The sequence below is a fragment of the Aphelocoma coerulescens genome, chromosome 1A, assembly GCF_041296385.1.
Source record: "Aphelocoma coerulescens isolate FSJ_1873_10779 chromosome 1A, UR_Acoe_1.0, whole genome shotgun sequence".
In the NCBI taxonomy this organism is placed as follows: Eukaryota; Metazoa; Chordata; class Aves; order Passeriformes; family Corvidae; genus Aphelocoma; species Aphelocoma coerulescens.
Window position 1 is genome coordinate 61,984,494 of NC_091014.1, and position 71,603 is coordinate 62,056,096.

General features: G+C 41.7%; 2 protein-coding genes across 3 annotated transcripts; both read right to left on the reverse strand.

Moving 5' to 3' along the window:
• Positions 1-2,653: 2,653 nt before the first annotated feature.
• On the reverse strand, positions 2,654-32,022 carry SLC13A4 (solute carrier family 13 member 4). 2 transcript variants are annotated; one of them, XM_069003128.1, is made up of 16 exons: positions 31,076-32,022; positions 25,296-25,424; positions 21,778-21,914; positions 21,389-21,570; positions 20,648-20,702; positions 18,977-19,016; positions 18,167-18,244; positions 16,687-16,877; positions 15,119-15,238; positions 12,145-12,246; positions 10,923-11,024; positions 9,780-9,877; positions 8,546-8,676; positions 8,007-8,168; positions 6,361-6,498; positions 2,654-5,715 (listed from the first exon to the last, which is right to left on the reverse strand). In XM_069003128.1, the coding sequence occupies exons 1-16, from the start codon at positions 31,172-31,174 to the stop codon at positions 5,578-5,580; spliced, it is 1,902 nt and encodes a 633-aa protein (XP_068859229.1). In that variant the 5' UTR covers positions 31,175-32,022; the 3' UTR covers positions 2,654-5,577. The 2 variants fall into 2 exon arrangements, with proteins under 2 accessions (XP_068859229.1, XP_068859228.1); XM_069003127.1 differs by lacking the exons at positions 15,119-15,238; positions 25,296-25,424.
• Positions 32,023-33,285: 1,263 nt separating this feature from the next.
• FAM180A (family with sequence similarity 180 member A) lies at positions 33,286-59,123 on the reverse strand. Its single transcript, XM_069003959.1, has 3 exons — positions 58,795-59,123; positions 37,097-37,197; positions 33,286-36,187 (listed from the first exon to the last, which is right to left on the reverse strand). The coding sequence occupies exons 1-3, from the start codon at positions 58,868-58,870 to the stop codon at positions 35,846-35,848; spliced, it is 519 nt and encodes a 172-aa protein (XP_068860060.1). The 5' UTR covers positions 58,871-59,123; the 3' UTR covers positions 33,286-35,845.
• Between the last annotated feature and the right edge of the window lie 12,480 nt (positions 59,124-71,603).

A 71,603-nucleotide genomic window follows, 5' to 3' on the forward strand; every position in this document is an offset into this window, starting at 1 on the left:
ATCAGCTGTCAGAAAGCTTGTGGTAGCCACAGGTGTGGAAGATACCCAGAATGTGCTTCGTGAAGGGAGTTCACAACTAAAGTACAATTACATTTACCTTTTATGGAATTACTACTGTATGCTCTGCTTCCTGGGAGAGCTTTCAGAGACTTCAGACCTGACTGAAGGAATTTTCTTCCGTGCATAAAAATGTTCCCATAGAGTGATAGCACTGCACAGCTGTTTTGATGCTTTCATGAACATGATGAACTTAAGTTTCCCCCAACTTCCTCTCCTTCCCCTCCCTTTCCTATTCTTGAGCATTGAAAAATACTCTCTCTAACCCATTCATTTTTCTTTGCTTGCCATATAAAATTATATTAGTGTTTAAAATTGGATTATTTCTTTCCTCAAACATACTTTATGTTCTTCCCTTTCTTTACATGGGGATGAGAAGTGAAATAATGTTCAAAATCTCTCTATTTGTTGCCAAACTCTAGGCCAGTTACTCTAAAAGTGTTTTTGGAGCTGACTCTTTCAGCTAAGCATTCCAAGCAGATGTTAGGATTTTCTTTTTTTCCTATCATATTAGGAAGTGAAAAGCTGCAGCTGTAATGCTGTGGAAGCAATATATAGCCATTTTTGCAACACTTTCCATTTTAGTTCAAGCTGGGTTTTTTCCTCCCAGGTAGTAAACTGTAAATCTGGATAACATTATAACACTTTGCAGCTACTGGATAACACATTTTACCTAGCCTGAGGTTATCCTAGGTGATACTAAAATTTAACCTTACCTTTCAGAGGGCAGAGGGTGAGCACAGACAATGACTTGCTTGATGCAGTCATTGCATCTGGGGGCTCAGAGTGCTTTGGATTTGGTGTCATAGCAGGGCATGAAAGATGGATGCTCCATGAAGATACCTAGGAGCAAGTTTCCCACTTGACATGGGCTCTGTGAATTTCTGCCTGTTTCAAGTGCCTATGTGGGTAGCTGCACTTGCCAGCTAAAATATGCAGGCTTCCTTCCTTTGCTGAAAACTGTTGTGTTCATTTTCGTGTATTGATTCTTTTGAGACATATCTTGGAGCTGAAGGTTCAAGGCAAAATGGGAGAAAAAGAATATAGGAGCTACTAACAGACTTCTGAAATATTTACTGTGGATTGAGAGTATTATCCTGTGTTAGGAAATGCTGCCCTAAGGCTCTTCTGCCATTAAATGCAATTAGGGGTTCATACCCAAAATAAACAAAAAGCCAGATAACAAAGCTAATTATTAGCTTACTGGGCACCAGAACCCAAATCAAGTTGGTGGATGCACCTCACAGAACTTCACTAACATGAATGTTCAGTGGTTTTATATCCCAGCACCATAGCCCACTGCCTCATGATGTGTGCTCCATTCCTGAAACATTGCAAAGGAAGAAATTGGAATTTTTGGAATTAATAATGTGTTGCTTTCATAAGCCTGGATTCTATCTATGTTTGCAGAAACAGGATTGTGCATTGATATTCATATGTAAAAATCAATATCAATATTCTGTATGGGATGCAGAATTATTTTGGACATTAGGAAGTGACGGTGGATATCAGTGTGTAAGCTGCTGCTAAAATCCAGAGGAAAGTCTCCTGTACAGTTCTTTTTATTTTTTGCCTCAGAGGGACAAAAAAGAGATATGTAGTTTTGTTTGTTAGACTTCTTCGTGGTACATGTTAACATTTATTTTACAAATTCCGAAGCCAAGGTCATTTTTATGGAATTTGTACTGAGACAAAATAACTGCAGGTTATTTGCTTTTTCACCTGAAACATACATTAATCACAGATGCTCAGTTTTACTTTCTGAAAAATAAATTTCATAAGTTGCCCTCAGAATAGATACTCCTGTCAAAGTAAATTCTGGCCTTAGTCTTTAATACACGTGGAAAAAAAAATAAATACCCCAATCCTGTAATTCACTGGCTCAAGCTACACAGTAACTTTCCTATGCTGTGAGCCCAAATTCTGGAGTGGAACACACTGTTTGTTTTCTGTGTAGAAACATGGATTCTGCAACAGAATAATTCCACAGGTTAGAGCCTTTCTCTGACCACTAAACATTTTGGACACAAAGATGCAATGTAATGAGCAACATACCAATCAACATATGGAAAAATAAATAATAAAAGGGCCTGTTTTAAATTCTATTATTCAAATTTTCTGCAAACCAGAGAGAATTGAGCAGCCATGTACAAATATTAAATACAGCTATCATGCTCTGCTTTTTTCCCTGAGAAATAAAACGTTACTCTGTCAGCTATGGAATGAGTAATTGCTCAATATAAATCACCTCAATTGCTTCAGTTAAATTGTTAGGGTTTTAAATCAGGTATATTAAAAATACATATATATATATGTAGCCTTAATAGGATTCTAGTAAAAGGTAATATAAAAATGTAAGGTAAAATAATATACTGCTACTAGTTAATGCAGTGCTACTCTTTGGATAAATTCTGGGCTGAAAGCAGAATTTTTGCTTTTAAGGCTTGATGTATGTGCTGAATCTTGAAAGCATCTGGAAATCACTTAATTTGAAATCAGGCTTGTTTTCCTCTGAAGAAAATACTTCTGCCTTGGTTGTTGGTAGAGACAAATCTGAAGTTGAGTGACAGTATGCTGTAACTTACGAGTGAAAATTTCCCACTTCTTTGTCCACTTGTCATTTATTATAAAAAAAAAAAAACCAAACAAAAAGCAACAGTGAGGGGCAGAATTTCGTGGTGGGGCATGCACTGACTGATCTGATGTGGAAGAAAGGCCAGGATAGCACACTGCCTTCCTGCAACTGCCTGGTGGGACATGGCAGTGACAAGTGCCAGTAGTTGTGAACATGGAAGTGTGCCAAGAGCACCAAAACAGGAGAAACAGTCTATTGGGGAAGTTTCTTGCCTGAGTCCAGTCCAAATGTCTCTGCACCAGCCTCATGAGACACAAGCTATACCAGAGCTTCCTGGAAATGTTTCTGAAGAAATATTGTTTGAGATGTGCAATAGCACCAAGCAATTTCATTTACCTACTGCTATTGCTGTTCTTCCTGAAGAGTGTTGCTGGACACCCTGTTTGATTTGTGAGTAATCCCAGGTCTTCCTAAGGCTGGCTGGAATGCCAGCTGCTCGTCTCTCACAAATGAGCATATCCCGTGTTCATATCCCCTGAAAAAGGTCTGGGATAGCAAGGTGTGATGGGAGCTGAGCAGAGCTGAGAAATCAGTATGAGGAGGGCAGAGAGTGCTTTGTTGCTGAGCAGTGAAGCAATTGGAAGATGCTGGTGGATGGAGCATGAAGTGAAAAGGATTAGAAGATGAGTGCACAGGAAAAGGTGCAGAGCAGCTAAAGCCCTGGGAAGAAAGCAAGCCAGAAAGAGTTTCTTGGCAGGGAGAGAATGGTCAAAAGTAAGTTTAGGCACTGTGAACACGGAGATGTTCTGCTTGCTCTGTTTAGGGACAAAACTGTTGGTACTGCAGACACCCCCACCCACTGCAGTGGTTGTTCCTGGAGAAAGTCACCCATGTTGGTGAACAGGCCTTGCAGCCCCTTCCTCTCCTGCTCCTGGGCCTTCAGGGTGGAGCTTGTGCCAGGGGGAGGTCAGAGTGCCTCAGCTTAGAGCACCATTTTGGGGTTTGTGTTCAGCAGAAGCCTCTTGCTGGGGAGCAGGCAAACACCCAGGGAAGGGAGCAGGGGAGGTGTGGAGGATCTGCATGGCAGAGGCTGGCGTGAGCTTTGTGTGCTGGAGTGCATCAGAGCAGCAGGCTTGGGGTGGGGGAGCACAGGAACTGGTGAGATGAGGGAAGAGTTGAAAAAGTGAGGCCAAGGTCTTGTTTTATGCATCAGGGGGTCATGGGGCTGCTTTAAGCCACTGATGCACAGGAACACTTTGCTATTCAAAATGAGATTCACAGGAACTACCAGGAATATCAATTGTTTTGCTAAAGGATGCCACTTCCTGCTCTTGGAACAAGGGCTAAGACATGCTTTTGTGTTTTTCCCATATTTCTTCCCCTCTGCCAGCCTATGACCTTTTATTGTATCTGTTTATTTCCAAGACGAGTCTGTAGGATCCCTCTGTTTTGACAGAAGCAGTAAACCAACACCTCTTGCTGTCTCAACACTGCTTCTCTAAGGGTTTGGTGGGTTATGGGTGAAATATATCCAATTTGTATTCTCATGGAGCACCAGAATGTGCAGCAGTGAATAATTCATTTTATTGCCATTTTATTTTTGCAGAATAGACATTCACACTATCTGTTGCACATTATCTATTCACACTATCTATCACACTAGATTAAAAGTGGAAAGAAGAAAAATTCATTAAAGTGTATGTGTGATTACATGAGATTCAATCATTCTAATCTACAGCTTAAATGTATTGACATTAAGGAAATTATTAAAAACAGGACATAATACATGAGAAGATTTAATGAGTGCCACAGGGATCCAACTGAGGAAAGCAGGGCATTCACTTTGTTGATGAGAGATAAAGAGATTGGCCTTTTGGCTTGGTAGTTGTCTACTTTATGTCAGTTTTCTACGTTTGGAGTTCCTGTTCTCTGGGCTGCTAGAGAGCAGGGGGTGTGATGTTCAAGTGAATGCACAGGATGGGGAGATACACCAGCACCACTCCACTTCAGCCCTCTCCCTTCTTACTCATGGAGCAGCGCTGAGTGCCATCGGGGAGGAGACTTTCTCTGTCAGGAGAATCAAAAGTGCATAACTAAACAGCAGCCAGAGGAGCAATGGGGGTGTTGGCCTGGTAAGACTTTGCTGCTCACAGCTTCCCCTGCTGAAAGAACTCCCACTGCAGTAATGATAAAGAAGGTCTTGAACAAAACTTTCTGTTCCTGAAACTCTTCCTTCCAAAGCAGAGATTGCAAGTACTGCAATACTGGAAATTTATACTAGTGCTGTGTGAAAAAAAATAAAAACAACACATTCTCCTTCTAAGGAGAATTCTCCTTCCTCTCTGTCAGTTTCTATTATCCCTTTGAAGTGCTGTAGCTTAGTTGGTGGCTGGATTTCTGTCCAGGTCATATGAGTTAGGTGGAAAAGTGGTTTTTGCGAAACAGTGATGAGTCATCTCAAAAGAAGAATAATAATTTGCCTTCAGAAGAAGTAGGATTATAAAACTCTTCTGGATTTGGGAATAAGACTCACCCTACGATCACTGTAAGTCAATGGCAGGACTGGATCTGCTACTGCTGAGTACACCAGTGTATGTGTACCTGTCTTCTGCCCCTGGAGTCCTACATACAAGTTACATAATTGCTCTAAGGCATGAAAAAACTATAGGTAGATAATCTGGAGGAGTGGATTTTTTCTGAGTTATGGTATCCCAGAGAAAGCAACAACAGAGCAAAGCTAATCTCTCATTTTAACTCACACTGATTTTCAGAACAGAAAAGCTGTTGCAGAAGACCTCCCTGTGGATTTTCTTCATGGTTTTACAATGGATTCTGGTTCTCTCTATACACAAGTTTCCTTCTTTCTTTCCTATGTGAAATGTAGGCACAATATTTTGTCCCAGCTTGCTTTGGTCTTGCACCTTTGCTTTTTTTTTCATTGAAGATTACGTTTGGCTTGTGATGTTGCTGACTGCTGCCCATTCTGGAAAGGTGTTCAGCTGGAAGAGCCTAATTCCCCATGTGTTGATGGCCACCATGACAACAGCCAGGCCAATCAGATTTACACCCAGGCCAGCTTTCACCTGCAAAAGCAAAATGCATCAGAGCAACTTAATCAAAAACAGTTAAGATAGGAGAAAAAAGAAAAAAAGAAGATCTATACTGACTTACACACGGTGTGATAATTTATGTATAGTGATTTCTAGAGCCAGAAAAAAAAGCATAAATGAGGATTATGTGTCAGGGTATATGTTGGAGTATTCAGGAATGATGGTTAAAGACTGATACAGTTCATTGTGAATTGTTCAGTTTGTCACTTGAACTTCTCAATCTTGATAATCTCAAACTTCTCATCCTTGATAATCAGAATGGGGAGTTAAACCACACAGAACAGGGTGATACATGACTTCCTGTGGAGCTATGTGATAAATCTAATTTCTCATGCTCTCTTGTGCTTGTCTTAATAGGTCAATGCAAAGAATTGCATACTCCTGAAGCTCTTTAGACCATTACATTCATTAAAAAAATAAAGATAAGAAATATGTGTGTCCTACAGCAGATTTGTGGTTGTTCTTAACCTGACAGCTCTATTATGTAACAGCAGTGCAGACATCATTACTTAGTATTAGCACCAATATAATCATTATTATTATTTTTGGCTGGTGGATTGGAACTAGGTGTTGAAGTTGCATGATGCATGGGAGGATACACCCAGACCCAAGACTCACCATATCTTTGATCTGGCAGTGCCCATAACTGAAGACAATGGCATTTGGAGGGTTACCCACTGGCAGCATCACCGCAAATGAGATGCACATGGTGACAGGAATCAGGGTGTATAAAGGGTTGATGAGCAGTGTTTCTGACTGGAAGAAGAGAGGGAGAGAGGTGTTTTACCTAATCAATAAAAGTCACTGCTGACAATCAGTATGAATGGACCCTCTCTGTTTTCTGTGAATCACATCTGCCTAATTTCTAAACTTAAGTGTGAATTATTTTTTTGGTTGGTTGGATTTTTTTAGAGCAATGCCATAATTTTGAGCTGGTCATGCTCCAGGGATCTCTCCTGTGACATTTCACACTGAGGGAGGGTGGAGTTTGCTACTAATAGGCCACCTTTGCTCTTTCTCCTACTTGTTCTCTGTGTCATTCTATATTGTGTCTTCTGGGTCTTAACACTGACTGCCACTTCAGTCTTCATCCAAGAGAAGTCACGACAGGCTAACACAAACAACTCACTTCTAGTTGCTGAATATGCTGAGACATTGTGTGATGTCCTCCTGAACAGTGGTTTAGAGAACCAGCTGTTTGTGATCCAAGCTTGCATGGTGAGAAGGCAGAGATGAAGGAATATTCTTTACAGTGGGCTAAAGAATGGTGCTTCTACTGCGGTTTCCAGTGGTGATAAAATTTTGCATTTTCATTTACATTGGCTTTGGCCTGGTTTTATGTCAGAGGGGAAGGGGGAAAGGGTAAACAAGGCTACCATCATTTTGGGGAGGGGAGTGTCTCCAGGTTCCTTTTGCAATCAAAAAAGAGAGTTTGCCTTGAGATGGCAGTTCACACTACAATTAGATTACTGCTCTAAATATTTTTTTAGGAGAGTCACTTTCTGCATGGAGCAGAAGCAAATCTGAACTCCTAAGCCACAGAAACACACTTAGTTCTTTTTGTCTGACCATACCTTTATATTACCTCAGAGCTGTTCACATAACGTGCTTTGGGACAATCCCATAAAATTGTTATAATAGGGAAAGATGGATAATGACCAACACTCTTGGTAAGAAAAGCTTCACATTACATAAAAAAAACAAAGAAGAAAATTTTCTGTAATTGTTATTCCAATATAAAATGAAATTAGTATCTCTTTCTTGCACCTTTGTCAATAGCATCCTGGGGTTTTTTCTGCCCCTTACAAACATCTCTTCTTTCCTCGTTGGAAGACAGTATGCTTACCAGATCACCCTTCTGAACAATTTTAAATCTGAAATAAAATTCAGCACTCCAGTTTTTTCCTACAAATAGGGAGCTGATGACTACTAATGAGCGACACATTAAAAAAAATTAATAAAAGTATCTCAAGCTTTATGTGAAATTCACCTCTCTTGTTGATTCCATAGTCACCTTTTCTTGTACTTGGCCTATGAATTCCTCAGTGCACTTGGTCTGAGAGGTATTATAAAGTCCTTGGTGCTAAAATATGCTTGTGGTTGCCCAATTCTATTATTTGTCCTAGTTCCAAAGTTACAGAACAGTAGCTTGGGAACTGAGGCTGAGTTTCATATGAACAGAGTGCCAAGACCCTGACATCCTTAAAAATTCTCACAAGCCTGTCAGGAAACAACAGACTAAAAATGTCACTGTTTTCACTCACCATGCTGCATAAAATAGGCAGAAAGATGGTTATGGTTGCTGGATTACTAACAAATTCTGTTACCATGGACACCAAAATGCAAGCCAGCAGAGTTACAGCCCAGTAGGGAAGGCTGCTCAGGGAGAGCATTTGACGTCCAATCCATGTAGAGAGGCCAGAGGTCTGGGGAAAAGACAGAAGCACAAGAATTACTAAATACTTGTATGTTTGTGAAACAGATTCTTCTCTCTGTGGCAGTTTGCATCAGCAAATCCCACCAGCAAATAAACAAAGTTTAGGTCAATGCTTTCTGCATTTCCTTTTGCTCAGTAAACTAGATTTCACTGCAGTGTTTAATAAATAGCAAGAAAAAGACATATTGAGTGCAGGGAGTAGCTACCTACTACATTATGTGTGGGAAACAATTCTTTCCCTCAGTTATGTACAAACTTGTAAGTATCCACATCATCAATCCAAACTGGGGAGCATACAAAGGAATAAAAGAGCAGGTTGATACTATTTTTGGAAAGGAGGATAAAAGAAATTATCTGCATCAGTACCTTGCATCCAGCTGCTAAGGCATAACCACCTCCAACCAACACTACAATCTCCCAGGGCATGGTCTTCTGGAAGTCCTTCCAGGTAATGATGGGCTCCAGGCTGTTAATGTCTGTTGACTTTTCACCATCTCCTATATCAAATAAAGTGAGTGTGTGACCAGTATTATACTGCCCTTTTTGCAAAGATCTTCACATTTTTACAAGAATAGAAATGATGGAATATGCATGGCACTACCTGAGAGAGAGGCAAAGAGGCAGTCCACAGCCTATTTCTCTGGCTAGCCTGGCCTCAGCAAATGCAGTGTATTAATTCCAAACATCCTGGCTTTCCCTTGGCTGCTCTGTTGATGTAAAGAGTTGTAAACCCCTGTGTTTTCATGTTACAGCTTTTTGAGGGACTGTGTGCTGTGTTGTGATACACATGTGCACATATCTGTAGACTATAGAGAAGGTGTTACAATGGGTTGTATTATCAAAGAAGGGCTGTGATATAGGCCATGATGCTTGATAAAGTGCATTCAGGCCCCTAGATTTTATCTGAGGATATTAGGATTTTTAGTGCCTGAGTATTTTCTTGGAGGAGGAGTTAGAGAGTGTCATGTTTTCCTAAAATCTGTACAATATATGACAGTATAAAAATGTATGTTTATATACATCTATAATCTCTATGTAAGGCTGTGCAGACAGTTCTACTTTCATACAGCACTGCTGAAAGCCTGGCACAGCAAACTGATCGAACCACTGAGTGCTACCCAAACACAAATGTGAAATAATCTCATTATCAAGAAGACTGTGAGAGAAGCATTGCACAAAATTGGAACATTGTCTGGGATTTTACGACCTCTTTTATGTTTATCTTAAGACATTACTGTGATTTCCACTGTATAAGTGATGATTTTTTTACTAGGGTTTATCTTCAGCTTTTTTTTTTGCATTATAGTTCTTTAATATGGAACTCCATCTGAACCTTTTCTAAGTTCAGTCCTAAATTTGAAAAACACTGAAGAGGTGGCAGTCTCAGATTCAAGACCTGTTTGTCATCCTCTGAATGAGACAATATGAATTATGGCAAAGGAGAAGGAGGTCTGGTGTAGGAAGGGCTGGTATCAGAAGAGAAACTGAACCCTGACTTACCAACATAAAAGTTTCTTCTTTGAACTTTTTACAGACAAAAAAAAAAATCATTAGACATTGAAAAATGTACCAGCTCTCTTTCTTGCTGCATCCTCCTCACCTTTTTTCCTTTTCCCAAAACATGGCTTTTTTGCTGGAATTAGGAAAAGGAGAAACCCAAGAAATACAGAGACAGTGGCATCGGTCCGGTAACCTTTCCTAGGAAAGAAAAAGCAAGGTTTTCATAAAAACACATTAACAGAAACACTTCCAATCCAGGTACATAACTCCAAGCACATTTCTGCAGGTGCAGTTGTATTTCCACATCTGAAGTAATACTAACAGCCCTCTAGAAAAATATGCCTGCATATCAAGGATACAAATTGGATTTTTTTCCCATTTGTTAAACTGACTTTTGTAACGAACGTCAATCATTGCTCAACAATTTTTAACATTCTGGTTGAAAAAAAATAATCCCTTTTGGCTTACAAATCTATTAACTTGGAGGTACAGAAATATAGTGTGTTTACTAGAAGTAAGAAACAGTAAACACATTCTGGGGAAAAGCCAAACCCAAGTGATCCTTTAGAAATGAACTGTAGATTGATTTTAAATTAAATGTTTAAAACTCTTTCTGTAAAAGTCTTTTGAGGAGTGCCAGACTCCAGTGATCACCAGAAAATCATAATATTAGGAATTGTTTTTCTGTCAAAATTGGAATGCAAAGTTAATTTTATGCAATATAAAGAAAACTTACATTCGAATGATTTCTTCTTTGATGTGCAAAGTGTGTTATAGTAAGTTTTAATGTAATTTGTTTCAATGTTATTTAAAATAAAAGAAAAATTATTTGCTTCAGTCACCATTCTCAGTAATATTTAATTGAATGGACATTTTCTTGATAAAACACTCTTTGTCAAAAATTTTAATTTCAATTATAGTTGCAATATATTCTAGTGACAACTTTTCTATGAATGCACTAAAATTTTTTAAGCTCAAAATATGACCCTCCTATTCTTTTACATTTGAAATGGCTTAATTTACTTTCTCTAATTAGCTCATTTTGAATAATGAGAAAGAATGGAATTTGTCACTATATGAACAAACATAATTTAAGAAAAAAATCCTAATTTTTTAATAAGGACTCCATTTTTCACTGCTTTATTAAATGTGGCTGATGATGTCTTAGGGGAAAAAAATATTGTAGAAAGTCATAAGAAGCAAAGTTGTATTCCTGTGCAGTTTTTTAGGGAATTTTACTCACTTCTCAAAAAAAGATGACCATCCTGGGACAAAGCCAGGCTCACGAGTGAACCAAAGCAAGGTCATCAGGATGAAGAAGAATCCAGTCACCATCTCGGGATAGCTAGAAATAAAAGAACAGAGAAAATTAGGAAGTAATTCCAAGGTCATCTGAAAACTCAAGAGCAAGTTCCAGAAGAAGTAAGAAAGTAGAAATTGACTTAAAAAAAAAAAAAAAAAAAGAATAAAAAACATATGAAAAACAGCAAGGAAGATTAGTTTGAATTAAAGAATTCTAGATTTGGCTCCCAGCTGGGAACCATCTAAACCCAGTAAAAAGTAGGCTAAAAATATCCATCTGTATTTGCAATTCAATCGTTCATGGGCGAGACCTGAAGGAAAGTATTTCTAAATGCTTGTTTTGTATTTGCATTATTATCTGATTAAATGAGTTAACAAGGTGAAGCTCATATTAGCATTACACTGTAAACACATTCTCTTGCATTTTTTAGAAGGGTAGAAAGCCTAAGAGCAAATGACAATGTAAATTAGCACAGATGGTGCACACAAGGTGACTTGAGGATACTTGAGGTGGCTTGAGGATTTTTAATTTAGCATAGATTTAAATTAAGAATGATTTCAAGCTTAGGCTCATCCTGAACAACAGTCTAGTTTCAGAGTTTATTGTATTCAGGCAGTTGATCTGTCAACATTTTGGTTGAACAGCACAAAAATGTTTTGTGGAGAAGGAATTCTGTGGCATATCAGCCCTTTTGAAAATGAAAATCTTGCCAAATAATCTCTTCAAGAGACATTTCTTGCCACTCTGCATAAAGATGATGGGCAACTGGCAGGGCTGGACAACTGGTGGCATAGGAAAAAGCCTTTGTTGAACTTCTATCCACTAAAATAAGTACGTGCCTGAATTAGGAAAAGGGGTTCTTTAGGGTTCAAAGACACAGCTTGACTCAGATGACCTTTGAACCCTGGGATAAATGTGAATCTTTCCTTTTTCTTCCTTCTTCCTCTGAAATAAGTGAGTTACATGTTAACACTCATGCTTGTAACAAAGTCTTTGATTTTAGTTCACTTTTGCATTTAGTTCTATTTCTATCCTGAAAGGGAGGAAAAAGAGCTGACAGTTTTAGAATAAGCTACATGAACCAAAGGCAACATGGAGGGCAATAGGAAAGGATAGTTCTGCCTAGAGAGGCAAAGTCCCAAGGAAGGAAGGTCTGGTTTACCTAACATTTCCCAGTTTCTTATATTCCTCTTGAATTCTTCTCTCTGACATTTCTTCCCGTTTGGTCTTCTTCTTTTTGCTCACAGAACAGGTCTCTTTAAAACTGAGATAGCATGATAAAATTAGGCCAGGGCATAAAAGAGCGGGGGGGGGGGGGGGGGGGGAAGTACTTAAAAAATCCCAGCAATGAGATAGACTGAAAATTCTGGTATCAGGGACTGTTGGGACAAGATGTGACTGGGGCAAGCCCTGATGGTAACAGGAAAGGAAATTACTGCATGTGATATTTGATTAATCTGGTTTCAAGTTCTTTTAAGATTCAATTCTAGTCATAGCTGGAAGGTCCCCAGGGTGCTCTGACTAGTACTGATTGGTATCACTGAGCCATCTTGAGCCATGGCTGGGCTCCCTCTGCGTAGGCTTCGTCAAAGAGCTGCCAGAAACCTCTAAAAGCTACGGCTACTTTCTATCATCACATGGAAATATTGTGACAGAGGTCAGCTATCAATAGAAATTTTTAATGGGCTAACTATGCTTTCCAGTTGGATCAGGGTTATCCAACATATTTGGGGCCTGCTCTGGCTTTGGAGACCATATTTGACTTGAATATTCAGGATTCACAGTAAACAATGAGGGAAAGCTGTGCTTGGGATCCCATTAGCTGCCACGACCTGTCTGCTTCTACTTACGCTGTTATAGAAGCAGCTGTTTCTAAACCAGGCACAGCCAGAAAAGCACCACATTTCTCTACACTAGGGCAGTTGGCCGGGTGTTTTGTCCAGGCAAAAAATGCCTGTACTTCTTCTGGGAACATGAAAACACAAGCCTGTTTCCTAGCTGGGTGTATTGATCCTGCTATACATTTTCATGAATGTTAAGCAAAGTCCTTAGCTTGTTCAGTTTGCCTTTGTTCTGTAAGACAGCATGGACATTCTTAATTGAAATTAAGATGTTTTCAACTTCACTTCAACCCTCTCCTTTTCTTCTTTCCAGAAGTGTTACTTTGCTGTGCTTTGAGCCACAGATCCCTGCTTTTTCACTCCAGCTGCACCCTCTGTCACACGGAGGGGTGAGGGGATCTAAGCCAGTCTAAAAGAGGCAGCAGCAGTGACTGAAGTACCCGGGCAGCACAACTTTTATAGTTCTTTTAGGTGATAATAGGTGCTTTTATGATTCCTGCTATTTTAATATCTCATTTGGTACCTCACTAGACACCCAAGATGTAGCATTGGCCAAACCATGGACTTCAATCTCCCTCAATGTATTTGCTTAAGACCAGACTCTCAAATGAATTTGCATTGCTCAAGAGCCAGACAGGCCCTGTCTGGTCAAAAAAAGGACGTAACCAGGGTTTTCATTTCACTTGGACAAGTATGTAACACATTGTTTTAGCTCACTTAGCACTGCCTTTCATATATATGTATTTTAAATTTCCTTGCAAACCTTGCTGTTAGACTTCAGTAAAATCCACCAGCAGGGAGAGAAGAGGCTGGAAGAGCCTTCCAGGCTGGAAGACAAGAGCTATATGGTTTATAAAGACCAGCTCTGTGGTAACAATTCCACCCTTAGCTCTTCTTTGCTGACAAAGATCCTTTGATAGGTTCATTCTCTTTCACCTTTGACCTGGTCTAGGGCCTTAAAGTCTGAAATTCTATTCCATTTAAGCCAAGTAAGAACAGATTGATGACATAGGGCTTCCTAGGAAAATAACACTATGAGACTTCATTAAACATTTGTGCACAAGCAATAGGCAGCTGTTTCAACATGTTCTAAGTGTTTCCAGGCTCAGGAGGATGTGAAGGCAGGGTATTGAAGCCCAGCTCCTAACATATTATGTTCTTTAATGAACTGCAGTGAATAGAAGTAAGAGATTAAGGAGGCTTGGAATCAACTAGTACTTATCAAAAAGTCAATAATGCTTCAGTCTCTGGTATTATTTAGAACAACATTAATCAGCATGAAGTCTTGGATGCAATGTGGAATTTCAATTTTATTTTTTTGTTAAACCAAATTAATTGAGGGTCATGTTAGGGCCTGTTTCTTCTCAAGATTAAAAAAAAAGTGGTGGAGGGAATTTATATTAGCCTTTTAATTTGGAGCTACAGGAGTCAGAGACTCACTGAGAGAGGCATGGGGCCATTCACCTCTAAATTACTTCAAATCTAGTCAAGGTCAGCAGCACTCATTACAGCACTCAGTGAGCAGAACTTGTTATCAATTTAGTCATTGGCCTGGGTGAAATAGTGATGTCAGTTCAGTTCACTTTTAAGAGTAAACTAAATCAAATGAAGGCCAATTTAATTCTGAGTAAATGTGTCTGCATCACAATTTATTGCAGATTAACTAATCCACTCTAAATGCACACATTTAGGCAGTTTTCATTAACTTTGTAAAGACAATATGTGGTACAATAAACTAGAAGATTGAGAGTTTTTCTTATTTTGGGGCTTAGGGACTTACTGGTATTAAATGTATTTGTCTCAGGCTGTGAGTCCTTTCCACTTTAAAGAGTGGAAATATATATGGAGTCTATTTACCTTTCATTTTAGCTGGTCTTACATTAATTTCATTGAGCTGGAGGCAGATCTGACAAGTAACTTGTTCACTTGCAGTTATTTTTCTATCCATCTTTTAAACTGTGCTTTTCCAAAAGGACTCGTAACAAGATTTTTGGTCCACAAGGGAATGCTCATTGTCATAAGAGTGAAAAAAGCCCAAAACAGTTGAATGCTTAGTAAGGATTTCTATCAGCAATACCTGGGCACTTTAATCTCAAGCAGCAATTCTCTATACTGCTGCCTGTGCAGGGCAGCTAAGCAGTGAGATTTCCTCTGGTAATTGTTCTGGCAAGAAGAAGGAAATTGTGCCTTAAATTCTGTCATTTTCCAGTCAAAATGTCTTTATGAGACACGTTTGAGAGGAGCTACAGATGCCCTGCTTTTGTAATCCATGTATCTTGAACAACCTTCACTCACTTGCAACCCAAGAACAGCCAGTGCAGCCAGAACCAAGTCAGCACCAACATGATGAGAGAGATGGGGAAACTGAACAGAAACCAGGTTCCAAAATTCACCACTTCAGCTTTTGGGTACTGGCTGTAAATTATAAAAGAGGATGCGTGAGAAGTTAGAACAGCAAAGGGACAGGGACCTCCAACAGTCATAGTTGCACACACATCTATAGGCATATATATCTGTCATGGCATGAGAGAAAAACTCCATCAGTTTGCATTTGCAATAGCTGCAGTACCTATGCAGAGTGAAACCAACACACTAACACTATAGCTCTCCAAACCTTTAACACCAGATTGTCTGGCCAGCTTCAAAAACACTTGGAGATGCCAGGAGTGAAACTCCATCCTTACCTGTGGTTTATACTAAGGCTTCTTTCAGGGTTGTCAGACTTTAGAATGATTTCACCCAGAATCTCTTTGTATGTCTTCTCATGGGCCACACAAATAGTGGCTGCATTCTGCTGTGCTCTGACAAAGATGTTTGATGAGTGCTTTTAATGCAACTGTCATAAAAGCAAGATCTTGGAAAATTCTGTAAAATCCAAATCCTTGGACTAAGAACGACTTCTGAACTTACTCTTCTTTGCTATGACAATTTAAGAGAGAGAAATGAGGGGTATCAAGGCAATAGTGGCAGCAGGAGGTGGTCAGAATCAGGTCTGAGCTTGGATGTGTGTCTGTGCATGAGAAGTACCAGCAGCCTTCTGACAGAAAAACATTCACGTTTCTGGCATTGAAACATTCATGTCTTTGAGAGCCCTGGGCCTATGATAAAGGAAATACTTAAGTGATCAGAGAGCTGCTTCCCATCTTCTCTGAAGCAAATGTGTAAGGCCACATATCTAAGCTGGGGGTTTTTTTGAACTACATGTTGAGCAGCTGATTTTATGACATTTCTTCTTTTGTGAGTATTTCTTTCTCTTCTTTGCTATACCTTCATGGCTCTAGTGTTTACTTTTCCAGAGTGCCTGCTGCCTTCATGATAATCAGTATGTCAAATCAAAAGAAGTTGATGGAGAAACTTAAATGTTACCACATGCTGAGGAGTTTTTGCATGGGAGACAGACATGGGTATCTGTTGGGAAATAGAATTATTGGGATCAATAAAAGAACTGTGCAAGCAATAGGCCTGGAAGCTTAAGGCTTGTGTGTGAGAAAACTTTCCATGGGAAAGTCCCTGTGTGAAAAACAACAAGCAGGCCTGAGGAAAGAGAGAGAGTGAAAACTTGCATCTGTTCAGATAAGACCCAGAGCAGGGAGAGACGCCGAATTCTTTTAATCATAATAAGACTATGGAAGCTTACCAATGTAAGTCCAATTATGTAGAAATAGAAATGTGTTTTGATAAGCTTTAAACCACTTAGGAGGTATGTATTAACTTTCAAACATTAACCATTAGTAGTAACATTAGAGTAGAGGAAGAAGCAAATTTTCCTTCAGAGAGACTGTCTTACTAAGGTTCCTTGAGGTAGGAAATGACCCACAAGGATGACAATGACTCACCCACCATTCTCACCAAATCCCACTTACTTGTTGAAGTGCTCTAAGAATATGAGGCTGGTGGAGGTGCCTATGATGGTGGTCAGCCCCCCAATGGTTGCTGCGTAGGAGATGCTCAGTGAGAGGCATTTGCAGACCATGTGGTCATGTCTGGTCTGGTACCGGTACTTGGTGCTCAGGCCAAGATCCGGGGGCTCAGGAGGCAGGACCAGGATCTGAGCCTGTGAGGGGACACATTCACAAGGAAAGCAGGTGATCAGAACACCAGCCCAGCACGCTCATATGCCAGAGTGATAAGGGGCCCGGAGAAGAAACAGGTTTGTGTAAGAGAGGGCAGGATTTTCTTCACAGGGGTTAACTGGGATCAGTCCTGGAAACCTGGCCAGGGGCCTGAAACTGCCTGGTCTGTGACAGAAATGTAGGACAAGCAGTAACCAGACTTCTGGCTAAGGTCTGGGCCAGCTCTGGGTCTGACTGGAATATCAGTGGGACACTGAAAGCCTTTGAGGGCTGCAGGGACAGGATGCCAGCACTGCAGCAGAAGGAATCCATAATCCTTGAGGTTTAGGAGCAGCCACCACACAAAGGCTTGGTGAACCTTTCACACTTAAACTGGCTCAGAGCCTCTAATTAGGAATGGAGTTCCGGAGATCTCAAAACGTCATGGAAAAGGCTGGGCAATGGGAATATGGAAGGACAAGATGCCAGAAAGTTTTGCTCCAAAAGAAGCTTTCTTAAGTGGCAGGTAACTCTATAAATCAAGTCCTTGTACTGGGAAAAAAGGTACAGTACTTCAAGGCACTTCACATGCAACCTGTAATTTAGGATTGAGGAAAAAAGGCAGAAAGTGGTTCAGATAGGCTTGTTATATTTACTAATTTGTATTTTGATTTATTTTTGCAGTGTGAACACAAATTTGTATGTTGGTTTTAGCCTGTTCTTTGGTGGGCATAAACTTATGCCATTAGGATTCTACAAAATTGTCATCCAAACAGCAACCTCTTCTTGGATCCACTCGAGAGAAGTAGAAATACTCGAATGAATTGATTTAATGGAGGATTTTGAGGCTGGATATTTTGGAAGACAAAAAGGAGGTAGATACTAAGACTACCTAACAAAGTGGCTGAACAGATTAATGGTCCATGCCTGCTGCTTTTTTCATTCTGAGTAGGATTTTGTGTGCCAAGGGCTGTTGTTTTTGAGTTGGGCTATTTTCCAAGGAGGATTTGCAGAAACAAAGTGGCTATTACAGTGAAATAATAAAGGAAACTCGTGATCACATTACTAAATATAAAGCTAAATGAATTGTCCCAGCCACTGGGGATGGGTCTTCTGAACATACCTGTGCTGGCTGCATCTAAATGGGAGCAAGAACTAGCAAAGGGCCAAGCCGTGGCTGTGGTGAGATGATGGAGAATGATTCCTTTCAAGGAACAAATATGAAACAGTGGGGAGCAGGTGATATTCACATCTGGTTTTTGCCTCACCCCCAGGTCTAACATTTCCTTACCTGAGGTAGGTGCTGCCCATTGCTCGTAGAATTCATTGTTCCAATTGGGTTGGCTATCATGTGCACACCATTCATACTCTGCAAGGAGGAAAATGCCTTTGGATTAGCCTTATTATGTTCTTAGGGGCACTTAGAATAGAATTTGTGATGCTTTGTAAAGGTACTGGGTAGCAGGTTTTGGGGACAAAGAAGGAAGGAGAAAAAATGGTTCCAAAACTACAAGAAAATCCAGCCCACTAAAAATCAGCTGTTAATTTTATGCTAGGAAAAAACCAAAAAGTTTAAACTCCTTGATTTTTTATTTTAAAGTGATTTTAAAGTCAAAGTATAATGAGATTTGGTCTTCCTCCTCTGTCATGCAGGAGAATTTAAGAGGTCCCTTGAGCCTGTGACTTTGTGATATGTGCTGTAGCAACTGAGAAGTCACAGCTGCAGAAGCTGGCAATACCTAAGCAATAAAAGATCATATCCATATGATATGATCCCTATTCCAAAAGAATTTGCTGGAAACCATATGGAATTCTTAGTTTGCTGACTGGATCTCAGGATCTCCAGCAGGAAGTAAAACAAACATGTTTTGTACTTATGTCGTTGTTGTTATGGAGCTAATGTTCCCCAATTGATTTGTGCAAGCAGGCTGACAGGTTAAATACAAAGCAGGACAGTCTGCAGTACATGCTTTCTGCCAATGACCACCACACATTTGAAATAAAAGAAACAGCAGTGTTTTTCAGAGCTTTGTGCATCTTGCTCATCTGGTTCCTGCATTAGAAGACAGTGTAGCTCAGAAAATATCACCTGTGACAATACCTTTGAGTGCATCAAGGAGCTGAAGTCAGTAGTAGTAGCACTAAAAACAAAGAAAGGAAAATACACTTTAAAAATGCCTGTTCATCCAGCTCCTGCAAAAGGCACACATGGGTAGGAGGGGCAACATCTGCAGGAGAACTAGTGCCTACTGAAATGCTGAATACCATTTATTAGACCCTCTTATGTGGGCTCTTGGCCAACCAATAAGAGTCATTATTATGTTCCATAGTTCTATCTCTAGCTGTGTAGCAGTGCGGTTCCACCTTTGTGCAAAAAAAAAGAAAGGTTGTTTCTTGGTGGTATTTACCCCGTTCTAGCAGAGGATTCCATTCTCTGTGGAGTGCATCTCCAGGCAATCCAGCACCACTGCTGCCTGTTCTAGTCAAGCCCCTTCTCTGCCAACTTTTCCAATGCTGTTTCTGAGTACCTACATGTACCACATTAAAGCCTTCCCTAAAACCTGTCCTGTGTGGCATATGGATCATGCAAACAATCCACTGAATTTCTTTCCAGAAGATATGCTACTTTTCCTGCCAAATCCAAAGCTCTTTTTCAAGTAATCCTATTTTAATAATAGTTCTGTATGAAATATCCCACACATATTCTTCAATAGGGTTTAAAGGGATAATTGGCACAATGCCAGTCTGAAGATTTGATTCTATATTGCATGGAAAATATGGCTGGGATAAAAAGAGGTAACAGAGGCAATAATGGAGAACCCAATTAGCCTCTAGACTAATGAGAAAACTATTTAGATCTTGCAAGTTAACTTAAAGTCATCAACCTGTACTGTTTGAATTATAATATTTGTTTTAAAGTTAATTAACATTTAAAGTAAAAGATACTTGTTTCTCTTTTATTTTGAACAGCTGTGAACAATACAGAAGGAGCTCAAAAAGGGACTGTGCAATTTGTTATCACACTTCATAAGATGGCCCTCAAAATTGGCCTATAATAAATTTTTAGGACATTACCTTTGTATACTGTCTCGTATATCTTGAACTGATGGTTAATTAGATAATTTGACAAAGAAATTAGTCCTTTACTTGATTTACCCTTTCCCCTTACTAGATTCTGCCCCAAATAGAGACCTAGTTGAAACTGTTAGTGTTTCAAACCTCTGAAGAAATTTGTCTCTATATAAAAAATTCTTTTACAAATTTTTTTTGGGGGGAGGGGCGTTCTTCTGCCTCCCACCATGTCCCCCCACCCTCCATTCTCATCTCCCTCTTAAATGCAGGCAGTTCAGACTTTCTTCAGGAATTCTCTGTAAGTCATTTCCCTCTGGATATGTCCTGTGGGCAGTCCATGCTGTACTTGGATCCTCTCCATCACTGTTCCTTCAGGGGAACAGAAATAAAAATCTGTGCACAGCACTTTCTTACACAGCACAAACACAGACTTCAAAAGAGCTTTCAAACCCCTACAAATATTTTCCTTCTCCCTAAAATATCCATAGTGTTCAAAAATAAATGAATACTGCAAAGTTTTAGTGAGATCCAGACCATTGCATTAATCCCATTTATCATGTAAGCCTTCCTTGTCAGTCACATGTGAAACATTCACTTGCAAGATTCTGCTTGCCCTTCCTGGCTCTACTCCTGGGTTCATCTCATTGCAACCTGTGTAGGGTTCAAATGTCCAGTCCTGATGAACAGGGTTCATTCTTACTCCTCATTGATGAAGATAAGCTCCAGTGAAGGTTGGCCATGCTTTTCACCGAGACCTGCAACAAAGGAACAGAGAGCAGCCCTTGGGGTAAGAACTGAGCTGAGCCTCTGGGCCACAGCACTGGACCTGGAGAAGCTGCTGCAAACAAAAGCTTGTCCAAACAGTCTCAGGTGCTCTCTTTACGCAGCATTTTATTATTCTGTATTGTACTGATCATGTGCATCTGGCAATTAAAAGACTATGATACCTACAAATAATAGATAAGGTTGGATGAAAAAATTTGCAGCCTGGGAACTGTAAAGTGAAAGAAAAGAGAGATCCTTTTCTTCCTAAACCTTTTCCTTCTGGGAAGGAATGAACAAAATGAACCTTAGAGCTCTTATCAATTTTTTATTATGGGATTGTCAAGAGAAAGCTTCTGAGCCTCTTCTAAACTTCCTGGACTTTATTCTCAGAGGTTTTCTTCCAACCCTGTAAAATCCTATGACCCAAAAGTTTATGACACACAGCTACAGCAGATGCCCTAATTCAGTATAGTTTCCCAACTCCTGTTCTTCCATCACTTCTCGAAACTTTCATTTTTTGAAAGGAATATTAGAGTACAAAAAGAAAGAGTACATATCAGTGCTTTTGGCAGTATAAATGAGACAGATCTGACCTCGATAGAATTGAATAATATGTACCAACAAGCCTGGTCACTAATAAACAAAAGAGAAAAGAGTGGCCAGTACTAACAAGTACCTATTGGCTTGTTTTCTTCGGCAACGGTGCTGCCTGCAGTCGTGATCACCTCGCACTCCTCCTCAGCATTCACTAGCTCCTGGAGCACTGCCTCCACGATTGGCATCACCATGGCTGTGGTGGAGGTGTTGGAAAGCCACATGGAGAGCACCGTGGTGCAGCACATAAAGCAAAGGAGCAACCTGGAGTGCAGCACAGGAAAATACGAGGAATCGCAGGTGGAAGGAAAAGGAGGGGAAAATTTGTGAGCTTTCAGACTCTGAAAGGAAAGATGGGTATGACAAATGCCCCAAACCAAGGTAGCTTTTGCCCATGGATGGGAAGATCAGAGAGATTTCAAGCTGCTGCTGTCAGGCTCAAGCTACCCCCAAGCCAAAGGTTCAACTCACATGCCTGGCTTGGCTCCAGCCATCATCACCATGCGCAAGGCAATTCTCTTGTGGAGATTCCACTTTTCTACAGAAGCTGCCACACAAATCACACCCATGAGGAGCAAAGTTGTGTTCTTGAAATATTCAGCAGCCACCTGCATTAAGGGCCAGAGGGAATCAGTCAGTTAAAAAAGCAGTAACTACCCTACACAGAAAGCATGCTGAATGAGAAGAAATATAGTGTTGTGCATATTTGCTCCCTGGAGTAAGAATGACAGGGAGCTGGAGAAAATGAAGAATTCATAAATCAAAATATTCTCTTTAATCTCCTTCTTGTTGTGTTTACAAATAAGGTTCTCTACCCTATTGTTTATAGGCTTCTCAGTTTTGAAGAGATCAAGAGAAATGTTATTTTTTTCTAGCAGGATATTCAGTGCCTGCAGTAAATCAGTCATACTCAACTAGGCTCAGAGGGAAACAAGCACAGGCAAAACTGCACTGAAGGCAGCTTATTCATGTGCTTCATCTGCTTTTTCATTCTGGACATATTTTTGTCTATCTTGCTTATATTTATTCTGTTGTGTTCAGCTTTTAGGCAAAATGTGACATCCCTAGAACCTACAGCTTCAGAAAAAAAGTCCTTTGGGACTTGCTCTTTGAATGCGATAAGAAATGGTTGGTATATTGCTGCAGTGATCCACAAACCCTGTGCCAAAACTTTTCACATTGGAAATCCATTTCCACTTTATCAGGAAAATAGGGAAAAGTTTCAAGAAGAAGAACTTTAATTTAAAGACGATGAGCAAAACCCATTAACTGGTTCACGAAAATATTAAGAGACCATCTCCAAAGCAGGAATTGTGAATGTGGGTCTTGCTAAAAAAATGAGAAGATATTCTGTTAAGCAACTGCAAAAATGGCAAATTAAGCAAACCATACAATTCTTACACAAACACACACACATACTTCTGTAAAAACAAACAAAATGGGAGAAAATAAAAGTTGCAAATAGATGCTTGGGGTCTAGCAAAATTTTTCATTTATTTTAATGCAATCCTACCTGTGGATACAAAAATGCTGTTAGCAAGGAATTTTCCTGCTTCTTCTAAACCATAGGATACTTTTCTCTCTCATGGAAGATAATAGCAGAAGTTCTGTAAACCATGAACACCTGTGACCTTGTAGAACTATATTTATGGTACAGTAGAAAAATATTTTGACAATGGATGTTTTAGGATTTTAGCCAATCACCCCAAGGGGTGCCTGATCCTTTGTCCAATTAGACTATGAAGAAAAAAGTCTATAAAAGTTTGTAACATAATTAAATAAATGAATCTTGCTGCACAGTTCCTGCCTGCTGGATCTTCTCTCCCCCTGTCATAGCGACAGTAGAAATACCTTCCTTGGCTGTTTCTGGAATATTTTTCTAAAACCGTAACTTCTTCAGTTTAAAACTACTCCTCTAACCAAATGTAGGTGCCAGCATTTAAAAACAATTAAGAACAGAGGAAGCAATAGTTTTTCCATTGTCCTCAGTTATATTGATGCTCCTCCATAAAGTGCAAGAATGACACTGATGTTATTTTGTGAAATCTGCAACAAGTTATACATTTAATAACACTTATTTAATAAATCCCTGTGGTGACCTAAATAGATTTGGCCATCATAGTTGTGTGCCAGAACTTTTAAATATCACCTTTTTGGCTTTCTTCCACCGTCTCATTAGCTTTCTTTATTTTCCTGCTACCTTTTCAAAAAATAATGAGGTGAATGTAGGAAATCCATCAAGCTGGCAGAGTGAAGAATCTGGGTTGTTTTTTTTCCCCTTTATTCCTTTCACAGCCATTTTGGAGAAATAAGTGAATGCTAATAGCCTTATTAATACCAACATACATATATATGACACACTGAGTCATGTTCTTAAGCCCCTGTGAGTAATTTGTTGCTTAAATAGTAGTAATTTTCTAGGCAAGAGTCACTCCAGAACAGCTTGGAAATACTGCAACATCATCAGAGTTGTTTATTTTTGAATGCAGGGATTTATTTCTGTTCCTAAAGCACATAATACATTCTTTTCAGCAGTCTTACTGTCACTTTATTTGATATTACACTGAATTTCTCTCAGGCTGCCATTAAATTTTCCTTCTCCAATGTGCTGCCAAATTTTTAATGAAAATGTTAGGAAGAAAAGATTGTGAAAATACTGAATTGTGTTTGTAAGAAAATGCATCTAATTTTATTGCAAAACTTGGGGGAATAAGCAGTCATAAAACTCTTGGCTCATGCTTGTCTCTATCCACTTATGGGTATTCCCAATGCTAGATTGTGAGAAAAATCCAACAATTTTATGTTTGCTACATATACTTCTGCGGTCTTATCTGTATTACTTGTCCTTAAATGTGCTGTCCCCTCATCCCCAAATAAAGAGATAGAAAAAAGGAGGGGGGAAAAGAGTTGTAGACAAAATAAAATAAATTATTGGCATATAAAGAAAGAAATTAACACTCAAAAAAAACTCAAGTAAGCAAATTCAGGCCTGATCATAGAGACTTTTTTGTACAGCTACTCCTTTGCCTGAGAACTCATGGCTACAGTGCAGCACTAGGTTACAGCTTTGAAAAAGGTCTAGACATTCACCTGGATAACAAAATTATCTACTCTTTTACAGTAAATGGTAACTGGTTTTAGCATATGTACCCTCTTGCCTTATATGACATCCACAGCAAATACAATTGGAAGGAAACTTTACAGTGGGTCCTATAGCTGCTCTTTACATGGATTTGAGAAGGGGAAAGGTGGGATCCTGTGGAGCAATAGGTTGTGATGCAGCAGTTGAAAGGATGGACATCCCTCCTGCCTAATATAGCCTGTATTATATCCTCTATCCATCTTCTGTCGAAGAAAGAGCTGGTGGGACCCAGTTACCCATGATGAGATGCACACTGTTGCAATTGCTAGGTTTAGTTCAGCAGGCTGCAGCTTTCCCGAGAGCTCAGCAGAGCTGCTTAGGGCAGTGTGACCATTTCACCCTCCTGTAGTCCATTTCTGACGGCTCTGTGGTTTTGCTCTGGTCAGCTATCAGCCTTACAACACAGTGATGGCAAGGGAGGCGAGAAGGGTCTCTCCATGAGGGTTTAAGAGGATCTTTTCATAGTTACATCTTGCCCCAGCTACCCCCAGAGACAGAGAGACCTCGTAATCGGGGCACAGGAGGTTTTGTCAGGGGCTCAGGGGCGGTACCTGAGCGGGGTTAGGGTACAGGAGCAAATAGGGAGAGCCCAAGGGAGTGGCCAGGGCTAGGGCTAGGGCTAGGGCTAGGGCTAGGGCTAGGGCTAGGGCTAGGGCTAGGGCTAGGGCAGGGAACGGGGGGGTGGGGGGAACCATGTGGGATAGGAAAAGCAATGGGTAAACGGATTGCCACAGTACACTGCGTCCTCCCATACCTCTAAGCCTTGCCACTGCACTAACATCAGCATTATTCAAATAATTAGCTGAGAGTAAGAATATTAAATGATAAAAATGAGCCACGGTCTGACCTCGCTGGACTTCATGACTCCAAAGAGAGGGTAGAGGAAAGCAGGAACCAAGGCTGCTGCCCCCAGAGGCACTGCTTCAGAGACCCAGTACACAGCTGTCACCACAAGCACGTAGGCGCATGAGGCTTCCTGCAGGAGCGAAGCACAGAGGATGAGTGACACTGCCCCACCACATGCTGTGGGAGATCTGTGAACTCACCCATGGGATTCTTCAGACTCTGGGTGCGTGGGTCTAGAAAAACCAAAAAGGACTGTATTGGGACCTCCAAAGGTGCAGGTGTTTGGGTGTGAAATCTTGGCTACCATCTGAAAAGACAGTTTCTGAAGATTATGCTAATGAGAACTTTCACATATAAGACAGGACAAAGCATTGGGATAAGCCTATTTATCAGCAAAATAATGGCTTCAAGTGTATTTATAAATTTGTTTGATTTCCATAATCCAATATTTACCAAGCATTCAATCATGACTGCTCAGATTAGACCTGCTGACCTGTTACCTCTGCATGTTTTTCTCTCCAGTACCAGACAAAGACAGGACGTGTTACTTTTCAGGACCAGATGAGAGCATTCATATTTGCCATAAAACTGCCTCATAGTTATTTTGGGAAATGCTCTGAAAACTTGTGCTTTGTTGTTGTTTTTTGTTTTTTTTTTTTTAAACAGCGTGCAAACACTTTTGTTAGCTGATTTTTTTTTGCTCAGGTAATTTCTAAGGACCTTTGGAAGAAGACCACAGACCTGCAGGGTTGGAAGCAATGGGTGAATGGAGTTAATCAAACAAATTTGCTGCTGTCCAAGGTTCTGGTAGAAAAAGGCATGAGGGCATCATGCTGAGCAGTCATGGGGAGCTGGGATATGATGGAGAAAAGTGCTATTTGCTGAATACTCTTACAGGAAAACACAGCTAGTGCATGGAAATCTTCTGGTCCATTTCTATGATATATCCTTATTTATGGCACTCCTTGGAGTTCTCCTTAGGCTCAATTTGCTATCTTACCAATAGTTTCTATACTTAGAAACCTGTGGATATCTGCTGGTAATAATTACAGAAACTACCCTCAAGAAAAGGTTTTTCCTTTCCTTTTCTTTTCTCAAGTTTGAAGCCAAGTCCTGTACTGGCCTAACCTGCATTCTATGGCAGTCAGTAGGTCTGCACTGATTTACTCCAGCTATAAATGTACCCGTTCTTCATTATGTACCAGATGTTGCATATGAATTTATCGAGTCATGTGGAGTCACAGCTCACAAATGGCTATTGTTTAGAAAATTCACTGTTCACAAATGCTATCTGAGTCTCTTAAAATATAAGTTCACTACTTCTGTTTCCTGCCTGGATGACTTCTAAATAAAGCAGCTTTCAAGAGGTCACACAAGCAATTCTCACAGATCCCTGTGCAAATCAATGAGCATGTTTTTACATTTCATTGTTTTTCAATCAGTTTTGTGAACGAGGTGGTAAAGCCTAGTGAAATTATACAGGGATGTGGGTTCAATGGAATGAATCAATAGCTTGTATTTAAATTCATGTTTATAGGTGTCATTTTTACATTACCTCTAGCCAAGAGCCACAATCAGCTGATGATCTTGTTTTTGAAGTACTGCTTATAGTAATAACAGGCAGAACACAGCCCACAGAGAAAGTTAAGATAGATTGATATGTACTGATTGCTTTACTTGAGTAAGAATTGCAGCCAGGGTTACTCAGAAGCTTGGATTTAAATGTTTAAATGCCAGATCTTGCTCTGCTTCAGAGAAGTGTAACATTAAACACTTATATTTCAACAAAGCCAGGGTAGGTTTCTATTGGATATTAGGGAAAATTTCTTCAGTGGTAGGACGGTCAGGCATTGGAATAGATTGCCCAGAGAGGTGGTGGCTCCACCATCCCTGAAAGCTTTCAAAGGACACGTGGATGTGGCCCTTGGGAATATGGTTTAGTGGTGAACACAGCAGTGCTGAGTTAGCAGTTGGACTTGATGATCTTAGAAGTCTTTTTCAGCATTAATGATTCTATGACTGTGATTCTATTAAGCAGGGCCACCAAAATAGCTGAAATAAATTTAGAAGGAAACCTAACTTCCTTTGAGCAGATAGACTCCAATTACTTGAGAGGTTATAAAGAGTATCTGAAAGGCTGTTGGAGAAATTTAGCTCTGGATTAGCCAACTTGCTGCTCAGTCACCTTTAACTACATTATACTTCAAGGTTAATATTCTACAGAGAGCAGACCATAGGGCCGTTTTTGTGACCTAGTGACTCTGACTCATATGTAATTTTTAACTCATTAGCTTCTGCTGACAACTGCTATGTTTGCATGGGCTCTGTATGAGATCCAGCAGTTGTCTGAGGAGAACAATAACTTCTAATGAAAGAAGAATCAGTGATTTTTATTTTAAAGCTGTGCAGATGTAAAATCCAAGGGGTACGTTTTGCCAAAATTAATAAAATTGCTCTCATCCTAACCTGAATCCAAACCATTTTCTCACTCCAAAAATGCACTTCTCTTTAATTTGTTTGAGTAATTGTTTTTTATTTTTTATTACTCCTCTCTGTGTGGCAATAAAGTAGGCTGATAGTGAAAATGGAATAGGACAAAGGGAAGTTGCCTCTCTGCCGAAACCTAACTGGGATGGGCACAGAGTCTTTGTGTTCCCTATACAAAAGGCTGCAATCATTTTACCAAAAAAAGCCCTAAAACAAACTGCATTTTTAAATGGTACAAAACTGTAAGTGAGTACTGGGAAAGCCAAGCTTGCTAATCTCCACTATAAACTTAATCGGCTTGTCTGGCAACTTTATTTATTTTTCTCTGTTTCCAAGAGAAACCATATTAATCTCTTCTATTTAATTGAGCTGAGTTTATGTATTTAATTAATGGTTACCAGAGCTACTAAGTACTAGACTGAAGCAGTGGCAGTATAATTTTAAGTGTTTCACCCTCCTCATTTGTTATACAGCTGAAAATTTCTGTTAAGCCAACCTCAGAGCTTGAAGCAGGGAATAGGAAAATGTGATGGCTGAAGGGACTATCATCAATTTATCTGTCTTCAGTCAGTCCCTTAGGTGGAAATAAAAGAGAAGCTGAAAGGAAGCTGTGGCTAAAAACTCCACCCTAAGGGTCATGCATCAAACTATTGTAACTAAAATACCCAAGGATCTCAGAATGATTAAAAGGAAGAATAAATTCTGTGTTGGAAATTTGCCCACTTAAAGGTGTGCATTGCATATCTTGCATGCAGAGGTGTGGTTAAGCTCTGCAAAGAAGTAGTCCAGCCTCTGGAATAACATCTTTGATTTTATGGGATCATGCTGAAATTCCATCCTTCGGCTGGTGTAAATAGAACCAAAGGTGACTGAAAGGATGTCATCTATGGCTCTTCAGAGCACGTTCTGTGCTTTAGGGTCCATTCTGCTGATTTGGCATATCAGCATGTCAGCATCCCCTGATACTGCAGGTCTCACAGCTCTGCCAGCTGCTGACTTTTGAGGAGTAATCCAAACTGATCCTTAATTGGGCACAGTGTGGCCACAGGAACAGTGGTCACAGAAAGCCTGTTCTCAACTGACTGAATTCATGTGGCATGCCTGATGGTATCTCTGCTGGCTTTATGACAAAAGAAAAAAAATCAGAGGATAAAGACTACAAAAAAGAAGCAAAAATGCTCACATGTCACTGTGAACAATGAAGGAAATAAGGACAGAATGAAAAAGACCCACAGTTTAAGGGACACACTTTTTTTGACCTGAAAGACATTTATGTATGTCCAAACCTGTGGTACAATTTCAGTCAAAACTCTGGAAGGGGAAAAAGAATTCAAGGAAATTTTATCAAATTTATTTTTCACCCAACCATTTCTTGTCACAAAATAATATTAAAGAAGCTGTGGGCTTTATTCCCTTTAGCAGTATCTACAAACAATTCTGAGTCCTTGTGCTCCCTTTGATCACTCTTGCCACTATACATGTAATGCTCCTTTGACGTTTCCAGAGATGTGCTGGTATCATCAAAGAAACTGCAAGCTGATTCCCTGCAGAAATGCAAATATAAATGACCTGGTAATTTCAATCTCTATAAAAAAAGACAAACTAATATAATTGTAAAAATACCACCATGTGAGCAGGCATCGAATTTAATCTTCCCATTTAAAAAGTAATCATAATCAATGGGTTGTAACAAAGTAAAATCTACACAAAAGCACTTGAGTAGTGTGCTGTCAGCTGAGTTTACTTGGTGTTGTTGTTTTCTTAATAGCACTATAAACATTTGTCCAGCTCTTGGTCAGACTCTCAGCTGTACTTTACCCTCTGTGGTCACTCACATATGTACAAAGTGGATATAAATCACCACCAGCTGGATTTTCACATCACTTTGCAGTAAAGCAGCATCACAAGGTGCAGAGTAATAGTGCAGAGGAGCTGGTGCTGTACAACAGCAATTCTTGGAGCAATCCTGTCAGTGAATTCCTGCTTCAGCACCCATATGGTGCTTTACAATTCCCTTGGCTGAGCATGTCAGGGAGCATCTCTTTTCATGTCACCCTTCCAGGGACATGGGGGGAGATTAAACCTTTCTGTAAAACAAGCCTCTGTGAAAGGGTGAGCCTCTCTGTTCCCTGAAGAGCACAATTGTCTGTCATTCATTCCCTCTCTTGAGGTAAAAGAGATAAAAAAGTATTGTATGAGAACAGCCAAGATACACTGACGTTCAGAGCAGGAAAACGTGAAACATACAGTTCAGTGGTGCAGGAACATTTCCTTTCTATGAATCCTGGTTATCTTTCTAAACAAAATATTAGTATTTTGTTTTTGAAAACAGCTGTACAGTTCCTAGTCCTTTGCATTTTTATTTGATAAAGGAGTAGCATTCATAAATCCCCTGATAGTATAAGGAAGAATTAATCTTTAACAGGGCAGAGGACGGAATGGAAATTGCTGCACCTTTTGGACAGATTTATGTCTAGGGCTATGAGGAAGGACAAGCTGCAGATTTTTAATACATTGCAAATATTGATAAGTTAAATATCACCACCTCTATAAGGTAGGAAAACATTGCTATTTTATGGGTAACAGCTGCAGAGATGTGCAAAGAAAGGACTTTACCATGTGGCCAAGGTATTCAGTAGCTCCAAAGCAGAGTCAGGAACACAGCTGCACTCACTCCCTTTGTCTGGTCTGTGTGTTAAGCACAGGATATTCCCTCCTTTGCATTGTTGTGTATGTCTCTGGGCCAGCATTTATGAGCCAGTGTCAGCTGTAAGGTCTCAGCAGAGGTACCTCCACCTGCTCTGGAGCAGTCAGTGCCATGCATTGCTACCAAGTCCCAGTTCCTGCCTCACCTGACTTGCTGTGTTATAAACCCACACTAAATTGAAAGTCCCTCCATGCATACTTATTACTAAAAAACTAAAGACTCTATAAGTATTCCTTTTAAGGAATCTGCTTAAAGAAAATTTCATGGATGTGTTTGTTCTGTTCCCCCTTCCACACAGATATTATTTTAGAAAAAGAAGAGATCCAACACTTCTGCTTTAAAACAGTGCTTTACTAGCTTCACCTGGCTCTTCAGCTCTGCTTGTGACATGACTCAAGGTACCCCTGGCTCTTACCATGATCACTTCTCAGCGACTCTCACAGTCCTTCAAATTTGAGTCTTTGATTTTTCTAAGATCTGTGTTTCTTGAGATCTTTTTCTTTCTTTTTGCACACTGCAAGCTTAATCAGCAGGACTACCTGCTGCACTCAGAGGCTTTGCTAAAAAGAAAATGAAAATGTACTTACACTGCTGGGGTATATGAGTGGCAGAGGAAGAAGCAGAAGTGGAATGAGAACAACGAGCAAGAGATTTCTGGATTGCAGAATCTCCTTCATCACTGCCATACTCTTTCACTTCCTGGTGGCTTTCTCCTCCTTCAGATTCTTCTCTGGTTCCTCAGATGTTCCAATTTTCATGCCACGTTTTCCTTCACCTGTGCCTGGATTTCCCCAAAAGATCTCTCAGCATCTCATCTCCTATCCCCACAGTCACCTAAAATATCTTTCTTAGTTTATTTGTTCTTGAATCTGTTGTTTTGAAAAGGTTTCTCAACTAAAAAGACTTTCAGTTTATGTAGGGCTCACCACCACATCCAAATTATTATCACACCATAACACGCAGAGGTTTGCAAGTTGGAGCATAGTCATCTTTTGACAAATTTTCTTTTTAATTCAGACTCACAGTTGTAGATGTGTTGTATCCTTATTCCCATGTTTTATAAAGTTTTTTTCTTCCATCATCTAGCGATGTGGTTCCTGTTTTCATAAATCAGGTGAGATATGTTTTGGGCTGCTGCTTTTCCTTCTGCTTGATAGTCTGAAAGTCTCATATACAGCTCCTTTTCTGCTGGAAAATTACTAAACCAAACAATTTATTGTTCAGTGCATGGAAGTAAATTTTCAGGTACTTCTTCTTTAAAGAAAAGACTGAACCCCCCCTCCATTTGCAGCTCCTTTGGATTTTATTTCTTTGCTTCTATTTTGTATCTACCTTTACCCTACTTTTGCCTTGAGCTTGGAATTCACAGGGCAGTAATTCCAGCATGGATTATACTTGATCTCAAGACAAAAACCTGTTAAAAAGCTACAGGCAACTCTAATTCACCAATGAGGACTGCAGAAGGTAGAAGTTGCTCCACCCATTGCCCTAAACACAGTCAGAACATTTGAGAAAATCAACAGCTTTCTGACATTCCCACAAATATATAAAAAGAGCTTTTTTAAGTGGCTGAACAGTTTGTTATTGTTTCAAGGTCCCTGTACTGATGATAAATAAATAATCATTGTTTTCTGAACAGTATCTTTTGTCTTTGTGCTTCTTCCATAGCGACCCTTGAATGTCACTAATTCAAAAGGCCTGGGCTGATCTCTGTGCTGGCTCGTGTGCCCTGAGTATCCAGAGGGCCCAAAATCAAACTGAGAATTTTTAGACTTTCTAGTCTAAAGTCTTGTCTTCTAGTGGAGAAACATTTATCCAACTCTTCTGTTATTAATGCCTTTTGTGGGGTAGAAAGCACTGCAGATTTAGGACGGAACCCACTAGCTGGTTACATGCATGATCTGTAGCCAGACATCCATTTGCCCTGTGTCTCATGGGAAGCACACATCCAGGATTTTCTGTGCCCCCAAAACTTGCTTGCCTGTCCTCTCCCCACCCTCTTCTAGTCAGTGACAAACTGAGCTCCCCAGACTGGACTGCGACGCCTCTGTGACCCTGAGTCCTGGAAAACTGGTAAAGGCAGAATTGCAGAGGATTTTGATGCGTGGGGTTAATTCTTCCTGAAATTAGTAATTGTATGTCAGGCTGAAACTTCCATCATGCAACAGAACCTTGAGACCTTTCAGGTAAATTTAACAACTAGTTCTGGAAGAAAAGCTGTACTTAATATAAAGATTTTGGGTTGGCTGATACATCTCGGGGTCTGTTTTTTTAGTTTTTTTCAGAGAAACTAAAAAAATAATTTTAAAAAGTCTAAAACACTCAAAAAAAGAAAAATTGTTTTATTTTAAATGGAAAATAATATAACCTTATTTCATATTTTTTATCATCTATAAGGTCAAAGGGTGGATAAAAGGTGCCATTTAGGGGCAGTGGTTTTCTAACCCATGAGATAAGAACTCCCTATAAAGAAGACTCAGTCTGAAGCAATAAGCCATAAACTGAGATAGGGAGAAGGCAACCTACACCTGCATCTTAAGCAATACTGAGGGATGGAAATGCCCTAAGCCCAAAGAATTTCCCTGAAGGCAGAGTGCTCCTTCCCACCTGAACTCTGGAAGGAGGAGGCAATCTCATTCCTATTTATTAACTCCTTCACGTAATAAGGGACAGTTCCCTCTTCCCTCCCGTACCGTTGCTCTCATGAAGAGTTTCACAGTCTAAGATAAGCAATTACTCAAGCTGAAGTTGCAAAATAGTAAATCTGCTGCTGAAATCAATACAATGCAAAGGCAAGTACTTTTATGTAGAATGTTTTTATTATTACATTGAGAGTCTCTGTTAAATTAACCTGGGCAGTCCAAGCACTTTCCCAAGGAATAAATCTTTTTCTTACATTACACACAGTAAAGGGAGGAGGTAAGAAAACTCATAAAACCTTTATTTTCTGTTGAGGAGATAAATGTTTCAGTTACCAATTTGTAAGGTACAGTAAGGTATGTATGCTATAGGGAGTTATAAGATATTAAAAATTATCTGTAATTCTTTTCTGTGGAATATTTTATGATTAGTAAACTCTGCTGGGCAGTCCTGTTGTGGGGTGAGGAGCATGGCTGGGAGGCATTTCTCTGGATGGTGACTGCTAGCAATTAATATTTGCTCTAGTTATTTTTATTGCTATTTTTGCCGACTTGGAGTAGCTGGCTGTGAGGGATTTATGAATTGCTCTGGTTCCAGGCTCTTTCAGTAAGTGGTGTTTCAGGGAGCCAAGAAGCAGAGCTGCAAAGGCAGTATTGCACTCTGTGGCATTTCCCCTCCATGTGTTTGTAAAGCATGCTGGGGGAAGGAATCCCAAGCGGATCATCAGTGTCAAAGCTGAGGGCTCAAAGGGCGCGCGGGCAGGAGCGCGAGGCTGCTCTGGAGGTGCTGAGCTCTGTGTGTGCAAGCAGAGGAGACAGAGAGATTTGTGGCCCACAGCCTCGTGGCTGAGGTTTGCAGGTTCCTTCACCATCTGCCAGACAGGCTTTGAAGATGGCCAACAAAACTCTTCAGGTATAAAATGTGCCTGCACATACGTGTGTCTAAATGAATGTGCACCCTCATACACACAAATCCAGGAACCCCTGGGAGAAACAAGACTGACTGTGTCTTTTATAAGCCCTTTGTCCAGCTGCTAATGCCGTGGCCAGACTGCCCCTAAGGCTGCTGTGGTTTCACATTCCCACAGGTGTTTGCCAAATCCAGTGTGCTCTGACTGCTTGCACTGTGCTCTTTGCTGTGCTTCTGGGTGGATTTTTTCAGCTTCGGTCCTTGAAGTGTCCCTTTTAATGGACACAGAAGAATTAATTCCTTTTGCTCAAGGGATGCAAAAGCAGTTAAACATGATGCAGAACTTGGGCTGGAATCCTTAGGTCTCTTTTATTCTCAGGGATTTGTAATTTGGGCCTGCATCCTTAAGACATTATGCAATAAAGAGGTAGAGAATGATGGTATGAAAGGATAAAATTAATGTTCAGCTATTTTCCCATGGTCTGGAAGTAGAAGCACCTTTAATATCAATAGAAAACCAGAATTTGTATCTCTTGTGCACAAAAACTAGGGGATTTAACTTAGAATAATCTGGATTTTTGATAGCTAGTCATCTGTCTGACAAAATATTCTGTCTGTTTTCTGTTCATGATTTTTCAGGGAGTTTATTATAATCAGTTGCACTACTTCTACAGTTTTTCCTTTGCTGCTCCCAAATTCATAATTCGCACCACTGAATTGGTAAATAGCCTTTTCTGCTAAGTGGTCAGATGCAATTGTTCATTGACTGAACAATTTGGGATTCTTCTAAGTACTCAGCACTTATGTGCACACACATTCGTGAACAGACACACACACACACACACACGTATACTCAAATGAATATACAATTTACTATAAAAAAAATAGAGCCACAGTGCTAAATTCAGCACCAGGTATGTTTTAATGCACCTTCCTCCCTCACCCCAGGGGGATTCTGAAGCATGGGTTTAGATGACCTACGTTCAAGTGGTAGAACCAGGAAAAATGTGTCATTATTAAATTAAATAGGGCCTTTGTCTTGCCTTGGATTCCAGTGAGGACAAATACATGTTTCTTTCAAAAAAAAAACAAGCAGCAGAAGCAAAGTCATGTGCAAATAATGGAAGAATCATTGCAGACTGTTTGGGAGGACCGCTCCAGGAAGCAGGGAATACGTTCACAGGCATTGTTTGCTGCTGGTCTTCACAATGCCCTTTGTCTTCTGCAAATGTTATTGCAATTAAACACTGGCTCAGCCAAATGAAGTAAATCAGAGAGTACTTATTTATGAGAACATTTGGAATGAATAATATGTGGCATAATTTCTGAAGGCTGACAGATATGAAACCTCTTCCTTTTACAGAGGGCCTTCATCTCTGTGTAATATTCTCTTATTGGCCAGACAAAACATGAACTTCTTTCCCCAGCTAGGAAAGCGGCACTCTCCAGCACTTATACATCAGCATGTGAGCATAAGCACAGTATATTTATGAATTTTTTATAGAAAACCCACAGGATGAATCAAGGGTTTGCCTGAAACAAGGCTCTGCCTGGGTGTACACCAGACTCCCTTCTTTGCCTGTCACAGAACGTGCCTCCAAGCCAGCACAAAAATCAAATTCTGAGGGCTGACGGCGTTTTTCACCCTTAACATGGAACTAGAAAGCGGATTCCACAAGAGGGAGCCAGAAAACAAATAATCTTTCATGAAGCAGGCTATTAAACTCTTTACAGCATAAAGTGGTGGACGTGCTACCTTGTGTCCATTATCAACCAGCGCAGGTGGCTGAGCTGCTGCTCCTCTCCCACTATGATGGCTGTTTGTTGTAAGGGAACATCAGGTCGTTCTTCAGGGCTTTGTAAAGATTGACAAAGGATTCAGCCCAAGTGTCTTTCTGGTGGCCCTGAGACTGAGCAGCTCTGTAGGCCGTGTAGACCATGGTCAGCACTGTCCTTTCAAAGTCTTCTTTCTTGAGGACCCTTGGGTAGGAAGCCAGCCTGCTGCTCAGCCTGCGGATCTCTGTGATGCTCTTGGGGATAATCTCATTGCAGACGGTGTCAAACTCAGCAGCCTTCCTCAGGGAAGCCAGCTCCTCATCTTTGATGGAGATCCTCTGACCTTTGTCAATGTCAAGCTCAGCTAAAAGAAACTGGTACAAAATCAGAATACAGAAAGCTATTTATTTTCTTTCTAGACAGAGTAAATGTGAATTAACAACATGGCCTTGGGTCTTTAATTTTTGTCAAATGGAGACAATTGCACTGTCTGGATGTGAGGAAGACCAGAAAGTTTCTGTGTGAGCATTGGACTCCTGTGTTACCTGTCTGGGAAAACCAGAGACAGGCTAAGGGGAAAGGAAAGAGTAAAAGGAAAAAGCAGGCAGTCTTCTGTTGTCCAAAACTGGCATGGGCTGCTGCTGGTACCACATGGGGATTAGAGAGGTGGAGACAGCAGCACAGCTGGGAAAGGCTGTTTACCCTGCCAGGGATAGCCAAGGTCTGAACGAGCACAGCAGTGACTTCCCAGCCCATGTCCCCTGTTTGGACATCCAATCCTAGCTTCTAAAATGTGGGCTAGATAGATTTGGCCCCTACACCTTGTTCAGTCAGGCCACTTTCCCTTACTAACCGTATGACCAGAATGTGATTTACAGATTGCTGTGCTGTAAAAGAAGGGACATGAATTGCTCTGAAGAGAAACAGTCATGCCCTTGGGATTACTTTGCAATACTTGTGGCTTTAATAATTTGGGACTGAGACATAGCCCAAAGAATCTACATGCATTGTGTTGTTTATATGCAACTGTTCTGTGAGAAAGCTTCTTTCAGTGGAAAGCCTTTCACTCTAGTTTTCACTTTGCTCAAAGATCTGAGTTTGTCATACATATATATATATATATCTACATGTAGCTGTTCCCACCCTTCTGGTGGACTATCACACAGGCATGGGTTTACTGCTGGCATGACTAAAAGTGACATGAAGCCAGATAATGAATAATCCACCCCAGTATGGACAGTACCCCCAGTCTTGGTTAAGGCTTAAGGTGCCATATACTGAACCTCATAAAGCAGGACCACATCTTCCAGCGAGTTCTGTAACACTGGGTTGAGGAAAGCAGCTGAAGACCTCTTGCATCGCTGAGCAGCTGGGAAGAGCATAGCTGGAAAACAATAATGGGAAAAGAGAGGTTCTATAAGGTGCCAAACACTGACAAGAAGAAGCACTTTTCAATAGTAGAGTCAAGTAAAAACCTGAGTTGCAAAGACTTACTGTACAGTACGACAAATCTCGCTGTAAATAAAATGTGTGGCAGGGACTGCTTTGACCCTGATCTACCAGGGATGGAGTTAGCTGTTTGTCCCAGATCCATAGGGTGCCTAACACAGAGTGCTTTGCTATCCCAGCCTGGGGCTCTGAGTTGCAGCCTCAGAGGTGAAAGGAATTGGATAATTGCAGCATCAACATTGTCTGAAATACAATACATTGTCTGAAATTCCTGGATCAAAAGGGGGAAATCAATACTGACATTCAATAAAACCTACTTTTTTCAGTCCGTTCTTCTACTGTCATGCTTCTGAGACTCTACATTTCTCCTGGTTTCAGTTGTCTAAATGTTGATCTCCCCTTATTTATTAGAGACAGATCCACCAGAGAGTAATCAGCTCATCTGTCCCGGGCATTTACACTTGGAAGGAGTGACTCACCCAGATGTCTGTGTCTCTTCACTGAGCCTGTTACCAGCTTAGACAAGACAGCTACATCCAGTGAGGTGAATCCCAGCTTACTGTGCCTTTAATACTTTGCAGTGTGATAACTGGAAAAAACAGAGCCTGCTATGATCAGGTATTGGTTCACCACTGTGAAGTGCACTACAGACTTTGTGTCAGGGAAATGAGACCGAAAACATATGTACAGTCCCTGAACTCAGCACCCCAGTGGAGTAGAGAATTTGTGGAATCAGTGACCTGGACAGTCCGGAGTATAGAAAACATCTGATGCTGCTTTAGAGAAGACCTAAATGCTTTGAGTTATTAACCAGGTTACTAACCATCCATGTACTTTTCAAAGGTCTAAATTACTTTCAGAGCAAGAAGGAAAAATTCTGTTGTGCGTTTTAGTTGTATATTATTATTTATTGTATGTTATTTAGATTTTGATGTTTGGGTAATCATAATTTGAATTTGTTGGATTTTATTTCAAATATTTAGGAATAGGAAGAGTTGTTTTTTTTAATCTGTGCTTATGTGACTATTGGTATGTTTCCTGTAAACTTCGCTTCTCAACTTTAACTCTGTTTACCAATAGATAAACTTGGAAACCAGTCTAAGAAAACAAGGAAACAAATGCCCCACATTTTGAAAGACATTATGATTCCCCTGTCAAAATTAAGATTTTTTAGAATTATGAGTAATATCTAATAGAACATGAAGCTAACTTTGAATTTCTGAAAAGTTTCATCCCACCCTTCCTCTACCAGAATTTTTTTCCCATGAAGCATTTTTACTAAATCCATTTTGTCTAGTTTTGCTAAAGTTCTTGCGATGGATTTTGCATGCTGCCTGTAAAAAACCTGAACATCATTTAAAGCTCTCTCTTCTGGGCATTAAAAAAAAAAAAAAAAAAAAAGCTGGAGCAACTGTAATTATTTTATGGAAAAATTTTCCCTACTCTCTGACTACATGGTTCGTCAGACAATTTGCCTCTTTGGTTACCCAAGCAGATCATAAATATGCAGTTTCTTCCAGGCTCTGTACCCTAAATGCAGCCCTGTTTGCTGCACCATTGGCAACTGTTGACTTTGTTATAGTTTGGCTTGTTAATGATATTTAAATTCTAGTAAACCAAGAAGAGAGAAACCAGACCCTCAGGACCTTTATTATCCAGCATATGGAAATGAATCGGGATAATGCTAGGTATGAAGCAATTCATACTTGACACAACAAAGGGTATTTTGGCCTTAAATTAGCTAAGGAATAGGTAAAATATTTTGTTGAATTGCAGTAAACCTACTGGAGATAGATACAGTAGATAGCATGGGTATGGCATTTTGATAAGATACCTCCAGTGCTGGCTGCTTCTTATTCCACCCATGTGAGTTTAGATCAAAATGTTTAAAATGATGGGATAGTGCTTTCTGGATGTGTGACTAACAGCCTAAAGGAGTGAACACACCGAGGCAAAGAACAGAGATGTTGAAAAGGATTTGGTCTCTGCAGCAGCAGATTTGGTCTCTCCCCAGCCCAGCACCATGCCTTTAGCACCTGAGCAGCTTGCCTGGCCCAGCAGAGGAGGACGGAGTTTGGGAGAGATCCCAAGCTGCCTGCAGGGTCTGCTGTGGGAGAGTGTTTGCCTGGCTGACCACTGGCATTTGGGGCTGTGCCCGTTTGCTGCTGCTGCTCCATCCCTGATGTTTCCCTCTCTTGCTCAGAGCTTTGCTGAGGCACACTGGAGCTACTCCGTTTTTTGCTCTTGACAATTCCAGAATGCAATTGAGTGCATGTGAAGCACTTGAAACTTCAAGCACTAATTGCTGAGTAATTAAAACTTTTATTACGGGGCAATTAAAACTCTAATTACTAAGCAGCTGGCAGAAATCCAGTCCAGAATGATGACTATTCATTTTTATCTCTTTTAGATGCCCTTTTGGTGAAAACAGCCTCAGAGCACGGAGTACCTCTACATATGCAGATGGTTTACATCTCAAATATCCCCTTGAGCCATGGGAAAAGTGTCTGTGGCATCTTGCTTCAGTGATGTCATGCTTCTTGTCATCACACTGAACGCTTTTAACTTTCAATCCAAGCACAGATTCCCACCGTGGAGCTGAGCTGGGAGTCACCAGCTTCAGCCCAACACCACTCACCCAGAAAAGCCTCAGCTAAGGACTCACACAAAAATGAATGCCATGGTATTGATTCAGTACGGGCCCACTTGCTGAGTCACAGGTCATACCTCAGAAAGAAGCAGGGTTTGACTACCCTGCTCTTCCCAGGATAACATGGCTTAGGTTAGGAGATTCAAAGGGACAAGGGCCTGGGCTGCTCTGTCATGAGAAGGGACTTTTTATGCATATCAGAGGCATGCCAGCCCCTGCAGCACTGACTCCCTCGTCTCATTATCTCATTCCCAAAACATATTAAAGTCTGTTACGGCTCTTAGGGATTCTACTCAGAAAGTCTTTCAGAGCTCATTTGTATTTGTCATGGTTATCTGATTTTCTTGATCTGCATTTTATTCAGTCCTTCCCTTTCTCTTTCTTCCTGCTCAGTAGTCAAATCCTTCCATCAGCACTTCTTCCACAGTCCTCTCCATGAATTCATGAGTTCCTCCAAGTCTGTATGAGCATTTAGAGCAAGCACTCTGATTTTCATTGTACTGACTTAAAACACGTGTCAGTTAAGCACAATAGCTGAGATATAGAAAGATTTTCAGTCAGTTTCTACATTTAGTGATTGCAAATTCCACTTGAAACTTTTTTGCTGACTTTTACTTCTTCCTGCATTTACTTCCATCTCTGACATGAGTTGTCTGGGGACATAAAGAACAGTAGAGGAGTTTGGAACTCTTCACTAATTTCTTTCCCAAGGGACTTCTCTGTAAAGCTATCAAGCAATTGAAGATGCAAGGTGATGTGCATCACTTTATGCTGATGTTGCAGCCAATCCATTTCAATGACAGTAGCCATGAACATCTAAGCAGCAGAGATCCCCAATTAGTATTGAGAGAGAAAGCCCAGCCCAGGGATCTCTGAAGTTGGTGGAGAGTCTCCTATCAATTCATTGTTTTTATTTCTCTTACAAGTGTGTTAAGACATCTCCAGTGTAGATGTGGGTGCTTCTGTCATAAGGGCTGATCAGTCATGTAACAAGAAGCTTATGATTCGTGGAGACAAGTTGGGAAACACAAGGCTTTCATTATCCTTACTGAAAACATTTTCTATTATATATCTTTGTACTGCCATACTCAGCCTCTTCCAAATACCCAAATCTCCAAATCTCCTTCTCCAGTGGGGCCTTGGGAGTTCTTTGCTGCCCAGTCAGGGCTCAGGGCTGGCGGTGGATCAGCGAGAGCAGCATGTCTGAGCACAGCCACCCCCTCTGAGCCTCCCTGCCTGACCCTGCACAGCCTCATCCTGTGCCCTGGAGTGCACCACTGCCTCTGCCTGAAGATTTCAGGCAGCCCACACATCTCCTGCTAAAATGCCTGTCAGACTTGGTGCAGAAACCCCTATTCTCTGCACTGCTTGCAGCAGGAGCCCATCCAATCTCCTATGGCTCTGTTGACTCAATTCCACTCTCCTTCAAGACTACCCACCTTCTTAAACAAAAAGAAAGCCATATTTGCCAACCCATTGACCTGCTTCTAACCACAGCTCATGCATCTTTATGGTTTAAACATAACATCACATTTGAGGCTGAAAATAGCCTCATTTTATAGATGTTTTCATCTTTCTTAAGAACTCTGCCAGAATCTTCTGCACTTCATTAGCCATGTGGTAAATATTTGTGATCCTCTCCCAGGTTTTCCCTGCAGTTTCATTGGTGAGGGTACAGATATTTAGTTTTGCTTTCCAGTTCATGCATCTGCTCGTGATTTCCCAGTTGCTTCCTGTGATGTGTTTGCTCAATAAGTACAGAGCATAGCTGCAGGAGTTCCCAGTTATCTGTGCATCATCAATGCCCTTTTCTTCCCCTATGAAAAGGTATGAAGCACGATTTGGCCCCTGTACAGACCATTGCTCCAAAGCAAGTACAGCTCCCCAGGGCTCTAGGACATGAACAGTTTAATTGGGGTTATGACTCAAAGGAATTATTTTGATTGCAGTCAGAGGCATGAAAAAGAATTATCTCATTGCTTCAGTAGGACCCCTTTTATGGAGGAGCAGAGGAACAAGAGGGATTTGATTCTTCAAGATGGATGAAAGTTTTTGCCAAAGAAAACAAATTCAGCACTGTCCACAAAGTGATTGTATAGGCAGAAACAGTAGCCATTAGAATTAACAATATGCAAAAATGATGAGTGGTCCAGGCTGCCTGAATCTATTTTGTTGCAGTTTCTAGAAGCTGTTGTTTTGGATTTTAGGGCAAATGCCTGAAATGCTCACAAGAGGATTCTTTATTGTGTGGGTGACTGCACACTGGAACAGATTGTCCAGAGGAGTTGCAGAGTCTCCCTCACTGGAGATATTTAAGAATCGTCTGAACACAATCCTGTGCCTTGGGGATATCCTGCCTCTGGGATGACCCTGCTTGAACAGGGAGGTGGGACCAGATGATCCACTGTGGTCCCTTCCAACCTGCCCCATTCTGTGTCTATAACTCTCTGTGGGAAGCAGTGGTTTGAGCTCTCCATGACCATGCTGTGCAGAAGAGAAGAGGACATGAGTGTCAAAGGTTGCAAACACTTGAGAAAAGCTTTTGTTTCATGGTTCTCTTTGATAACCTTACTTCTGAGGGCTTGCACACAGACCAGAAGTATCTTTTATACATAAAGAGTTTTATTTCTGTCAAATGATGCTTTGGTGATTCCAAGCTGTTACTTCATTGCTGGAGTAACAATTCACTATTCCCTATTTGCTGCCTCAGGCTAACTTGGAAACACCCTTTGAAAAACATGTCTTTCTGCAGTGGTGCCAAAAGCATCATTTACTCCAGGGTGAGGGGATATTGACCTATGAGAGGTGTGTTGGGCAGTGAAAGTGGTAATGTAAACCAGAAAAAGGGCAGTATTATTAAAGGACTAATGTGTTTTATGTGTTTTACTCCTTGTCCTGCCCTTGGCTCATCCCCAGAAGGATGCATCTTCACCATCTGCAAGGTGTTTGTACTGTCCTGGGCCTGCAGCTGTACACAGGGCAGAACATGAGCTTTGGCTACATTTCCTGACTTTTGGCTCTTTTATATCAAAACTGCAATTTTAGAAATGATTGAACACTTTGTCCTAGTGCAGGAGAAATTGAAAGAGTCGGGAGCCAGAGGAAGAATAAGAGGAATAAAATAAGGAAAACACACAAAATCCTAGAAAGACAAGAGAAAAATGCTGCAGTGCTATAGCCTAGCATCTGAAACTTGTGCCTGGATTTGCAGTTATTCACACAAGTCGCTTCCATGACAACAAGTGCAATGCAAAGACTTGTGCATTCCAACTTTAATACATTTAAATCTCCATTACTGGGAGATTAAATCACAATGTCCCTTAGGAGAACACAGCAGCAAGATGGAGAAAACATTTTAATTACAAAACAACATGAATTAGCACATGTTTAAAAGCAGCTACTGAGAGAATTTGCCTCTTTTTACTCTCAGTTCATATCCTTGTCTTCTCAGCTCCTAAGGCTAAACTTAATTCCTGACTGTTGACTAAAAGCAGGAGTGGACATTATCATCATCTTTAAAAAAAATGGTTAAAGGAAAAGAAAAGCTTTGTCTTGAAAAGTTTTGTCAATAAGGATGTAAGAAGTAGATCACCCCACAAAAGTTTGCAACAGGCAATACTGTTCTTAGGAAAAAAATCAGTTTTAAACACTTAAAATTAATAGCAGATATTCAGTTCCGTAGTGCAACACATAACCAGCTTTTTTCAAAGGAAGTTAGTTTTTATTAATTTATCTCCTTTTTAAGAAACAAACACATTCTGAAAGGGTGTCTCAGCTGCATAAAACAGAACCCATTCCCACATAAACTTCTGCACTTCATAAATGAACTGAGATGTGCGAGGTTAGATTAATGTGCAACAGAGTTTCCATACAAAAAACCTAGAGTGGTAATAGCCTGTCTAGCTACTAGGCACAAGTAAGAAATGTAAAGATGTATTAGAAATACCAAAAAGCCATTATGCTTGCAGGAATGGATATTGCTAGAGAAGAAAATGGTTAAGCTGAGCTTGTGTTTGTGAGAGGTGGAGGATATTTACATTTATGACTTAAGTGAAATGGTTTCAAAGACATCACTAGCACCAACTAACTAAAATGGTCTGAGAATTTATTCTCTCATATGGAATTTCCATTATGCAGCATTTTCACCTGTTCCCAGCCTGAAACAATGTATACTGTGTTATTTATTCTTCCCTGGGTGTGATAAGGAGGGGGTCCCCACCTGGAATTATTTATGCTCATAAAAAAACATTGCAGTCAGCCAGAAGAGGCCTTTATTATGCTGGAGTAAAGTCACTGCAGAAGGTGTGAAGAGAAAAAACACACACAGAGAAACTGAAGGAAAGAAGAAGTAGAATATACTACCTTATCTTTCGTTTTGCTGTCTTATTACCACAAACTGGGGGTAGACTATGGCAAAAAAAAGAACAGTATAAGTGAAGGGCAGCAACAAAGAAAAGAAATATCAACCCTGCTCCACAGGTTTAACACATAGCCAGTAAACAATAGTGGTAGCACAGTTAATTTCAGGCAGACTTGGGAAATGGACCAGTACTTTATATTCTTGTCTTCATTGCAGAGCCACCTCTCCTTCCCTATCTGTGTTGCTCACGTGGCCCTTATCCAAGGAAAAGACATCAAGCAGTCTTAATTAAACATATTTGAAATTGTTTCTTAGAAATCAACAAGTGAAGGGATATAACAAAGATCCAACCTACTTCCATTTGTCCCAGGAGGCAGCAGAGAAGGGAGTGAGTGAGGGAAGGAAGGAATCAAAACAGCTAGGTGTTTGTGTTTTGGTGCTGAGCTGTGGGGAAGCACCCGAGGAGCAGAGTGAAGCAGCTGCCTCTGCTGCTGAGCAATGGAGAGAGAGCAAGGGAAATCAGAGCTCTGCTTCATGGGAAAAGGCAGAACTACAGCAGCTCCCAGAGCTGCCTGCATGGTGCTATTGCTGCTCTGAAAGGAAAGCCCTTCAACACCACATCACTGTCACCACTTCTCTGCCCTTTTTATACTAACATCACAGAGCCCAAAGCGGTGGGCTCAAGCCTTGCACCACGTCCCAGGCATGTATTTCCTCACAGCTGAGTCACTGGGCACAGAGAAAAGGTATTCATTCAGTAGTGAAGAATGGCTGGGTTTCCTTTGTGTCTTGGCAGACGAAGGTGACTGCTTGGCGAGGGTTGTGCTCAGTCTGACCTAATGGAGCTGTAGCTGCAAGGGGCAGCCCGGCTCTCCTGCCCGGCACTCCCTCCTTCCCTTTGTGCTGACACCAACACCCCTTTGTGTGGCCAAACGGGGAGCTAAGCCAGGAATCTGCCTGGTCGTGAATGAAGGGAGAAAGCAAACAAAAAAAACAGTGGTAGATTTTAGCTGCCTCACTTCGCAACACATCTGCTATGCCAGCAGCATTTCTACGTGTGAGAAACTCCTAGTGCAGTTGTTCTCTGACTGTTCCTCGTGTATCTGGTGATGATTCAAGTCCTCAGATGACCTAAGGATGGACATCAGGCCTGGGAGGAAAAGCAGAAGCCCTTCCTCATGCCTTCATACCCTTGATCTAACCACCACATGAATAAGATCACTTTTTGGTTGATGACCACCTCAACAAGGGTAGTCACTGCTCTTGCTAGAGGTGAAGGTTGGCTGCAGGATTGTTAGCTACCAAATAGTTCTTCCCCTTCTATGCTTACACCCCACTGAGCTTTTAACAGAGGAAATTCAGCTGGCAGAAAGAATATGTAAAATTTATTCCCAGACTGGGTGAAGAGGAAGGAATTAAAGGTCCAGTTTGAACTACAGACCTAGCAGGGAGTATGGAATTTTATTTCGTTATCACATGACAGCTCAGAAATGCTGGGGACCCTGGAATTATTCACTTAAGCCATCTATGAATGGTTTCAACTGGCAAATAAATTCAAGTGTCTGACAGTGGGTCTAGGAGCAGTGTCTCATCTGATTAACAACTATTATTATTTTATTCACGTATGAACTACTCACATGAAACAGCAAGGTATTCCTCATACTCACTAAGTATGAATATCACAGCTCAGAACTGAGGAGGAATAAACGTTAGATTGATAATTTCTTCTCCCTCCAACTAGAAACAATCAGAAATGTCTTTCCTTTTCCTTCAGATCCCCATCCAAATTGAAATAAATTGTTAGGAAGTGAATACATAAATACCAGTTTTCTGCTTCCTCTGCTCTGGGATTTCACTTGTTCTTCAAAAGCAGGGAAACCCCAGCTGCCTTTCCAGCTGTTCATTGAGCTCCAAATGTCAGTGCACCTGCTCTGGTTTTCTTAATGACATGAATATGTGCTGGATGAGAAAGAGTATAAATCAGCCTTGCCCAGTAAACAAAAAGAATGGGGATACTGGGTCCTTTTTGTAAAGAAATGTGGTTTTTTTCGGAGGCAGTGCATTTTCAAATCATTGTGTGATTTATAGTAGTGTTGATAAAGATAAGGAGTCTGAGAAAGGGACTCAGACCTGAAGATGGATTTGGGTTTGTCTCTGAACTGGATTGGTACAGCTGCTTTGCCACCTGAGCAAACCATGAAGGATGGAGAGCTGGGCTGTATCCCTGGGTGAGAGTCAAGGGAAGTGTGTTCCTCCTGGAGAGGTGAGTGAGGATCAGCATGGGAAGACATCTGTTCTGTCAAATACACACCTGCACGCATGTCTGGGCCCTGTTATGTTAATGTCTGCATCTGTGTGGAACTAAAATTACAATATTAATGGAGCTCAAATACAATCCTCCACTAAATCTAATCAGTGGATTTCAATGTGTGCAGATGCAATGTTGGGCCAAGACAGTCTTTGTGATATTGCCATAAACATAGCAAAGATATAAAGGATGAATGTAAAATGGATTGTGTTTATAGCTGCATCTCCCTTTCACAAACACACATATGGGATTTCCATTTTACAAAGCTGACACTTTTCCAGTCTTCACTGTTATTTCATACTCTCCTAAAACCTGGCTGTTTCTAGATCTTTCAGGTTTCACAATCTGCTGAAATAAAGCTGAGACTGACGTACAACTGGATTCACCATTAAATACAGAAAGTCTTGGCAAAACTTGGAATGCTGCAAATTGTTAAAGGCTGCTGGACACTGTGGGTGAGATCCTCAGATGACCTGAACTGGCACCACCAGCCCTGTGATGCTGCTCTGCTGGCAGCCAGGGCACAAACTGTGCTGTGAAAGACATGCTTGGGATCACAGAGAAGACAAGAAAGGTAGAGTCAGGGTTACAGAAATTTTACAGCCAACAGAATAACCCAAATATCCTGTTTTCTGAGGAGAGAGACCTGAAAGGCACAAAATGCCGACAGCTGTGCCTGAAGTTGATGGAAATTCAGAACTCAATTTCTTTCACTGCTGCAGTTCCTGCCCCTACATGTGCCATCTCCCAGTGGCTCCCAGCCCAAGAGGACCCTGCCAATTTGTCACATGTATTTGACTCAGTGCTCTTGTTCCTTAACATACACCCTCTTCTGCAGCCATTTGAGCTGAACTTGTAAAATAGATTTTGGCTTGTGGGAAAATAATGTAAGTAAACATTTAAGGAAAAAATGACCTCATGATCTAAATTTAGGATGAACAAATTTAGAGAAAGGGGGGAAGGCCTGATTTCCAGTGAAATCCTCTAGCATGCTGCTGACTGAAACCAGCTGGGAGTTGGTTCTTTGGTTTAACTCTATGTGTGAGGACTGTGAGGGAAGGCATTAGTACTGTGGAGAAGCACTTCAGGTAATATGCTGTGATACTCATGGTAAATCTCATCCTGTTGTTTGGGCTTTCTTCTTACTAGTTCAGAGACTCTGAAGCTTTCATATTGAAATGAGCTTGCTTAGAAAGGTTTTGCTGGCATGTGAGTTACAGCCTGCTAGAGCAAAATCTTCTTGTCAGTTTGCTGTCTGTTGCTTTGGCCTACAGAATCACTCCTTGCCAAAGCTGGACTTCAGCATGTGATATATCTGCATGGCAGATCTTCCTAAGCTTGCTAGTGGTGCCGTTCTCCCAGGTAAGCTTATAGACATCACCTGGTTGTGAGTATGTGATTGATACCCATCTTACATCATCTTCATATGACTTCCTTTTGTCAAGCTGGGGTACTCATTGTCTGAGGTACTGGAACACACTAGTCATTTGTAGGGGTAGATCGACATTTAGTATGGCCATAAAATAAGTCAGGGACTACTTGTCTCCCTATTTATAATTCCAAATGATAGCCCAAATAATCTTTAAGTTCTGCTTTGACCTCTGAGTGCTGAGGATTAAGGATGGATGAAGCAGAATGAAGCTTGTCATGGCTGAGCTCCTTGGATTAGTAGCTGTTAACCATTGCATGGGATTCCAGAGACAGGCTGCCACAAGCACGCCAATTTGTTGTGAAAGGAACGCTCAGAAGGTGATTTATAACTTTGCCTAAATAATACATGCATTAATTTGTCAGCAGAAGCACCCATAGGGAAGTGCATTGGGCTTTGAGAACAGCTCAGTAAACCACAGTATGTTCCAGCAGTTGCTCCCAGCTGGAATTGCAATGAGAAGCACTGGCACTCTTTCCCACCTCAGTGGGCAGACATCCAGTGGGTGCTGAGGTCCAGCCTCAGGTCCAGCAGCATTCATGTGCAGAGGCATCAGGGATCATACATCTGCTTCTCTGACAGCTTGCATCTTGGTAGGAATGCAGGAATGCATCTTGGTAGGAATTCTTGCATGAATTCAACCAGGAGGGAAAAGCTCCTGGGGGAACATCATAGATGGGTGTGAAAACCAGCTGGGCATGACACACATTTCCATCTTTGGTCAAGAAAATAGAAAGGGAGGGTATAAAGTATTTAAGACTCGTGACGAGTTGGTTACACTGCAAAACTTGTGCAAGTAGAAACTGAGCCCTTTGCCTTGATGGTGATATTTTACTTCAGAGGCCCTCTCTGCTCCTTTGGAGGATCTAAGTGCATATGTTGTTCAGCTCTGGCATTCACTTTGGCTGGACCACACTGGCTGTGAGCAGCACTCACAGGGAGTGGGGCTGACATGACGGGGTGCATGACGGATTGATGGGCTATGGCACATGCAGTTAGTCATTCAGGGTTTGAAGGGTATCCAGAAATTCCCAGCAAGTGTCCAGCAGCTTCTGGCTAGAAAAGGAGTGTCTTTCTAGGGAAATACAATTTGTTATGGTATCCCTAACACTTAGGTATTTACCAGGCAGATTCTTCAAAACCAGACTTCATCAGCTGAAGCCCACAGCCCTCCCCTGCTGTGAGCATGCAAAATACAGCACCATGGGAACACTACTCACCAGTCTGTGTGACTGCCCCGTCTTCCTCAGCCCCATTGCTAAACATCTCCATCCTGCTCTCTGCCTTCCTGCAGGATTCCCTCCCTCCTTAACATGCAGCATTGCCCAGGCCCCAGCCAAGTGCCTGCAGTCTTCCCTCAGTGCAGTAGGATAGTTTTAGGGAGAGATCGGACGCTGTGCTGCCCATTCATTTCACCCTGGCTTTTCCCAGATGTGCTGTGTGTCAACAGGGCCACATCACCATTCTCCTTCTGCTGGAGAGCCCAAGAGGGCGGCCACACAGTGCCCCCTGCCACTTGGGCCTATCTGGGGCTGAGAGATCTGATTTTTGCTCATTGTATCCGATTCCTGCTACGGGACAGCCGAGTGCGGAGAAATGTTTGGATGCTTTTTTATCTTGATTTCTTTGTAAGGACCCAACTGAGCTTTACGTTTGCTAAGTACAAGTCAAGTACTTAGTTCTGTTTATTAAAAACCTGGCAGTAGAAAGCAACAGAACAAGTAGTGTATACATTTTTATCATTAGGCTATTACCTTCCAAAACCTTCTGCCAAATTGGCAGGGTAATCCAGGAAAACAGAAGTTGCTGCAACTATGAAAAATGGATGGTTTCATTCAACACATGCTGTACTATATTAGGAGGTCCATGAATAGTGTTTAACTGGAAATGGAGTTTGTTCAGTGCCAAGACATGAATAATTACAGTAAATAAAAAATGAAGCATGTTTTAAATGCCTTTTATTTTAAAAGGGGGCTTAAGACATGAACAGTTCCTTGAGACATAAAATCTGTGCTTAATAAATAAATTCAATAAACACTTTGTGTTTCTTCAGAGCCAAGCATAAACAAAAAAGTAATGTCATGGCTGTGAGCATTATGAAAATCAGGGAGGAAACTGAGGGCTTTCAAAACCTGATCCATTCCTCCAGGGACTGATAGGGAGATACAGGGACTTGGGCAGTTGTGGTGCTGTTTCTTATGACTGATGTTAATGGGAAATGCTGTAGCTCCATAGTCCTTTAAAACTGCAAGTTTCTTGCAACTGCTGTGGAATAAAATGGGCTGTTTCTTGGGCAGTGGCAAGAATCTTTTTGTATACCTACACAGTTTAGAAGGTCAAAGGGAGTGTTAAACAAGTGGAGATATCCTGACACACTGATGATTCAGTAGCAGTAACTTTCATTTTTATACTGTGATTAGAGGTCAATTGCCCAGATTAGAAGCTCTCAACATCCTGGTAGGATGAGAGGCTGTTGGGGACTAGGAGTAAACTTGAGTCCTGCTTACATGAGAAAAAGGCAGTGCCAGCTCCAAAGAAGAGCAACCATTCCAAGAGCCTGAGAGGCAGATGGGTAAGATGAAGACCAGCTGTGACAGATGGACATCTGCTGAAGTGTGGGTTCAAATGGGGATGCCTACCATGCTGACAAGGGAGACAGTGCTACTCTAATCTTGACTGGATGGGCACATTAGTATTTTTCATCCATATTTATACATTTTCTCTCTCTCTGCACCTTTCCTTTATCTTCGTTTTTCCTCTCCTTCATACCACCTTCATTTTTACCTCCAGCTTTTTCCCCTTTTCTTTCTCAGTATATCCGTCCTTTGCTTTTGTCTCTGTCTCCCTCTTTGTGGCTCAAATTACCCCTGCCAGATTGGAAAGTCTCTACTCTTCCCAAGACAGAGAAGAGATTAGAAGCATCAAGTCCTTTTGTGGCATACCACCACCTGCCAAATGGATGGAGATGATTAAATCCTGATATTCTGGCTTGCAGCAGATATCCACATCCAGCCCAGTGCAGTTTACTCTCTTCACAATTAGGCAAAACCTATCTGAAGTGTTCTGCTTCCCTGTGTTGTGCCAGGGGGTGAGGGGGCCAGTCAGGTGTCACAGAAGACCTTGTGAATTTGGGTCTCCAACATGAGACTGAAGCACAGCATTGTCCTTCCACTGTCCCATTTCCTCCCAAATAACCTCTGAGCACTGAACAACTTATTTTTCCCTTTCTCAGCATCTTTTTTCAGCTACCCACCTGGCTCCTCCTGAGCAGAGAGAGAGACTCAGTGGTTTGGAGTCAGGCTCCTGGCTGGTGACCTGTTTCCCTGTGGCTAGGGAGGAATTTCCGGAGGACGAGTGGTATGCATGCTGCTCTCAGGGGAACTGGGGGGTTGCCAAACCTAACCAGCAAAGTGGGCCAGGAAAAGCCTCACATATGCTTTCACCAGGGGAAAGGAATGTTTGTGGAAATTGGGAGTAGTGGAGCTTATCTAACTTTGCTTCTCTCCTCCTCACATTCTCAGCCTCCAGCCCAGCACTGAGCTTCTGCTCTCACAAGCACTGTGGTAGCAGGAGAAGTGGAGACAGCTTATTGCTGCACCCTGGAGCATCTCAGGGAGGGTAAAAGGAGTTACTGGCTGAGGCTTGGTCACTGAGTAAGCATGGAAACACAACAGCTTGTGGTGCAGAGCTGGGCTGGTTTAATGTCTCTGAATGAGCAAGTATGCTGAAGGGGATATATCATAAAGTGCCATAGCAACAGCCAAATTAAACAGGATTTGGGTGTAATGAGAGACACAGGGACAATAGAGACATACAGGATCCCTTTCTTGACTTTCTTTCCTTCCAGTGAGAGAGAATATCTCACAGGTGACAGTCCCTTGGGGTTTTTTGTTTGTGTTAAATAACAAGTGTCATTTGCAGCTTATTTTCAAGTTGCCTTTTTTTTTTCCTTTTAATGATGCTTTGATACATTTCCCCCTCTGCTTCCCAGCACCAGCTCTCTGTACAGCTGACCTGCATCACCTTCACCCATGCCAGTGCCATTTTGCTGTAAAACAACAAATAACTCATTCAGGCTGGAAGATTTTAAAAATCAAGTTACTATAGGAAACCAGATTCAAGAAAATGAATTGTGGCCTCACTCCTGAGAGCAGAAAAACTATTGCTGACTTTTGTTGTGCTGGTTTGCACATTTAAGTGCTTTTAAAGTTAAAGCAAGGGCAGGCTGCTTTGCCCCCTTCAAGCCAAGAGACTGGCACAGCTCCCTGTTTTGCTGCAGCCAGGTCCATGTACCCAGCTGGCTTCTCTGCATCTTGGATGGACTCAGCTCCCCTCGGCAGAACCACCGGGGTGCAGGGAGATTCACAGAGCCCTGGCTGTGCCTACAGGCAATCACCAATTTCTCCTCCAGCACCCAGGGTCCTGCCCTGTGGCTCCAGCACCTCCAGGGTCCAGCACCAGGACCCTGTGGGTCCTGCCCTGCCTTGAGCCCAGGCACAAGCACTGCGTGCGAAGTTAATTGCTGCCCCACTCAGCTCTTCACCTCAGCAATTTGCATCTTGCATGTCACTGTCCGAACAATCAGAGCCTCTGCAGCCTGATGATGTTCATTAAGGCCTGCTGACTTCCCTTTTAATTAGATTGTACTGTTCTGTGCTTCTGACCGGATTTCTTTCTGCGTGAGAAGCCATTACACTCCTGCTGAATTTGGCGTGATCTACCCCGAGAAAACAAGAAAAGCACTTTATGCTTCAGAAACAGAATTAAAAATAAATAAATAAATCAATCACAGCTATTAACAATACACAGGACTACACTCACAGTCATCCTGAAGAGATTTGGGGCACGGGATTTAATGACTCTGTACCTCACGATGAAAAAGGATGCTAATATTTCCTCTCCTTAATTACACTGAAAGTTCTCTGGAGAAGGACAGATTACTTTTTATGCTGTGTGTTTGCATAATGCCAGGTACCATTGAGGTCTCTGGGCCCAGCAGTTGAGTATAAGGCAACCAGGGGGGGGACTCACAGTGTTTTACATGAGTTTATTTCATTCATCACAGAGTTGTTTCACCTATGGAAGAGAACACTGGCTGATCAACAGGCACTAGGAGCAGTGAGATGCTGGTTAGAGGGAGGTGAAGGGAGCTATTTCCAGGTGAAAGTGGAAAGAGACACTTAAAGGGCAGGAGGTGCTTCCCAAATGAACTCTGGCTGGGACAGGAGGACCTTTGTGCAAACTGATCCAGATCCCAGGACAGTTCCACACCTGGAACTGAGGCAAATAGATGTGACACTACAGCCTGCAGGAATTCTCAAAAAGATGACCAAAGTGACAGCAAATATCTTACTGACTTGCCAGTCCTCAGTACTGGGATGGAACTGGCATCACCAGAAAGATTCTACAGGTGCCATTTTCAAGCAAACAGTTCTCATTTAGTCTAGCACATATCAAAGAGAAAACAGCTTTACTTCATGTGTCTTCCTCTTGTTGTTTACTCAGGTTTCCTCAAAATTGTCTAGCTCCTCTGTCTTTTTAACTTTATAGCTGTGTGAGCAGTAAGATTTAGCCATTTTTTGGCTGCTTCCTGTGGTGAATGAAGTCTCAGAATCACTTAGATCCTTCCTTCCTAACAGCATGACTGCTTTCATAGAGTACAAAATCCATCTGAGATTTAAACTAAAATGTGGAAACTTCCATAATCTATCTTCCCTCTGATCTCATCACAGTTTAGCATCATTGCCCTAGAAAAGATTAGAAACCTTGATTTTTTTTTTTTTTTTTTTTTTTTTTAAATAAGAATCCTTTGCATGTCTTTCAGGTTCAGGTAGCCACTGTGAATTCTGCTTCAGGGATCATACTCCATGCAGGTTAAATTAATTAAGTCTGGGCCTAAAGGAGCATTTGGCAAATCAGGACATGCTAGAATGGATTTTGATTACAATCACAGCCCTACCCTATTGGATATTTATCCTACCATGGTTAAAATCCATTCAGAGACTGTGGTATTCCAGTTACCTTTGCAGCTGTACTAATAACAAACCCCTTTCCTAACCTTTCTCTGGAAGTGCCTTCATCTCCTTACAGATAGAGTTGCAATATTTGGTGCAGAAATAATTTGTGTCAGGGGACTCCAGCCCACAAACCTGCATTCCCAGGAACTGGGCAGACTCATGGAACGGACTCAGGCAGGTGGGAAAAACTTTTGCAGCAGATTGATCACACCTTTTGAAGCTCCAGTGAGGTCATTGGAATGGGCCCAACAAGCAGGGAAGTTGGGGCAATTGAGGCAGTTTTCCAAGTGATCACATGAGAGCCAGAGAAAAGGGAAATATTGCATTTTCCTCATAAGAAGTAATGTTCTTTATGCAGGCAGGCTTAGACAGAGCTGGGGCTGTTTCATAGCTTTCATTTCACATCTTTCATTTACACTGCACATTTTAAGAATTGGATAACAATGTCTTTATAGAATTTAAAGGAAGTTGGATAGATGTTACCATTTAAAAATTTCTGGTAGCTGGTCCAGATGATGTAACTTCTTTTTACACTTGGACCAGATCTCTGGAAACCTTGTCACATATCAAATAACCCAGACCATAACCTGGTTTACTGAAGGAGCACTGGGTACATAAATGTGTATGTGTTTGACCATTTGTGTTGCAATTACAGCCTGTGTTCAGGCCACATTCCCTTGGCTCATGCTCTCCAAGCCAAAAATGTCCAGCAAGGGTTACTGTTGGTGGTGGAACCTCAGAAGCTGCTCAAGGAGGGAGTGCCTGGCTGTAAGGATGCAATGTGAGATGCAGCAGGGAGGACAGGGAAATAAGATGAAAAGGAGTGGGGATGAAGGGCATGCTCTACTTTCTGGGGCACTCAATCTTTGCACACACAGCAGAGATCACCTCCAACCAAATGACTGCAGAGATTAGAATGTATTAAACACTGCTTCCTTACAAAAGTACTGGCTGGCTTTCCAGCAACAACCAGTCTCTCGCTCTCTTCTACACAGTCTTTCCTCTCCTGGCATAGGACAGCTGCCAGCCCACTCCTGCTAAGCCCACAAGCAGAAGCAGCAGGCAAAAGTTGCTCAGGTAGCAGCTGCTCCATCAAACTCACAAACTGAGCTACCACAACCCTAGAGCAAATTAAAAAAAAAAAAAAAAAAAAGAGTTTGCAATGTTGTGGGGAAATCAAGGAGGATGGACCTTTTGTTTGTTCAAGCAATTCCTTCTGCAGAAAACCTTTAAGGAGAGCAAACTCTTCCCCTCGTGCTCTCAAACAACCATTTGATTTTCACCAGCCATTAGAGACTGGGTAGAAAATAAGGTATGTGGGCCAGATAGATCTGGATGGGACTGTAAAGCTGCTTTTGAGGTCTGGAAGGAACAGCACAAAAAGTCCCCAAAAGCATGAAACCTCTGTGGTGCTGATATATCCTTTTCTCACTGATGGGTGAAAAGCATTTTACCTTCTTATTCTGTATCTTTCAACATCTCCTTTCCCAGCCTCCACTGAGGGGTGAACTTACCCTTGCAGCTGCTTCTGCACTGTCCAAAAGCCACAGCCATAAGAAATCTGCATCTTTCCTCCCTGAGTAACCACACAGCAAGAATACTACTGTTTGTGTGTCCCATTTATTAGAATCAGGCAGCCTTTACAGCAAATAAACTCCAGCCAGCTGAGATGACATGTGCTAATAAGGATTGCCTTAGGGTTTCTCCCCAGGGAACAGACAATTCTTGTAATACTCATAAGGCTTGCTTCTGCTCTCCAGTGGATTGGTACTTCTCAAAGAAGTTTGATGGAAGCAACTGGCAAGCACTGACACCATCTCTGGTTGCCATAGCTTCATGGAGGAGGTGTTTTGCTTATTTTTGTTGTCAAACCCCAGGATTTTTTCCTTGGTTTCTTCAGAAGAAACATTTCTTAAGAACTGGAATTCTTTGGAACTAGAAGAATTTATATGACCTCACCTCTGCCATTGCACAGGGAATAATACTTAGTCAGCAGAGACTTTTAATTACCTTTTTTCATTATGCTTTTTCCCTAGACAGGAGCTTCACAAAATCTGAGAGGGTAATTCCATGCAGCTAAGCCTACAAGAGGCTCCAGGAAACTTGAGGTGATGACAAGAAAATTATTTCATCATCACTCAGGATCTTTTCTTTATTATTCTAAACACACCCATCCTAAAGACCAAGCTTTGCCTGTGATTTCTGGACCAGTGTTCCCAACTCAATCAAAGCAGGCTGAGGAGTGTGTGTAAGATTTTTAATGCAAAGGGCTGAGGCAGTTTAAAAAGAAAAAGGAAAGAATAAAGCACTCTGTTTTCCTGACAGAAATGCATTTCTTTTTTCCCCACTCATTGATGCTTCTAAGCAAAGGGAAAAGGGAGGTGGCAGTCTGGAGATCCCACTCACCAGTCAGCACAAGTGTGTTCATCTTTTCTCATGCCTGAGGTTTTCTTGACCGAAGCTTGAATGATTGGTTACAAGGGTTGGGGATCCCAGGCTGCCACAGTGCTTCCCAGTGGAAACATGGTAAAAGCCAGACCTTGTTGTATACAATATTGACTGCTCATTTCCATCACAAACAACAACTGCTGGCAATCAAAGCAAGGTCTTTGCCCTACTGTTTTGTAAACAATCTGGATGACAAGACAGCATGGAGATGATACACAGATCTGTCTTTCATTTCCACCAGACCAGATGTTGATCTGTCTTTCCTTTTCACTGCAAAACTCCGATCAGGACTTGGATAAGCCTTAAATGACTGAGGTTTAACCTAAACAAGACTCAGTTGTCATTTGTGGAGGGAGGGAAGAGCTCTGAGTGTGCAGAAGAATGTGTCATTTCTCAGTACTCCAATTTTATCTTAGGTTTCTAAGAAATTCAAAAATTAAGACAGTATTTGGGCCCTCTCTAGATACTGCAGATTTGGCTGGGCTGACACATAGTTCAGGGGAGTGGAGATTCACTGAAGTAGTCATTGCTGAAGAAGTCATGCCTCTAAAACATCTTTAGAGCAGAATAGTCCCAGCAGATGTGGAAAAGAAATCTGGTTTCCCCCTCAGAAAATGCCTGCACACACTATTTGTGACAACTGAACTTATCACAACAGGGAATGAATCTTCTCTTCCCTCTGAAGTCTCCAAAAACAAGTGCTAGAGCTTCCAGCTTGAAAAAAACCTGCTTTCCCAAAGGGCAAAATAGAGTTCTGATGTTTTTCTTTAAATATTCATGTTGATTAAAACTGGATTTTAACAGTTGCATTAATTCCTTTTAGGGTCGAGGTGTTGTTTAATTAAAATAAGTGTGTTAGCAAAAGTGAAGAACATCCTTAAATTGCATAGTGATTATTCCATGAGCTCCCTTTTCTTTTCTAAATTTTTTTTCCATTTCTTAGGCAAGGTGAAGTCATTATTCCAAAGGGTGGGCTTGTGTTTTTTTTTTTTTTTAATATATCATATCTATTTTTTTTTTTTTTAATCAGATCTAGTTCTGATTTTCTCACATTTTTGTGTCATCCCTGGAATGACAAATTCTTACCTGCAGAATTACAGGATCTTATGATGAAAATTGGTGCTGTTTCCTGTCTTATACCAGAAGAAAAAAGTAAGGCACATACAGGTACAATGACTCATGCAATATCAGCCAAGAGTCTGAAGACAAACTTGTGGAAAGAACCTGCCTTGGTGAGTCCCAGGTCAATGCCCTGCCAGTGAGCTCCCACTAACAGGGATTTCTGTGAAGAACAATTAAGCACTGTAAGGAAAAATTAAGCATTCATACAGCCTGAGCAGGATTGTGTAGCTCTCCATTAATTCCCTCAATCATTCCCTCTCCTACAAATCAAAGCCCAAACCCAACTGGCAGACTAGAATGGTACCAGCTGTGATGAGGAAGACATGGGAGACTGGAGTAAGGAGGGAGGCCATTGAATGCTCTATTTTTTTAGCAGACCTTTAACCTTTTAGCAGTTCCTTTAAACATCTGTGAATCTCAATATCAGAACCAAATAAGTCTTTCGGGAGGTGTTTCCTTTCTCCACTTCCAGCAGCCACTGAACCCATGCCAAACACCAGAGGAGAGAATAAAACCAAAAAAGGGAAAAGGCATCATTACTAGCTTTGAAGCAAGCATCTCCTGTGCAATCCAATAGTCCCCAAACATTCCATATGCTGCTGTCACACACCTGAATACAAATATGTCACGACTGTGTATTGCCACATTGGCAGCTGAAGCCTGATAAGACATGAGGTCGCTTTCTCTGTGTTATCTGTGCTCCTCTGCCAGGGCAGGGTAGCAGCATTCCCAGGCACCTTGCACAATCTAGGCATTCTTTTCTTTACTATTACCAGGTGTCATCCTGCTAGAGCAAATTATGCCAGCTGTGTCTGCACAGGCTTTCACTTTAAGGTTTCATACCGTATTTTTTGTAAATTCAGGAGAAAAATCAGAAAGAAGAGAGAAAGGAAAAAGTGCAAGAATGTAATTCTCGTTCTTGGGATATTTTATATATTTTTATTATAATAGAATACAAATTTAATTTTACCTTTTTGCACTTATTCAAGTGTATTTTTCTATTTATCTATGTATTTTTTAGCTGACCTGTTTAACGGAGAAAAAAATTCCAGAGGCAGGGAAAAATTGTATAATTGTGTGTGTATATATATATATATACATACATATATATATATATACATGTATAATGCAACATAATTTCAGACCAAATCTACAACTCAAATTTTTCTCTTAATAGTTTTTCAGGTTTAAATCTTACCTCTGCTCCATCTGTGGGTCACAGTGGCATGAGCACTGTAATAGAACAGCAGCAGCACCAAAGTCTTCCAAAGCATCCTTCTCTTTAAAATACGTACGTCTAGCTGTATGGTAGATTTTTTATTTCCCAGCTCCTTTCTTTTCAGGAATAAATAATGGCTTTTCCTCTCCCCCTCCCCCTTTGCAGAAGAACCAGTCTATTCTTCTGAGTAGAGCTGAAGTCAGCGCTCAGCTCTTCTCCCAAACCAAGTCTCCTCGGGATCAGGAAACTTACTTTCACAGACAGACTTTGTTTTTATCCACATCTGGAATGACTCATAGTGCATGTGAGTTTGCTGGCAGCTGGCTGAATAAATATCATTACATTTTTGTAGTTGAGTTTCGTTTGTTATATGGGCCAGTTGGAATTTATTTTTGTCCAATAAACAGCCACAAGTATCTTCATTAAAAGAGAGTCTGGAACTGTAGCTACTCCTCTGTAACACAGGGGGCTATACACTAACCCCTGTCCAAGGCAAATCCCTCCTCTGGAATGATGGACAGCTGCCCTTGGATGCTTAAGTCAGGGAGTGGGGCCTGTGTTCTGCAAGAACATTTTGCTACTGTGATTCATATAATCACTGCTTTATTAAGAACATATCATGCTGCCTTTAGATTTCAGCTCTAGGCAAGAAAAGTCCTGGCCTTTTCCTCCATTTGGCCAGTATGGAGAACAGGAAGGTCCAAATCCTTAACTGGCTCTCCTCAATGGAACTATGAGGAACACTAAACAATCCTAAGGACAGTCTACATTAGCCAGGCTGACCGTGGAGGGGTGACAGTGAAAAAGATAAAAGGCTCCTGATAGACATCTCCTGGCTGATGGTGGTGCCAAGGAACACAACCCTGGAAGAGTTTATCCCAGACTGACTTGGCATGGAGGAAGTTGCAGGTATGCACTGTCCCTGACACAGCTTCAGCAGCAGCACCAGAATAACAGCAGGCTGCTATGTGTTGGAACAGACTGAAGAAAAATAGGAATAAAAGGAGTATTTACAGAACCAGGGGATAGGGGATACTCCATTTGGTATCTAGAAGTGGTAAGTCTAATTCTCTTCTTTTATGGGTGAGAGTGAGCCAGTAACAAACCCAGAGACATCCATGAATTTATACTGGTGTAAAATTGGCACATAGGAAAGGAGACTCCAGCTCAGAAGGTATAAATAGAAGGATTAAGGGAAAGGATCAAGAGCTGGAATGACAGAGGGCACTGTGGCTCAGGATTAATGTGCGCTGGCAGGAAGGCATGGAGAAAACCTGTTCAACTCCTGTGTGCCTGATGCCAACATCTGGCCTGAGCCTCAGTCCCCTCATTCTTCTCCATCCCAGATGAAGCACCAGCTGTAAAGGAAGGAGGAGGGTCAACTAAGGTTGTCTTGCTGAAGGCAACTCCACTTCTTTCCTACATGTACAGATTTTCCTATGCTCAGCCTGCCTCAGGTTACTCCCACATGAACAGCACATGAATGCAAGACATTACTTTACATGCCAAGGAGATGACAAAAGGTGCAATTCAAGGGGAGGGTGGCTCACCAACTCTTTCTCTATATATTCTTGCTACCATAACATATTAGGGGTGGGTCTGAATGCAGGGCTGAAGTTAGGTGAGGGTTCACTCGTGTGTCTGCCCAGAAATTACAGAGCTGGAGGGAACCGAGTTCTATGTTCTGTAGAGAGGGGGAGGGAGAAGAAGAGAGGATTATTCCTGCTTTGCTCAGGTGACTTAGGATAGGATGAACTGTTCTTGAAGCAGGTAGATGGAATCATCAGCTTGGCCAGCTCTGAGATCATGTGCATCAAGAATGATGATCTTAACATCAGCAGGGTCTGTGAACTAGATGTTCTAAAGTCATGTAAACAAGGGAGAAGCATTACTTGGGATGCACATTGCAGGCTTGAGAAATGGAAGGGAATTAGGAGAGAACTTAAAATCCTGTGGGGTGACAAAGGAACATCTTTACAGTGTTATTTGGAGAGCCTGGATGGAAATTTCTGAGGTGCTATATCATGTAATTTCTTACATTTAAGGTAATAATAGCTGATAAGAGAGGATTAAGGAGGCCAGACAGGCTCTATCCCCACCTAAGCCAGAATCAGAACCATGTTCTAGAGAGAGCTCTGCTAAATGGCTCTGTCTTCTGGCTGGCAACAATGGGACACTTCCTCTGTTTTTTAATTGTCACTGCTTTCTATATGCAGCCTAGAAAGGCTGAGGAGAAAAGTCCTAGGAATTTCCTTGCCTAATTTCCCCTTTACTTCCAGCCTCTGGAGCAAGTATCCTAGGAACAACAGAGGAGTTGCATCTGAGACAGAAGAGATGTGTGGTAAGACAGGCGTGCACATCAAAAGGATAGGAGAGTATGAAATGATTACTAAGCTCTCCTTTTTCAGACCCTGGAGATGTTGCATTGTTACATAATATATTCTATTTCTTAATTGTTATTTATTCTTACTCTGAGTCTGGCTATGGAATCCTCTCCAGCAGCCTCTTCCTCATCTGAGCCCAAATACAATCTCTACCCATCTGTGGTTCAACATCCCACTCCACAGCGCAGTCTTCAGGCACTACAGCTTTGAGTGGCTCTCTGCATGTACCACAAGTGTATGGCAAATTTGCCTTTAACACTGTGAATGATGCACTCACATCTGTTTTCTTACAGGAAATGCAGCAGCTGTAAATATAACAGGTCCATGGAAAATAAAGAATGCTTTCTCTGTAGCATCTCCTCAAGAAGTGTAGCTGTCACTTTCCCCCCTTGAAACTGTAAAATCTTTTTCTCTCTTATATGGATATATATATATACACAGAGTCAAATCCTCCCTATTAAAAAGCCCTCCAGAGGAAGCCAGGAAATAAATCTTTCAAGCATGCTCAAGGCACTTCAACTGTATAACTCCTATTCGTCTCATGACTATATTTTATTAGATTGTTGCTCAATTTCAGCTCAAGGCAGTTCCTGTCTATGCTGGAGGTTTGAATCACTGCAACCATAATGAGTGCTGAAGCAGGGTAGAAATCCTCGCTGTTTATAAATATTAACCATGCCCATCCTGCTTTGGAAGTACATAGCAGGGGAGATTTAGAATGCAGGATTCATCCTGAAGGTGCATCGAGAAGGAAAGGGTGCCATGCTGCTGAGGCCAGGAGGCTGAGGGCTGCTGGCTGGTCAATATTCAGGTCTTCAATCAGTGTAGTGCTAGACTTAAGTGTCACAGCTATGTTAAGGTGAATATTTATGTTTTACCAAGTCTCACAAATTTAGGTGTTGGAGCTGCAAGTCCTCCAGTGTTGCCAGTACCTGTGAGAGTTTTCAGGCCCAGGAAAGGTGTGACCGCTGCCTCTGGCAGGCTGTTTGAGGTGAAAATGGACATTTATGCAACTCCAATGACTAAATACTAGCTAGAAACTTTTCCATTTGAGTCCTCCATCCTGATGCTGTCAGTGACTGTCTGTCACTGCTATTCCCACAAGTCATTTTGAGGAACCTGGAAATAGGGCAGGGTGGAAAGAAGTGCATGAGGACCCAACAGGGAAGTTGCCAGCTGATCTTTTGCAACACAGGCTGGGTGAGAGCAGGGCTTGTAGTGGTGCGCCAAAGCTGTCTTTCTTCCCATCACAGATGCAGTCATGGTGGAAGGACAACTTCAGCCTGGATACATGGAAATCCTGAGTTTCCCAGGAGATACTCTGGAGTGACCAGTGCGTCAAGCAGGGTGTCCCTTGTGTTCTTTTTAGTAGCTTATTGTGTGAAATAACATAATCTAAAACGTGAATGGAAGGGGAAACAGGCAATGGGTGATCAGGAGCCTGTGGTTCTTCCAAGGAAAATAATTTCTGTTTCACTGGGGAATACCAGCTCGTGATGTCAGTTCAGCTCTGGCTCTGATGAGCTCCTCTCAAGCCCAAGGCAGGATTGCAGTCTGCCCTGATACCTCAGTCACTGTGAGTGTCCCTTGCAAATCTTCTGTCAAACAGACAGTTGTTGTTTTTTGGTTTTTTTTTAGATTTACCCTGTTTCAATAGGAAAACAGAGTGTGTATGGAAAGTTCCTCTGAGCAAGAAACTCTGCTCTGTAGCCAGAGCCCTGCCCTGTGCCATAGGCATTTCAGGATCTGCCTGCCAGTCTGCCAGCTTGCCAGCACAGTGGAACAATGTGCGTGACACAGACACTGATGTTCTGCCCACCACAGGGATGGAGAAATGGAGACATCGACACGAAGTGACTCACTCACTGAATGAACTGATGGTAGAGCTGGGGGCAGACACTGAGAGCAGATCCACTCCTCTGCCCAAAATATAAGGGACTGATCTGACTCTGTAGGAGCTCACACAGCACCAAAAAATGAAACTGGCCTTTGCAAGAGGCAAGGAAATACCCTCTTAACAAGGAGAACAAAGAAAGGGAAAAAAAACAGCTCTGCACAAGCTCCTAGTAGAAGAAAAGGTCTTTTGAAACTAGTCTACTGGCATTTGAACCCCATAGTCCATAATGACTACTGCTGGCTCCGCAGCTGAGCTTGCATTTTCTCACAGCAACAATTTGCATGTCAGAAGTTCACCAAGCCTCAGAGCAGCCACAGCCAGGATGAACCTTACATGGCCACACAGTGCCGTGAGTTGGAAGCTGGAAGGGATTTTAAGGCATCTCTTAGCTGTCCTTGTGCCTCAGAGCTCCCTTGCTGCCATCATCTAGCTGCCTGAGCTTGCATTCACAGGAGCACTTAGATGCTGAGCTGATACTTTACAGATTTACATTTAAATAACTGAAATTTAAATTCTGCACATGCAGCTTTGCAGACATCTGAATTCCTTGTGTGCCTGAGCTGCCCCTGTGAGGCTTCTTAAACGCCTGTATCACTGTATCTACCTTAAAAAACAGAGCTTCTCACATCCTAGTTCATATTTCAAACAAAATATTGAGACTTGTCTTAATACTTACAGAAACATATGACTGCAAAGGCTCCTTCTCAAGTCCCATGCTGCACATTTCAGTTTTTTCCACATACTCAGGAAGCAGATGGGGAACATATTTTACTCTGTGACCTGTGTGTTTGAGAAGCTGGCTGCTTTATAGGGTGTCCTGGCTCAGCCCATTCTCTGCCCAAGGAGATGTGATATACGCCATAAGAAATATTCTAAGACCTGAATTAACAGGATCTTCTGGGATGAAGCTTTTCAACTCTGCTGCAGAATCTCTTGCTATCTGTGGGAGGTAATTAAATATTTACTGTGGCAGAGAGAAGGAAAAGAAGGATGGTGCTTTTTGCCATGATCACAGCACTCACACATAAGATGCAGGTCTTACTGCCTAGCTGTCTTTTTTATTTGGAAGCAGGACACATTCCATCGATATTGCACTACTCACCAAGCTCATATAAAAGATGAAAGTTCAAGTTGCCTCAAGTAGAGGAGGTATTTGAATCCAGGTTCTCTGTTCCTAGTTGACCATGTTAAGTATCTAAGAAGAGATCTCTCTCCTTTTTCAGATACAAAAAATAGGGAGAGGACTCATGTTTGCAATGAAAACCTGAGCAGAGACAAATAACTCCCACTAACTTTAAGCTCCAAAGAGACACAAAACTTAATACGTCCCTTTCTTCTTGGTATTTCCTTTTGACTAGCTTAGATAGTCTCTGTGTTTCAGCCTGGATTATGTGAAACATTCTCAGAAATCAGGCTTTCTCCCCAGGCACTGTACAGATAGCCTGAGTGGATACAGCTCAGAGTGATGCTCACAGTTCTAGCCCAGCAACAGTGAGCCAGGGTCTTCCCTAAACCAAGACTTCATAAAAACGATGTGTCAGTAAGGCAGCTTTGGTCAAATGTGTGTTAGACTTTGTAGGAATGAATGATGCCACCTAACAATGCATATGCCAGGGCCTTTTTTGTTCAGTCCCTCAGGCATCAGTCAGGGTGCTGCTGCCCACAGCAATCCGCAGTGGAAGGAGCATGGAGACAGGAGGAAGAGTCAGTAGTGAGCAGGAGTTAGCACAGAAAGTCACTGATGGCAGGCTAATTTCTCTTGCTGCACTTTATAAAATGCAGACTGTTAACATTCCTTGTGGCTGCTTGGGCAGTTGCTGATGTAAATCACTACAGCTACAGCTCCCTGAGAGACCCTCTGAGGATTTATACCAGCCTATAAGCACGTAGACCTTGCTGGGTAATGCAGCATAACCCTTTTGGATAATTTAACTTTCCAAAGATCCCATTGGTCGTTCTTTGTTGCAACCTGTTGGCCGCCAGTGTAAGCTCCAGTGGCACAAAGCCAGTGTAAACACCAGGGCCGTGACTTACAGTAAAGCAACAGAAAATGCTGTTAGCAGTGCTACTGTAAAACGGGGTCTGAAATGCAGCAGACAAGAAGTATCTGTCACAAATCACTGCTAATATCATAAGGGAAGGTCAGCTATGCAGAGCATTTCCTGCTTTTCAGCCTGCAAAGCCAGTAATGACAGCAGTGAATATTCACAGGGGGAGTTTCATGATTAAATCCTCAGAACTGCAGAAAAAAAAGTCTCCTCAGTAAATGCTATGAAATGTTGAATCTAAAGCAAAAAAAGCCCAGAGCTTGACAATACAAACCCAGGAATAACTGGTGCTATCTCAGGAGCAGAGTGAAACACCAAATGCTGAACATAAGTGCATTTCCACTCATTATCAGGAACATCCAGACCAGAGCTTTCTAGAGATTTTACATTTCAGTTCAGAGTATAAGATTCATCAGTTTATTGAATTGTGGATGAAATTGCTCTGGGGTAAAGAGAGAGGCAAAGACTCTGGCTAATAATTATAAAATTAAGAGATTAGAGACACAAAAAAAGATGGATTATGTGGTGATAGAGGTGAGGTGTAATGCAGTGGCATTGCATGAAGGCTCAGAATGGAGTGGGATGAGATTGGATCATGCAAAGAGGATGATGGAAGAGGAGCAGGGTTAGGAATGGGTGCCAGATACAGGCGAGGTTATGGCATCAGCAAACAGACACAGGAGCTGAACAGAGCTGGGCTCTTGTGCAGAAGACCTGAGATAAGAGCAGAGTCAAGGGGAAACGCAATGTGGGAGTTTGATTCCTGATCTGAAAACTTCCAGCTACAGCTTCTGCCTTTTAACATGCTGATATTCCCACTTGTTTACTCCAGTGGAGCACTGGTAGGGCTCTTCAGAGAAGGGTGGGGTACTTAATGCTGGAGTGAGGTGAGAGGACAGCTCAAACTATTCCCTTCAGGCAGAAGCAGAGGGGTGGTCCAGCTCTTCATTTCTTCTTGGGCAGCCATGTGAACAAAGCAATGAGAAATGCAACAGGTGGCCTGCAAAGCAAAGCCAGAACCTTCAGATACCAAACACTGCCCTCTGGAAAGTGAGCATTCCGGCCCCACTGAGCTTTGTTACACTGAGGAATCACAAACCAACGGCATTTCTCCTTCAAAACGAAAACCAGTAGTTTCTAGTCTCCTAAATAAGCCCCTTAAACCAGTTTGCAGGTAGGTAGGATGCAGGAAGTCAAAACCTCCTCAAAAAATGGGAGGTCTGATGTGTGTCTGACACCTCAGATCCACTGAGAATGTGCAGATCTTTAGAGAGGCAAGAGTTACTTTTCCTTGCTACCAGTATATGCGGCTGTCACACCTCCAGGGAACCAATTCATTGTTTCCTAAAGCAGCAAAGTTTTCAAATATGAGAACAACTTTGTGGCCAAGGCCTTCAAGAGTAATTCGGGGACACTTCCATACGTTTCTTTGTGTGATGCAGGAAAACACTTGCTTCAGGTAAAAGACAAACTTTGAGTAAAACATTGACTTTTTTCTGCCTTGTTTACCTGTGAGCAGAAAAGGAAGGAAAATGCTGCCCTTGTTCCTCATCTGTTTATCTCTTTAGACTCTAAAATCCTTCAGCCAGAGCCTGTCTGTGCCACACTAAGCACACAAAGCCCTCACCTCTGCTGAGGCCCTGGGGTGCTTTAGGTGTCTGATCAATCCCCCATACCATGCCTACGATTGCAATGAGCCACCAAGATGAAGGAAAGGAGAAAGGAATTTTCACTTTATTTTATTCAAACAGGTCACATCCTGAAGGGATTCCCAGCTGACCTAACCAACAGTGATATTTAGCACAGAGATTCGTTTAGAAGGCTTAGGAGATGAAAAAAGTGACCAGATTCTTCAGATTAAAAATCAAGACCCCTATTTCAGGTCTAGGGAAGTGTGAGGACACACAGGACTGACAGCAGGTATTAGCTATGCACTTGGTGCAGGACTTTCTTTGGCTCCCTTTAGTGAAACAGCAACTATATCATAGTGATAAGAGTTGAGACACAGTTCTACTGACAGCACAGAAAATAACACACAGGTTGGAGAGGAAAAGGAGGTCAGAACCACTTAAATCTCCTAGGCTGTGCAGACTAAAGTAACAGTCAGTAACCTGAACACATTAAGTGTTGGATTTTTGTTCAAAGCACATTTTTCAGACTTGTGAACCAGGATTTTTCTTGATAAACACCTGTAAAGTGAATAGCATCCTAAAGTCCTAGTCTGTATCTTGGGCTTCAGGAGAGGGGAGAGCTCATTGATTTAATAACTCAGGTGTATAGCTAAAATCTGTCCAGGATGTGAGATTTGATCAAGGATAAATAAGCAAAGGTGAGTGGAAAGCACAGGTAATGCCCTGGCTTTAAAAAAGCTCTCACAACTGCTTTAAATCACTGCAGCTTTCAGGAACTCTTCCCAGCTGTGATCCCTGGCTCCCTGCTTGGGCTCACAGGGCATCTTCTCACCCTGTGTGCACATAGGTGGTGGGGCAGAGGTAGATGCAAACCTCCAGCCATCCCACCAGGCTCCAGAAGCTGTCTGTGGCTGGGGCATATCCGCATCCCCAGCAGCTGCAGGCCAGTGCCACGTTGCATGACAGCATAAAATGCTACACTGTGGTGACAAAACTGCCTCAGGGCCTTTATAAAACTATTTTTAACAGTGCCAACTTCCTAAAAATCCCAGAATAAACTAAAACAAACAGATTATGTGAGTGAATAACAGACACGAAACAGAGTTCTTTCTCTTCCAGAAAAATAATGGATGCATACAGCAGGCAATTCCCTTGCTGGAGAGGTCTGAAACCTCTGAAATTAATGTATATTCCAGCTAATGGGAATTGTAATCATTGGAACCAGGCCCACATTTAGCTCAGTACCAGCCCTAGTACAAGGGAGGCATTCAGAGGCAGCTCACATCCGAGGGCAGGAGAAATGAGCTGCCAATTGTGTCAGACATGTTGCCTCAGGAGGGGGAAAAATCGAGCTTTTGCTGCTGCTGCCTGCTCCATTTCTCTCATCCCTTCCAGAATAGGCTGCCCATGCTGTGCTAGCACCCACAAACCACCCAAATTTATAGCAGAGCATTCTTATTTTCTGCCAAGATTTCTTGATTGTGTACATCACGATGCAGGGCTGACAACACAACCAAATACCTTTCTTGTTGCTGCAAAGGGTGTGGGCTGGTTCCTCTCTGATGTGCTCTTGCTTTCTTCTTCAGCTTGGCACAAAAGCTTGAGGACAAATGTAATGGAAAAACCAGGGAATTCTCACCTCCTTTTTTTTCCCTTGAAGAACTATACATCCAGGCGTGTACACATGTCAGTGTATAGTCACACAGAGGGAGAGAGTACGCTGCTGATGGCAGCTCCCTCAGCGAGGGGAAAAGTGCTCTTTCATGCCTGTGAAGCCCAGCAGTACAGAATCTGTTGCACCACAGAAACCTCCCCTGTCTGATGGCTCTCACTCGTGAGAGGCTGTATCAGTTGCTCCTTGCATCCTGGGCTGTATCAAGTACCAAGACACCCAGAGAGCACTCTAATTAGCTTGACTTGCACCAAGCCTCCAGTGAACTGATGATCCACTGAGACCTCTATCCTATCTGTGAGGTGAACAATTCCCTACTGCTAAGTTACTTCAGTTCAGTGGGACTTAAACCATTACTTTTGTTCCTGATTCTTTCTGTCGTACCCAGGAGCAAAAACTGTCATGGAGGCCAAACTGACCCTGTTTCTTATATATTTTGTCCTTCCTTCCTTCCTTCCTTCCTTCCTTCCTTCCTTCCTTCCTTCCTTCCTTCCTTCCTTCCTTCCTTCCTTCCTTCCTTCCTTCCTTCCTTCCTTCCTTCCTTCCTTCCTTCCTTCCCTAAAACAAGAATACAGTATACAGAATACAGTAGCCATGCTGCAGAAGGGAGAGAGAAAGTACTATCTCCCTTTTCTAAACAGTAAAATCAATGAGATTCAGTTAAACCTAGAGGTGGCAGGGAATTGAATGGTTATATTTTTCTTCTTGGAAAATGTCAATTAAATGAAACCAAAATTTTCTGAGTTGGGGAAAACATGTGTACCATTTCTGGCAGGAAATATTTCTAAACCCCAGAGGGAACCATTGGTCCAACTTAGGAGAGCATTCAATCCTCAGTGAATGAATGAAATCTTTTGTTGAATTGCTACAAAGCATGGAAAACTTGGATTCAAGTCCTTGTAACTCCCAGATTTGGGACAGAAACCTTACCTGTCACTTGCCTACATGAATCATTCAGGCTTCTCCATTGTAAGCATTTAATTTCCTTCAAGGAAATCAGTATTAACAGAGACAGGGATCCCAACCTGTCCCCTCCTCATCCCATGAGCATTTTATAAACCTAATGAGCACCTTCCTCACTCTTCATCTTAATGAGTATTTACTTACACAAAGTGAAACCACTTTAACAAAAGGAGTGAAGTTGAACCTCTCTTTCTCTGAAAGGTGTTGGATTTGTGTCAACATTTTTGACAATGGAAGATCTTTTGCAGGGCAGTAAACCTGGTTTCCACTCAGCATTAATTATGCCTCTGTAACAGGAGATATGATAAGCAGAACTAGGCTTCATATACCTCATTAAGTGAGGTTTGGGCACTAAAATTCAAATCAGTAATGGCTTGGATTTAGTACTTTTAATTGAGCTTACAAAGCTCAAAAGAATCAAGCAAACAGTTGAAGAAATGAAGAAGTTAGTCTTCACTTGGAGCCAAATGATGTCCAGGCTCCACAGAGAGCTGTGCTAGGTTTTTATCTACAGACATTTGGAGAAATGTGAAAATGCCTAGTGCAAAACAAGAAGTCTATCTGTCTGTCTGCCTTTCATACATCTGTGTTCACATGACTGAGACATACTATCTTTTAACCAAGCTTCAGATACTAGGTTTCCTCGAGCAGAATTCATATCTCTAATAATGTGGATCTCAAAGAGCTCAGCATCAAGGAGGGGGGGGGGTGCATCAGTATCACTGTTCAGGTGTTGGAAAGACAAAAGCATCAACAGAGTCAGAGAAGGATGTGATGGGACCTGGGCAGAACCACAGCAGACAAATCCCACTGTTTGTACAATGTCCCCACTCCACAGGAGGACAGCTGTGCACCACCACTGGCATGGTGGGATTGTCTGAGGCAGCCAACACTGAAAAGCTCTCACGGTGGTCAGGAGAGCATGCAGAGGTGTAATGGGAGATATGGAATCATCCCACTGGGGCAATGCTGCAGGGCAGGCAGTAGAAACAGGAAAATAAAAGAGAAGAAATGTGGAAGAGGAAACCTGCTATCTAATGTGTGTGCAGTTGTAGCATAGAAGCAAAGGTTTGAATCAAACTGCAGAGCATGGCTGGAGATGAGAAAAAAGGACAGAAAATCCATTTTAGCACTGTGTTCTGAGGATTTAGTCACAACATGACTCTGGAGCTTTATAGCCTCAGGATACTGGGCGTTTCCAGCTTACTGTTTCCACAAAAGCTCATTCACCAAGGTGCTTACTGCACCATGAGTAGATCTATTCCTCCTGGACACCAGGAGAAGCCTGTGCTTCATGTTGGAGGATGAGGACAGGCTCCCTGGCCAGCACGGCTTTATTCACTCCTGTGGCCTCATTACAATTCTGAGGCCCTCTTGGACAATTTGATGGTCAGGCTGGTGCAACTGGGAACTGCTTGGCCTCACTGGCCTGGAGCTGCCCCTCCAGGTCAGATCACCTGCTTTGTGTTAACAGAGGGGTGCCAGGCTGGTTGGGTACAGAAAACGTGGCAAATTTTATCTGAAAGAGGGTAGGGCCAAGTAGAGTAACAACAACTGTGTTGTGCATAGTGTGGGCTAGCAGGCTGTTAAGGAACCAAAGAAGACTTGAAAAAAGAGTAGGAAAAATTGCTCAGATAACAGTCCTCTTGTGACCACTTCTATGTCCCAGTGATCTCTAAATGTAGATCTATGTCACTATTAAGGTCAGTATTAGATAATCTCCTTCTGTGATCTGTAAAATTCCTTGATCATTAAACTATGTATCCAGATGAATGGAGGGTTTCAAAATGATGTGCATTTCACTTCTAAAAGGTCCCTCTGTCCTCACATGATGCTGGCTGTTGACAGCAGAAATGACGGAAAGCAAAGTTTACCCTGTACTTTAAAGAGCTGGATCTAATGGTTATGCCACATTTTAGTCGAAATAGGAGAATAAGGGAAGGAGATAGATTAAGCAGAAACAGATTCTGGGAAGTATCAAAGGGAGATTAAATGCAAATGTTAACAAACTGGGGAAGCAGAAAAAAAAAAAGAAATTTAACATAATCCTTTATGAAATTCTAAAAAGAAGATGGCTGATCCCTTCTCTTTTTTCTCTCTCTTTCTTTCAGCCACTATCTTTCTATTTTATTTTTATTTTGACACTAATGGAAAACCAACAGCTGAGCTGAGTTGTTGAAATACTGGACAGCA

Excerpts from the sequence above, each read along its gene's own strand:
- FAM180A (XM_069003959.1), bottom strand. The coding sequence starts at position 58,870 with ATGCTTTGGAAGACTTTGGTGCTGCTGCTGTTCTATTACAGTGCTCAT. Across the intron at positions 37,198-58,794 it reads GACCCACAGATGGAGCAGAG|CTATGCTCTTCCCAGCTGCT; the intron begins GTAAGATTTAAA and ends ATTGTTTTCCAG. Across the intron at positions 36,188-37,096 it reads ATGTGGTCCTGCTTTATGAG|TTTCTTTTAGCTGAGCTTGA; the intron begins GTTCAGTATATG and ends ATTTTGTACCAG.
- SLC13A4 (XM_069003128.1), bottom strand. The coding sequence starts at position 31,174 with ATGGCAGTGATGAAGGAGATTCTGCAATCCAGAAATCTCTTGCTCGTT. Across the intron at positions 21,915-25,295 it reads GAGTCATGAAGTCCAGCGAG|GTGGCTGCTGAATATTTCAA; the intron begins GTCAGACCGTGG and ends CCCTTAATGCAG. Across the intron at positions 19,017-20,647 it reads CTTATCTTCATCAATGAGGA|TGCTACTACTACTGACTTCA; the intron begins GTAAGAATGAAC and ends CTTTGTTTTTAG.